Source organism: Diadema antillarum, unplaced genomic scaffold, assembly GCF_040938485.1.
Source record: "Diadema antillarum isolate AM-2024a unplaced genomic scaffold, OU_Dant_1.0 scf00000063, whole genome shotgun sequence".
NCBI lineage: Eukaryota > Metazoa > Echinodermata > Echinoidea > Diadematoida > Diadematidae > Diadema > Diadema antillarum.
In genome coordinates this window covers 4,788,235-4,860,323 of record NW_027270952.1, presented here as the reverse complement: position 1 = coordinate 4,860,323, position 72,089 = coordinate 4,788,235, and the positions used below count along the sequence as shown (strand labels likewise).

Here is a 72,089-nt window from a genome sequence, read left to right as displayed (position 1 = left end):
AGTTACGATGAAGGATAAACCTGAACATTATTAGAAGTACCTTACACTTGGTTTAACTGAAAAACCGTATTATTACAATGTGTTTTTCGTATGCAAATTATAATATTACCCCAAATACAAAAACAAAAAGAAATTGTACAATTTTTTTCAAATTTGTCAATTTTAAAGCAAGCAAAGAAAAAAATAATAATAATAGTCAGAATCACAGTACATAAAAGGTTTGTATACAGTATTATCTGGAAACGTATTCATATCATTTATACTGATTGGAGCTATCTCTCGTGAATAGTGGCATCTATTTTACCTGAATATTTATATGTGAATAGAATGTCTTTAAGAATAACAAAAAATAAGACGAAAGGAAGAGATATGTGAAACCAATTTCCTGTTTCTCCTTTGTACTATCATTAAGGCCTGGTTAGAAAGCGCCTGAAAACTGGAATGTAGTTAGTGCATAAAAAGTGGTGGTCTGTGTGTCCTTTTGGATATTGTTACAATTTATCAGAATTTCAATGTCAACACTATCTTTACAACTATTATGATGGTAATGACGATCTGAATGATAAAGATAATAATAATAATAATAATAATAATAATAATAATATAATAAATGATAATGTTATCAATACTAATAATAATAATATAATAATAATAATAATACTAATAATAATAGTAATGTTATCAATACTAATAATAACAATAATAATAACCATAATTTTATTTACCATTATCATGGTAATTTATATTATTGTAGTTATCATTACCAAGCTCTTTAGTATTACACTTACCGACCACAATTGACCGTCTACTTCCCGAGAAAAGTTCCGCACAGTCGCATCTGAAGGACCAAAGGTGTTCATTGCAGATGCGACTGTCACTTGCCGTGCAGTTGTTAGTGTCACTGTCAGTGCACTCGTCGAAATCTGCGATAAAGAATATCAAAGCTTATCACCTATCTATTTATCTTACACTTAACATACATTAATATTGTTTATATACCCATAACTGCTATACTTAATTGCCTCGTAGGTTTCTCTTCTTTTTGTCTGATAAAACAATTTGTTACATACCTTCACAGATTCGTGATGAATTTTTATTGACATAGCCGTTCATACACGTGCAACCATAGCCACCGGGCGTGTTGGCACAGACGCTGATTTCTTTGTCGCACAAGTCAACTTTGTTGGCACACTCATCGAAATCTGTATTGAGAATACAGGCGAAAAAGGCATAATTATGCGCTCATTGCATTCTGCATTCACACTCTCGATCAATCTCAACGTTCTTTGTCCGCACACACGTGCTAATCTCTGCACAGATAATAGAGATTACTTCACACCAGAACTGCAAGCGGAGACACACAACACATGAGGCATGCATCAGAGTTGTTCTATTTCTCTTACCAGTCCTTATCAAAGTCGCAGTCAGAAACATTAATGAAGATGCCGTAATAATACAAGGTAACATGTGACAACTCATAAATCATCTTTGATCTTTAGAAATGCCTCATAAAGGAACAAACAAATTGGAGATCACTTAATTGTTGCATTTTAAATAAAAAAGAATCATCATATCCTCAGAGAATGGTGCAAACATAGGAGACCTTATTATTTACATTATGTATCTCATTGGTTAACAACATGCATGTACTATGGTGTATCGTAGGGTATGGTATGGTTTAGACAAACATTAATTTTCTCGCACCCAAACGACTAAATTGCAATATTTGTTAAAAAAGAAACACGGACTGATATACACACGTATATATATATATATATATATATATGTATATATATATGTATATATATATGTGTGTGTGCAATAAAAATTAGATTAAAGCAGAGTGTAAACAAATTTCAATTTATTCGTCACTACTAAGAAAATATATCAATCAACGTCATTTATAACATTATCCATCGTTAAGTTTATTACATTCATTTCGTTAAACACACCGTACTGTACGTGACGTATAAACACAAAACTAAACTAGAAATGTTGCTACGGCGACTGGTATGCCTCCGCCATAATGCACGGTTCTCCTAAAAGGTACAATGTCTTCACAATGTGTGATGACAGTTACACGTAATTGGCAAAATATTGAAATGACAGATTTGTCACAAATGTGCTAAAAGTCCACTTTCTGTGCACTAGGTTTAATTGGATGAAGAGCTAACTTGTCTAAGAGTACAGGTATTTGGGAATTTGAGGATTTTTATTTGACTTTTGATCTTTTTATAAGTTTATGCATTGAGCAATTTTCAAGGTATGGAGTAAAAGTGTAATTTCAGTAATAAATGGTAAAATTTTAGCATTTAAACCTGACTTTTGAACCTTGACCTTATGACCCTGTAATTCCAAAGAGAATCACTGTCATGTAGATGTAGAACATGCATTTATATGTCTTAAGTTTCATGAAGATACCTCGAGAGTCACTTGAGATATGGAGGAGAAAGAAATGTAGCATTTTAACTTGACCTTTGACCCCTGGCCTTTGACCCCTGACCCCCAAATTCCATAGATAATCACTGTCAGTCAGGACATGCAGGACATGATTCCTCGAACCATTTGCGAGATATTGAGAAAAATGTGAACTCTCAACATTATGACTGAACTTTTGACCTTTGATCTCATGACCCAAAACCCTCTCTGGAGAACCTTTATTTGGTAGTACAAACGCGTACATAATACACTAAGTTTAAAGAAAATACCTTCAAGCATTGCATGGATTTGGGAGAAATAGTAAAATTTTGAGCATTTGACCTTTAAACTTGAGCGTGTGTACCTAACAGTTGATAGGTTCAACTGTGCCCACTCACATGCGAAGTTTCATTAGGATACCTCAAACCGGGTTTTTAGTTATGCTGTCCACAAAATTGATTACGGACGAACGGGCAACCCGAAAACACAATACCTCCAGTACCACTTCGTGGCGGAGGCATGATAAAAAGAACCAGTTACTTCCTTCCCTGACATTCTATTCACATCCTACGCCTTCATCTCTCTTTCTCACAAACACACACTTACACAAGCGCACAAACATAGGTACACTCACACGCACATACACATATTCTCTCTTCCTTACACCTACTCACACGCACATACACATATGCTCTCTTCCTTACACCTACTCACACACTCATACACTTACAAATTATCACGCGGCATTGCTGATTATAACTGTGAGTTCGTCACGCTTAAACTGCATTTGCTCACATAAAGTTTACACACAGTCAAATGCACAATGTAGTGAATGTTTACAAATTGACGGAAGTAAGACAAGAAACATAAATACCATAAAATAATCTGATGTGGTGGGATACTATGGAATATACCTATAAGATAATATACTCTACCGCAAACTTAAATGTGACAAAGTAAACAAACTTAGATTATCAACAGTTACCATGACAAAGGAAAACACTAGATGTGCAAACCTGTTTAAAGGTTGTGTTTGCCAAATAAAGTAATATAACTAAGATATTGACTATAATCACACACACCCTGCATCGCAAAACCAACAAAAAGTCGCCAGACATGGATTTTTTTTTCTAATAGTTTAGAGCAGATTCTAAAAGAGCAGACTCTAAGTTTTAAAACGATGCATTACTTAATTCAATCTTAAACTATCTAATATTGGAAAGAAAGCACACACTCTGGGAAAGTGTAAATTGAAAAAAAAAAGAGAAGAGGCTTTAAAGTAAAGGGTCTAAAGCGCTTAATTTTCACCAAGCGGTGCTAGCTGTGCGATGAGTGGGACAAAAAAAAAAACCCTGGGTGTTAACTGGCGCAATAACAATGAAGGGATTATCAAATCAGCTGAAATGGAGCACATTCTGTTCATGATAAATGCCAACTTTCAATGCAGTAGCATCATCTCTTCAAAAGTTACTAGAGTTGAAAGAAAGAATGCCTTTATGTTTTTTAAGAAACGAAAAGGGGACTCTATAAGACACATCTAATTATACTATTCTAACAAGTGTCCCAGAAAAACTGCTAAAAACACAGTTTCCTGTTTGTTTTATGAACCCAAACTTTAACATAATGTAGAAGAGGACTTGCTCTTTCAGAAAATATGAAAACTCAAGATTGGCTAGGTTGACCCTTTTCACCTATTTTCAGTCCTCACACAGAATCACTGCGTGCGACTTTTTGTTTGTTTTGTGATGCACGGTCACATATATTGTTGGGTTTGTGTGTGTGTGTGTGTGTGTGTGTGTGTGTGTGTTTTAATCTGTTTTCCATTTAATCTCTCACTACGCCTAAGGCGTCTTTTAGAACTTGTATATCAGGAACACAATCTCTGGAGCGTTTGAAGAGAATAATCCAAACTCACCCAAACACGTGTTGTTCACCATGGTATAACCATCCACGCAAGTACAGAAGGCTGCCCCGACCGTGTTAGTACACTCAGCGTTCGGTCCACAGAAATCCACATCACACTCATTTTTATCTAGATGTAGAGAATTAGAATTGTTTCAATATTTTACCACTACACTGCACGTGTGCAAAGAACGACAGTTTAGTTTCTTACAATGTCTCTATGCCATTTCTTACGTTGATGTTTGGTTCTATAATCAATCATGAATGTGACATATTTCTAAAATCTTCATATCTGATACATCTTAGTGTAGACATGATAAACTTTGAAAAGGATTTTGCAGCTAATGAAGTCGTGTATTCCTACAGAACATTATGATAAAACTTTTCCATGTAAAAAAGACTTGTACAATCGCATTGGAATTTACATCCTACATCTGAAGCCGATCGAGGAAAGCGGAGCTGCATTCAATATACCCTAACGTAACAAGTAGCATATTTGTAGTCAGTGCGATTACCTCTAGGTTTGCTTCTCAAATACGGTATCATTTCTGAATATTCATTTCATTTTTACTGGAGTGGTATGACCACATTAATGTCTCCCCTTTCAATATAACATCGCTATAAGTGATTTCAACACTTTGTATAGGAGAAGGCTATGGAAATAATGAGACTGGTAAGAAGTCTTGGTGGTGTTTGTTACTCTTACCTGAGCATAATGTACCGTTTCCTTCATAACCTTCGCGGCATACGCATGAATAGGAGCCCGGCAAGTCCGTGCAGACGGCCAGCTGATGGCAGGAAGCGGTGCCCTCTGCACACTCATCGATGTTGCTGCAAACCTCGAACGCGTCACCCCGGTAGCCCTGATTGCAGGCGCACCTGTACGATCCGACCAAGTCCGAGCAGGTGGCATTTTGGGCGCATGCTGTCGACGAAGTACACTCGTCAACGTCTGTAAAGATGAATGGTCATACAATTTCTTGCAGGGCGGTTTTACACGTAAATACAGGATCCCGATTCGACATATAAGAATTCAGCAGTTTCGCAGTAATTAAGCAAATCCTTTACAGCTTTTCGAATTTCCTAAAACAGTTTAGGTCTATAAATCATCTAAAATCAAATGAAGCTGGACAATGTTTCATAGAATGTGCCAACTTGAAAAAAGTAAATGTACCCCCATCTCAGGATATTTGCCATACGACAGACTGTTTTGTGCACCTATTTTGCATTCACACTATTTGAATAAATATCTATGTTTAGGTAATGTTATTCAAGTTTTGTATTGTATATCTTATGGTGAATAATTTCCAAAGTGCATTCTGAATCGCCGAGAAGGAAGGACTTCTCTTTCCCAAGAGGGCCGTTGTTTTGTTGTTTTAACCATTAATATGTTCTTACACATTTTTGCATCCCTTATTGTATTCTGAGGTGTCTTTTTTCAACGTTTAAAAAAAAAGAGCTTACATAAATATTGCTTTACAATCTATCCCCACAGGATTATCTTCTTAACACATTCCCATATAAAGTGTAGCCCTTGTCTTGAAATAACATTTTGGACTTTATATCAATTCATCTTTTCTTAAAAACATACAAAAAAGCCCGGAAAGTAAATCTCCCCCACTCTGTCTCTATTCCTTTCATCCTCAAATATCAACACAAGGACAAACTCACACATTCATAACTCATTTATACTATAACACTCTCATTCTCTACCTGTCTGCCTATCTATCTCCCTCTCTATCTATCTATCTCTCTCTATCCTTTTCTCTCACGAAAAAAAAAAAAACCCAAAGAAAAGGTGTACTGGTACTTCGTCATGACTGGATTATGCTGAAGGAATGTAACAGTGTTTCTGTGGCTCCAGTAAACTGGCATGCCGTGACGTACTTTCACAGTATGTCCCGTTTCCACTGTAACCACTTCGGCAGGTGCAGTTGTAGTACCCAGGCGTGTTGGCGCAATCCGCATCGGCATGACATGGGTTTTCGATCGCACACTCGTCTACATCTGCGTGTACCAAGTAAGATTGGAAAACAGGGGATGTGTTAATAATATTAGCCAAATTACGAAAATCATAAATTCTCTGTTCAACATATTGCTCCAAATTTTTCAATGACATTGTAAACAATGTGATATAACAGACATAAAGCTTATGATTATTCGATTACCTGTTTTGTCTCTCTAGAGTTTATTCTTTAAGTGAAAATGAATTTCACAGCCTATTATTGAGAAAGTTCCATGCCTTATGGGACACTTGTGTTTTTGTTGTTGTATCTATTTGTACTACATTGAATTTGTTGTAAACATTTGACAATAGTGACGCAATTTGCTTAAATAATTAAATGAATGTAGGTTAAATCATATGATATATATATATATATGAAAAAAATAAATACATAATTATATATATATATATATATATATATATATATATATATTTAGGGTATCTCCTAATAAGTCAATTAGAGAGGAAAAATTGTCCTTTGCCAGTTCCTCGCTGCGTGTTCAATCACATTGTTTTTTTTAATAAGTATAAGACTGTAATAGGAATATAATTAACTTGATTTAGACTTTCTTGGGTTTGCTCTGTTAGAGTCACATTATTAACACTTATATGTTGGAGATCATGATAACGATTAGAAAAGGGCAGATACCTGTAGTTCCTAGAGTTGCAAAGAAATGCTTAAATGGAGATCGGTTCCAGTTGTGAAGCTTACTTACCCAGACAGCTCAATCCATCGCCAATGAATCCGATGTCACAGGAGCAGCGGTAGGATCCCACCGTGTCCTCACAGAGGGCATTCTCTCCGCAAGGCGTGTCCTCACACTCGTTGATATCTACCAAGAAATTAGTGTGGACATTTAAGTAATGATATAGTATTAGTGAGGTGAGGATTCAGCTTTTACATTTTTTGCGAAACACTAAAAAAACGACTCCACGAAAATGTTAAAGAGCATACAATTCAGAGTTTGATGAAAATCGTTTTTGAAATGGTTAAGATATCCACAAACCAAGGAAAACAGAACGATCCTAATAAAAGATGGGTGCCTCCTGTTATTAGGATTGCTTTATTCTTGATTTTAGAGTCATTTCATCAACAATATCTATCAAGTTAACTTCTAATTCCTTTTTAGAATTATATGTTCTTTCATATGACATAAGAAGTGTCTAATTATCTCAAAAATTATTACTGAAAACGTTGGAACCAGAGGCCCCACCTCGGCCAAAACTGTACCAGTGCTTTAAATTTCCCAAATAAGACTTCAAACGGGGGATTTTTTGCAAGGTAAAAATGGGCAATGAATACTCTGGAATAAGATTCTGAGCAATATATGACTGATGAATATGATAACTTCTCAATTTCAAACCTTCAGAATTTTGATTTAATATGTGTTGACAAACTGGGACAATACATGGAAACTTTTTCTGGTCGTGTGCTTCACTCAACCTTCCTTTGTTTCTCCTCGATAGAAAAATGGAAATCAGAATTTACAAAGAGAGAGTTCATAATATCTATAAGTCTAATATTTTGAACTGTTGGTCCATTTCATACTTTGTCTTCCATATGTAATCACCAAATATTAGATATTGAATTCTCTTTATGAAAGGTGATTCCTCATTTGTAAAATAATCTGCCCGGATATAGATATATCTGAAATGGGCTATGCACCGTCGCATATATCAATATCATTGACACTTGCCAATTATGTCTTCATTTTGTTGTGATACTTCACCTTTGATTTATGTTACAATTTTGTTGTTTGAAATTTATTTCGGAAACAAAACATACGAGCACATACTTGAACAAGAGCCATTCCTGTCGGCATTTCCGCTGAAACCAGGCCTGCACTTGCAGGTGAAGTTTCCTTCCATGTTGGTACAGTCGGCGTTTTCAGCACACGTGTCAGGATCCAAACATTCATCAACATCTGATAAAGAATGTTTAAAAATATAAAGTTTCCATGGAAGAGAGAAAAGTAGAACGCAGTAAAGTAGATTAAAGTTATTGCTACTGCAGTTACATTTGCAGTTATTAGCTAGAGATTTTTCTTTTCTTTTTTTAATGATTCGTTGTTGGTTTCATCCCAAATTTTCCAGTGATTTCCTTAAGATATAACTGTATAACAGAGGGAGAATTGTGATACAATGGACTATGCCCTAAAATTGTGAACATGGGATACTTATTTATAATCCTACTAGGTATGGAAATTTTGATATTTCAAGCACATTCTCCCCTTTGCCCACGTGCAGAATGGATGCATGGCAACGCTAATGAAGACAGAGCCAAATGGAGAACAATGTTTGTACGTTTGCTGGAGAGGCTGTACTGTACAGAGGGAACAGTTTTAGTTTTTCCTTATCATCACTACACAGTGAACGTTCACAGTACACAAGGGAAAGTGCTGCAAATACGCCTCATCCCGTATAGGAATCAGAAAACACCAGTACCTATACAGTTTCTTCCGTTTGGATGCAGCTTGTAGCCATCGACACACGAACACATGAATGAGCCCTCAGTATTATGACAGAAGGTTTCGCACAATGCCGGTAATTCTGTGCATTCGTCAATATCTGATTGAGTAAAAGAATATAGTAAAAAAAAAAATGAAACAATGAACAATATCGACGAAGCATGAAATTATTTTTTACCGTATAATTCTTTTCCGTATAACATCTCTTGAGTTTTGAAATGTTATGATGAAAATTAATAAACTTTGGGGCAGTTTGGATGTGTTTTGTTTCTTACAGTGGCACTTTGTACTTTGTGTGTTAATATTGAGTCTTGCTTACATGTAGATATAAGTAATCTGAATTTTGCATTTGAGATATTGTAGATGATCATGCGGGTACTGAAATAGATTAGGGAAACAAAGTGCATTGTACTGGTAAAACAACCTTTACGATGACCTCAGTTACGAAAATAATCTAAATACACAAATGAATGAGTTGATTACGGGCAAGATTGAAATCAATCCAATGATATAAAGACTGCTGTCAATCTAATGCTAAAGCAGGCTGTTGCTCATTGACCCAGCTAAAATAGACGTATGATAAAGATTCTGACAGAAAAATGTCAAAGATAGCCACTGCTAGTAGCACTGTCTTGAAAACATTAGAAAATTAGTCAGTGCTTACCTTGGCAAAATGTATCATTGATCAGCTCAAATCCAGTTTTATCGCAGGAACACGTTGCAGTACCATTCAAGTACGTGCAAACTGTGTTGTTGCCACAAGTCTCTGAGGCAGTATCGTTGCTGCATTCTGCACCCTGCAGCACTGTGAAATAAGAAAAGATACTCACAATGGTGCAGAGTTATCTGTTTTGCAATATTCCAATTTTCCACTACGCAGTTGTCCGTGTAATAAAACGATATAATAATAAAATTCTAATCATATTCGTATAACGTAAAACGTAAAACGTATATTCGTAAAACGATATAATAATAAAATTCTAATCATATTCGTATATGAGTCATGTGACTAATGTTTTGTGAACTATAGAAAAAAACCCTAATCATTTAACACCAACGATTGTATTAAAGAAAACCCAACCAGGCAGAAAGTCCCCCACGGTGTAACGAAAAATTTTCCCTACTGTTGACACACACCATAAGACGTTTTACGAGCCATTGTAAAAGAACATTTGGAATATATCAATCACAACATTAACACGTTGATATCATTAAACACTGCAATTCATTACTGCTAATTTCAAGCTATTGGCTGAAGAAATATAATGATAATTTTTTGTCTGAGTTTCTAATATGTTATTTCAAAACTTGTTTGTTTTAAGTACGGGACGGTTCTGATTCTTCTTGTAGATATATTTCTGGCAAGTCTATGAAATGACAGGAACTTGTGTTACAGAATGAAATTCAAATCATTAAAATCATTTGACTTTTTCCAATTTGGTCATTTTTTTTTTTGAAAAATCGAGGAAAATATGTGAATGAAAATCAGGAAAAAATGCAGGTTTTGCATCCCATTGTACTCATATTACACCATGTATTTACATTGTTTGTGTCTGCCTGTCAAATCGTAGCATTTAATACCAGGTATCATGTAACGTGACGGGTATTTGCACCTGAATGATTTTATGTGAATAAGATTTCTTTGAGAAAAAAAAGTCTACGAAGCGAAATATATGTTACTATTAAGTTGTAAACAAATTTTCTCTTGTACTTATACCATTTTTGTTTGCTTTATGTTTACTTTGTTCGACAATCAAGTGATAATTCAGTTTCGAAGGATTCAACCATACGTTGCCGTTTTGTCGTTCATATTTATTTTCGATCAGACGAGTTTGTGCTGATGGCAATTATATCTGAAAAGTAATCATTCAAATGCTCACAAACTACTCCCAATAGGCGAAGAGGTCATTCAAACTAGTTTTTAGCTGTATAGAATAATGAAAACGGAAATTAATGAGAAAATATACACAATATAACAGACAGGAAAATAAACCCGGGTTCGAATCCCGCCCAGTAATTACGTCCTTGGACAAAATGTTTTTGCCTATTAGGCTATGTCCCTCTCTACCTTGGTGTATAAATAGGTACCTAGCAACGCTAGGGTAATGATAATAGCAAGGCCCTCTGGTAGAGCAGTGGCAATACTGAAGAGGCTACCCTTGGTATATAAGACCATACAAATTTGTATTCTTCTCCTTCTTCTTGGTATTATTATCATTATTATTATTATTATTATTATTATTATTATTATTATTATTCCTATACATCGAACATTATGTTGTCGTGTGTGTGTGTGTGTGTGTGTGTTCATGAGTTGGAGAAAGAGAATGAGAGAGAGAGAGAGAAAGCAGTAGATGACAGGTTCGAGTCCAGTGTTTCCTTTCTTCTGCAAGTTTGTTAAATCATAGATCAGCAGTTGCGATGTTACAAATTTAATTTGTAGACCAAACCTCTCTTCTCATACTTCTGTATTATTTCGAACCTTACCTCGGCACGATCTGGTGTCATTCTGCAGCTCAAAACCATCCTGGCACTCACAAGTAAAGCCTGGCTCAGTATTTTGACAAACTTGGTCACAATCATGCGTCTGCAGAGCACACTCATCAACATCTGAAATTTAGTATCAACGAAATTATTGTCGTAATAAACATACTTGTTCATAATCTATTCCACGTTAATGACTTCACAAAGTGTACAACAAAATTCAAGCACCCACCCAAGTGCATTCCTGCGTGTATAGAACGCCTACGTGTTAAGTACAATCAGCATAACTAGTGCTTGGAAGCAGAAAGTAGCTGCCCATTTATATAGTATACATATTTTGGGTAAAGGTGAATAAAGTCACAACGTATTACTATATACAAGTAGTTTTCTGTAGCTCTATTGTTCGATTGCGAAGACAAATTATAAAGGAAACAAATGAGCTTAAGAAAACAAAAAACACGAATAGAATTTACGCTGTTTTAGTATTCTGGTATTACCGATACATTCCACGTTCCCATCGCCTTGATAGAACTTATCGCACTGACAGGTGTATGACCCATTCGTGTTGGTGCAGGACGCGTTGGCTGCGCATGGCGACGACTCGCACTCATTGATATCTTTGACACAAATGAAAAACAAACATAAACAGAAATGAAACGAACCATACGATGATGTCTATCACCTGTATCAAATGGAAATGTGGGTACGCAGATTTAAAAAGCAACCGGAATGGTTATGAACTGTATTATAAGTATATACCTACTTTGTTCATACCTTTTTTGGAGGGACATTTATAACCATGTGGTTTCTTTTCACTTTTAGATAACAGCGGCTTTACAAGTTTATAGCGCAAATGCTATAATTATACACCTGTATAATACCAAGGTGTAAAACTTGTGTATCAAGCAATGCTATTTCACCTGCGCACAGTCCATCCGTCGTATTTCGGTAGCCAACCACGCATGGACACGAGAAGGATCCTTCCGTGTTGACGCACTTGGAACCGAATGGACAGCCGTGGTTTCCGTCGCATTCATTCACATCTGCATTCATCACGCCATTCATCAAGTCGTGCGAAGGAGTCCGACAGAAAATGGGAAACAAAGGCAGGTGTTAAGTTCCACCTTATAATTTCCACATGTAAGATGCGTACGGGATTGTAATTTTGATTTCATATTATCAGTAACGATCAGGGGCGGATCCAGGAATTCTGTAAAGGGGGGGGGGGGGGGCGTGACTAATATTTCTAGTGCCACTTCCGGGTTTCATTTAATTGTTTTTCTTTTTATTTCTTTTGTTTTTAAGAAAATTAAAGGGGGGCGTGCGCCGGTTGCGCCCCCCTCTGGATCCGCCACTGACGATAACTAAGTGTTTTTCCTCTGAAGCTCTAGAGGAGGATTTCCTGTCTGAACACAAAACAAAAAAGTAAGATATTTTTTTCCTCAAGTATATAGAGTAACCTTATGATAATAATCACGTTGTCATGGTATTTACATGAGTATATCATGTTCAAAGGCATATTCTTTCGTCTCATCATATTGATAATTGGTCAGTGCTATAGTTCACTGTTGGTCAGAGCAAAGTATCCATATGAGGGTCCTTGCTGCTGAGTTTGTTTTGGTTGAATCCAAATGACATGTAAGTGACATTAGCGCTCAATAGTTTGCTTTGTGAAATTCCGTGTAAATCTCTGTCAAACTGACAGCGTTACAACTTGCGCATTGCTTTGTTCATTATACTCTTGTCAGATCCTAACAGGCGGTATACAAACTTGACTAATTTCTTGCCATAGCATAAGCACAATGAAAACATGTTTAGGATAAACAAAAAGTAGAAAATAAAAGAAAATCGTTCAACAACATGGTTAAGAAGATACGCAAGAATTTAAGTCGGCAGCATATTTGAAACACAAACAAAATAAAGACAAAAACATACCCAGGCAAGTTCGCCCGTTACCCATGTAGCCAACGGGGCACATGCAGCTGTAGCTTCCCAAAGTGTTAGTGCACGTGGCCAAATCGGCGCACTCGTCAGTATCTTCTTCACACTCGTTGACATCCGTACAGTTAAAGCCATCCCCACTCCAGCCAGTATTACATCTACAGGAGTAAAAGCCTTCCTCATTCTGGCATGTCGCCTGTGCGTGACATTCGTTCAAATCTGGATCCCGACACTCGTTTTCGTCTGTTGGCATGACAACGGACTAAACATTAGTGACGTTAAGCAGGAGAGTACTGTGAGTTCCACACTTTTTGTTTACCTATTCCTTGTCCATTCTCAAAGCACTACGCTCCATGAGAGGAGACTAACTTTTCATCGTCACAAGATCAACGACAGTAATGATTGTGATCTGAGAAAGAACCTAATCAATCATGTGAAGATACCAGAACAGACGTACGAACTTGACATTAAATGCCATAAATTTCATGAAACACACTTAAAAGTCAAGTTTACCAAAAAAGATAAACAGATAAAACCAACATAAGTAAAGGTTTTGAGAGAATGGAAGAAAGCCATTACTGGCAAGAGTGTTTATGTGAAGAAATAGAAAAATTACAGGTAGATTTGGAAAGAGGTAATCATTTCTTCGAAAGCACGGCAAATTAAGACTTAACGTTAATCGCTGAGTTGTGCATGTTACTGGGGAAGTCAAATATATATCGAAAGACTGACGTCTTCAGCATCACATTTAAATGTTCGGAGTGTTTAAGATCCGACGCACTTCCTGGACTATATTTGTGTTTGACCTACTCACCATCGCAGGTTCTACCGTCTCCAACGAAACCTTCAACACAGGTGCAAATGTACGACCCTGGCGTATTGTCACAGACTGCATCGACATCGCAGGGATCACTATTCGCACACTCGTCGATATCTGTACCCAGATAGTATAAAGCATGAGACTTTGGTGTTAAGGCGATATCAAAATTTAGGACACTCATGTCTACTTTGTATGTATTGCCTTTGCTCGTTTCTAAAGGAAACCAAATAAAAATGCAATCTTACTGATATTGAAGTTGGAAGCACTTGTGTGCATATATTTCCCTGTATAAAACTGAGGTGCTGAATTTCTATAACTTTACTAACAAATTGTGTCACTTGTTATTAAAAAAAACCCCAAATAATACATTAGATGAAATCACTAATCGAGTTCCGAATTTTGGTAGCTATTAAAACAAAACGAGCAGTTTGATTTCTGCGAATTGGACTGGAATGCCTACGCTTCCTAAGAAATACTTAATGCGCCGTAGGTTAGGCCCCTTCATTCAGATTTTGATAAGGCTCAATGATCTTGACCACATAGCAAGGACTTAAACATATTCCTCACAAGAGATGTGTTTTCCAATTCGAATTTTTCTCATTCACGAAATAAGATTATTCTTGCACTTAAACACTTGCCCTTTGACATATTTATACTGTCCCTGTCTTGGTGATTCAAAATGACAGTTACTATCGATGCACGTCTATCCTTTGCACCAACTTATGAGATTCTTAAAGTATGGTGAACGAGAAAAAAAAAGGACGATATTCATAAACATGGTGATTCATACATTTCTGGAAAGTTTAAGTCTACATGAATATGAATAATTAACTTCCAGAAGGTAAGAACGTCTCCAGAACGATGGAGAGATGGTGTTTTGAGACCCTTTTTGGACCACCAGAACCCGATCTGACGGCGAAATTTTGGTGACCAATATCATGACGTAACGATGTGTGCTGTGCTACCACTCCATCTCCACACAGTGGGCTCCGTCTATGGAGGGCCGTTGCGGACGTGGTTCCTTTGGGGCATACAGTACGTATGGAGAGGCAGTGTGCCCGTATCCATGTATGCCCAAACGAGTTGTGTCCGCGGCGGCCTTCCATACCCGTCGCCTCTCCCTCGCTTCTTCTACCACTCCGACTTTGTTACTGTCACTACCAGTGTCATTGTCACTGTCATCACTCAAAGTCAAACTCAAAGTCTTTCCGTACAATATAAGGTAAAAATTGGACGTTTTAATGTCTCAGCCGAGGAAGCAGAGGCGACTAAAGACAGGCCAGATATTGCATCCGGTCACCAAGAAATACGTGCTTTATGAATGGCGGCCTCACACACTTAGAAATCAGGGTTCATTTTAGGGTTCAGTTTGTGCCATTGAACCCTTAAGTGGACTCGGGTTGAATATTGAACCTCTGCGAGTTATTTTTACTGCAAATGAGGTTCAGCTTGAGGAAAGGTTCAATTTTTGAACCCCCAAACAGAATTGTTAGTCTGCTACGAATGCCAATAGTATTGATGTGTGGACATGTTTGTTATAATATTCCATGAATTATTACTAATAATTTGAATTATGAGCATAGAGCCCGAAGTTGGACTGTTAAATAAACAATGAATCAACATACAAATCTTTTCTTTCTTCTTATTAATAAGATAAAATAGCACTTTTTGTTGTGCCAGCTTCATTAAGTATTTGCAGCAAAGACTAACATGAAAACCTGCAAACTGACCAATAACATCACAGAAGACAAAGTCTGATATCCCCAAATCAGCTTTTATCAGTTAAAGTTTTGTACCTTTCATTAATATTTTATGAATCTGCAGGGTCTGCATTATTATTAGATGTCATTAAGATTGAAAATATGGATTTTTAGTCACAAGGAAATTATAACATTTCAGAAGTGAAGGTTTTATCGAGAACAACAAATCGCATCCGCTGTAATACGCTTTATGTGATTGGCTGGGACCACCCCGACCAAAAACCGCCCTTTGGAATTCGCACCGCACCACCACCGACGTCGTACCAACGTATACTGTACGTGTGCGGTGCAGATAAAGCTTTGCGACACGACGTAAACTTGTGAAACTTGTTCTGATCCAATTCGCTTTTTGACACAAGCATCGGTTTCCGGTTTATACAAGTTTAAAGTGAGTAAATGTTCACAAACAGCGACTTTATTAGGATTGTTTCTGTACGAGTAATTATTCCTTTATTTCAACTCAGTCGTATAAGTTATCGTGCTTGCAACTTGTCTTTGCAGTCGCCACGTTCACGAGTGTAAGTTTGCACGCGTGGCATGGTGGTGCATGGCAAGGCATTTAGCCATAGCATGCATGATGTACTTTGGTTTGCAAACGAACTGTGTTGGAAACATCCAGTAAATTTACGGGCCTTTTTCACGGTTTAATACAACGCAATGTAGGTCTAGTACTTTATAGTAGAAGCAGAGAAGTGACTTCTATTAAGTTCTAAAACTAGTCTAACGTTAGCTACAAAGTGTACAAGTAGCAAGGGCAAGAAGGGTGTACGTGTGGAGCTTATGTGATACTGTGATTAGTGTGAATGTGATGATAGCGATCAGATAGAACCTAAGTAAACTTTACATGTACACCTGTACTGATATCGATATGTGTACATGTAGATCTGACGTAACACTTTACCTGGTAATCTTACTAGATTCTAGACTACAGGACAGGATCGGGAAGGGATCTAGTGCTCTTTTTATTTTTTTGTTAAATACTAGCACAAGCAAGTAAATTTAGACTAGGCATGTACAATGTAAATGTACTATACTATTATATACTACTACATGTTCTATACATCCGTACGTGACTATATGACATGTTAAAGTTGTCCTACTCCTAGATCTACACGTAGCGAGCCGTTTCTGTTTTCCATTGAGTTGTTACAAGTCAAGCTTAATAATAATATCATTCCCCCCTAATTTGGGTATACAACTGTACACATATGTGCATGTACAATGTGCATTGGCATTACTTTGTAGGTCTGGGGTTTACAAATTTTGTTTTCCGCACATTGCATCGTTGGTAAATGGGTAACAATGTTTCGTGGTGGAGGAAGAGAGTATGCATTTCGTTGTCCAATCTGTGGATATGGAGCAGAGTATACCTCAAGAGAGTGCTTAGTCATGTTGGACTGGTTCATCAGCATGAGTCAAATTTTTGTATTACTTGTAATATTGATGGATGTACATGTCGCTTTTCAAAGTTCAATGCTTATCGCATTCATTTGTATCGTAAGCATCATCCTCTTCTAAATCCCATTCAGATGCAGGAAGCAAGGCACGGAGATAAACAAGAGGAGATTGGAATTGATAGTGATGAAGAGGTGGAAGGAGAGAGGCAGTTTCAAGCTCTAATGAATGAAAACCCTCCTCTAGGAGAAGAATTCAAAAGGCACCTTGCCATGTTTCTCCTTAAAACAAGGGAGCAACACATTTTGCCACGGGCTGTTGTCAAAGACATTTTTGATAGCGTGCGTTTCCTGGTATCACATGTCAATGAAGCACACTCACAAAATCATGTCACTCTTGGTGATCAGCTTGAAAATGATGTTCCTAACAACATGGCTGACAGTGCTCAAATTGAACAGGCATGCAATGAAGCATTTGATTCTGTAGGTTCAGATTTTTTACTTGAAAAGTATTGCAAGTCAGACTTAGGTCTCATAGAACGACAGGAGTTAATTCTAGGGGAGGAGGTTGTGAATGGTCAAAACACAAGGCATTCTATGCAATATGTACCGATTTTAGATGTTTTGCAACAGTATCTGGGTCACACAGATGTGTGGACATATCTGAATCAGTGTGAGAGTGATCCATTGAGTGAAGATGTTCTAGAAGGTTACACATCTGGTCTTCATTTCAAGAACAGCAACTTTTTTCGGAATCATCCAAATGCACTTCGCATTGTCCTCTATACTGATGAGTTTGAGGTGGTCAATCCTCTCGGTGCGAAACGAGGACAACAGAAAATGTTGGCTGTTTATTTCATTGTAGAGAATGTACCAGCACGATGTAGATCAAGACTAAAAAATATTCACCTTGCATTGCTGGTGAAGAACAAGTTGGTGCAGAGATATGGATACGAGGTTGTATTGAGACCACTCAGTGCTGATCTGCAGAAGCTAGAGACAGATGGTTTGAGAGTAACTGTTGATGGCAATGAACATACCAGATTGGGTACTGTTATAGCTGCGTGTGGGGACAATTTATCCAGTCATGCTGTCGGAGGATTTTCGACTTGCTTTTCATCAGGACGCATCTGTCGTGCCTGCATGGCAAGCAAACCAGAGATTTCACAGAAATTCAATGAATCACAATATGCTCTGAGAACACCTGATGTCCACACCTATCATTTAGATGCTGTGCGAGAAAATCAACAAAACTCCTCCATATATGGGGTATTGAGACCATGTCCATTTAGTCAGCTGCAGCACTTTGAGGTTACGAAGTGTCTGCCTCCTGACCCTATGCACGACCTTCTTGAAGGAGTCATTCCCATTGTCATAAGGGTTGTATTGAAAGAGGTTGTTAGGCAAGGCTTGCTTACATATGAAGGTGTCGGAAGAAAGATGAATAGCTTCAGGTATGGCAAAAATGATGCAAGTTGCAAGCCTGTTGCTATTTCACCGAGAGTTTTGAGACAGAACGACAATGTTGCTGGGTCAGCTTCACAAAAGCTGTGGTTTTTTTTTCGATTGATGGCCTTAATGTTCGGAGAATTTGTACCTGAAGATTCTGAGATATGGGAGTTGTATCTCTCATGCAGGGAAATTGTTGACATATGTTTGGCACCAGTGATCAAGAAGTCCTGGTTGCCTTTTCTGCAACAGCAAGTGATCGATCTCAATACAATGTTCTCGCAAGTTTCCCCTGACAGCTTTCCATGCAAGTTTCATTATTTGATTCATTACCATCGCCTTATTTCAGAAATGGGACCTCTGAGGAACTTTTGGTGCATGCGATTTCAGGCAAAACACCAGTACTTCAAACGCATAGCTGCCACCATTAGGAATTTCCGCAATGTGTCACTTTCCCTTGCTTCCCGACACCAGTTTCTTCAGTGCTGGCAAATGAATGGAGGATCCTTTTATGAGGAAGGTTCACTTCATGAATGTGTTAAGGATCAGATCTCTTTCCACAGTCTTCCTCATCTTCTGCAAAGGAGATTGAGTGACATTTTCAATTTGGCAGATGACAACGTACAACATGTACACTTGTGGAAGGCTACATCTGTGACAGTAGATTTCATGAGCTTCAAAGAGAATGATGTCATTTTGACTGATGTTGTTCATGGAGAAGATATCCCTGTGTTTGGGAAGGTGAAGTTCCTTCTTTGTCATGACACCATTTGGTACGTTTGTACTAAACTGTACAAGACTGTTAGCTTCAGTAGACACTTGCATGCTTTTGAGGTCATTGGCCTCCAGTAGTGGCATGTGTTCATAGCATCTAAGATGCCTAATTTTCAGACTTTAGATGTCTATGAGGTAGATGGCAGATGTATGGTGTCCTTGAAATACAAAGTGTGCCAAGTAGAGAATAGCATCTAGATGAAAGACTCTGATGGTAATTCTAGGTAATTACTGATCTCCAGAGTTTGCAGACATGCCCTTCATTGCATTGTATTTACATTGTATCCTTAGAGCATACAAATGTAGTACAAACACATGTACAATTGTAAGTGATGCTTTCTTCAGGTTTAAATTCAACTGCAGGAGAGGTGCAACTGGGATTGATTGCTTTTAGATCTTGCATTTAATATTTTCTGCATTAAGCAATATTCCATTACAAGTCATATCATACAGTATGTCATATCTTTATATCTAGCATGCAGGTAATATTTTTAGAATTTATATTTGCTACATGTAATGTACATGTTTGTGTTAGAGAAGCAGAAGCCTTGTACTTTTGCTCTTCCATGTACAAGGTGTACATGTACGTCTGACAGATTTTCCCGCAATACAAATATAAGAGGAAAATATTTATTCCGTTTATGTCCTGAGTCGTAATTTGTAGGTCTAATCAATACCATACTGTGTAGAAACATTGAAAACAATGTTGGATCAGTTATACAGAGAGGTTTGAATAACAACTTTTCCGTCATGAAGCGCGATGTCTTAAACCGTGGAATGGCCCATTCAGTCAATACTGTCCATTCACTAAATACATGTATTAGCCTTGTTCAAATTCAGTACATTTACACATACATACCTTGTATGGACCATTAATCAGCTTGTGAGTACTGCACACATACTGTACCTGTACTTAAAGTAAACGTGTACAGCCAGTGTAGAACCATTATCTTTTACCCTCCTGGACACATTTGTAGCTGTATAATCTACAATTTCTCCACTATTTAATTGTGTTTTCAGAATGTTGCGTTACCTTGTATCATGCTGCCAATCAAAAAAGATAGCAGCAGTGGAGGATGACTGCAACAAGGAGAGTTTCATAGAGGAAATGAAGAGGACACTTCAGCTTCCAGAAACGACTGTTGTGATTATCCAGGTCTACAATGAGGACTGGGATGATTGGATTGACCTTGATGAGGATTTGCCACCCAACAAATCCAAGATACAAGTTCTTGTACAGGAAAACAATAGTGTGGAACGCCAACAAGATGAAGACATTTCCAAAGAACCAACATCTCAGTAAGTTTATAGCCCATTTGCATTCATATTGAGTACATTTTTTTGCGAGTTGCAATTGCATGTGGAGGACCTACAAGTGTACAGTCAAACAAATTTACTAAAATTATGCCAAAGGTTTTTGCTCTCATGTGATCCTAAAGGAAGATATACTGTACATAAAGGTGTAGCGTTCAAAATTTGGAATTGATACAGTATGTTGTAAAATTTTCAAAATTTAACATTGTAAGATCTTTTGAATTTTCCATCACTGAAGTGTATTTCATATCAAACAGTAATCTAGGTTTTATCTCTGGTTTCATATACTGGATGTGGCTTTCACCTACAGTGTACTAATAAATTTTGAATTCGATACAGTCCAATTACATGTACAGTGTACTGTACAGTGAACTTCTGTTGTACAGGTAATAACAAAGTCCCCTGAACCAGCATTTTTCTTTCGTTATATCAAAATTTCTTTATATCCGAACAAATAAATAATAAAAACAAAGAGCCAATAATTTGCGGCCGGGATTCTTATTTTGTTTTACTCGCGTAACCAGAATTTTGTTGTAACTATGTTCAGTTTAACAGGAGTCAACCCACGATAACAATTTAACAATGGTCCAACTGCACTAGTGTGAGTTTTTGATCTTAAAACATTGATCAGCAGGTATTTAGTACCGGTAGATGTCACAGTTTGTTTAATGTTCTAGCAAAAACTGTACAAGCATAGAAAAATTATCAGATGAATAAGATACACACAGACACAAATGCTTAGTGCCAGTAGGCTGCAGCCAGTTTAAAAATGAATATATTGAACACACACATTTGTATAAATTTCTCTTCTTCCAGAAATCCTGTGACCAGTTGTGCATCTGACTCTGACTGGCATTTGAACTACACTCTACCAACAATGCTGGGGCCTTTGTTATTTCTTATATACATCAATGATATCTGTAATTCATCCTCTTTACTTCATTTCATTTTATTTGCAGATGATACCAATGTATTTCTTTCTGATCATAATCTTGAGCGTCTTATTGACACTATGAATACAGAATTACCCAAAGTCTCCGAATGGTTCAGAAGCAATAAGTTATCATTAAATGTAGAAAAGACAAATTATATAAAGTTCAAAAGTCAACGATCACTAAACTGTGGCATTCATTTTGATATTATTATAGATGACATGAAAATTGAACAGAAAGAAAGTACGAAGTTTTTAGGCGTTACTATAGATGACAAGTTGAACTGGAATCTGCATATTGCCAATGTTGTGACTTTTGTAGCACGCGGAGTTGGAATATTGTACAAACTCAGACCATACATATCAAGCTCTACGTTGTTCACCATTTATAATTCAATTATCCTGCCTTATATTTCTTACTGCAATATCGTTTGGGCTTGTCAGAAGACTAAACTCAACTCACTGTTTCTCCTTCAGAAAAAAAGCTGTTCGTATTTGCACGAACTCGGATTACAGGTCTCATGCAAACCCATTGTTTTTTCAATTGCGTACACTCTCCATTTACGACATTCATTACCTCCACAGTGCTGTCTTTATGTATAGATTCCATTCGCAAGATCTTCCCACCAACCTGTTAAACATGTTTCGTTTTAATTCGGCTATTCATAGTTATTCAACCAGAACCTCGACAAACGTGCACCTAGAAAATCCAAAACCTGCCCTTGCCCATCGATCCATACGACATGCCGGTCCTGACATCTGGAATTCTCTTTCTCATGAAGTGCGACGGTGCCAATCAAAGCATACTTTTAGAAGACTAGTAAAGAATACCCTTCTTTGCAAATATGTCTAAACAATACTATTTGCATGGTTCTTGCCTGCTGTCTTACCCCAGGTTCACAGGTTTATTTTGTCATACGTATACACTACGTACATAATAGCAGCGAGTCTTTCTATGTTAGTTGTTACTAGAATTGTCAATCTTGTATACCTTTAACTACCATGATGTAGAGTATCCCTCTCCTTATCTCTTCCTCTCACTTTTCTTTCTTTTTCTCTCCTTCTCTCATCTTCCTATCTATGAACAAATTGAACGCGCATAATACATTTTTTATTGATGTTTATGTACATAATATTATGTGTACGTTATCCATACTGGACGTCCCAGTCAAGCTTTTCATAGCTTATGACGATCCAGACAAAATGTGTAATATGTTTCATGTACAAACTATGTGCATATTTTGTGAATAATGTATGTATATGCATTTTGTGAATAAATCAAATCAAATCAAATCAAATCAATGCCTGCAGATGTGAGGAATCTGTTGAAGGAGAACAGTCCAACTGTACTGGAGAGAAAGTGGCGCTCCAAGATAGTTAAAAAGTTATACAAAGACGTTTCGCAACGTACCATGTGAGTACGGTACCTTATCCCAGTTTTTCTGATCCAAGGTACAAAAGTGTACATGTATCTGCTAATGGCACTGTACCTCAAAAGTGGACTATTTTTATGATGTGGAAATTTCTCTTATGTTGTGTAGCTTGTTCTCATGTTAATATTTGTTAATTAATTTCATTATCTGTGTTTGTGTGTGACAAGTAAACAAATATGCACACATCCTGTATAAACATACAATGTTTACAGTGATAATTATTGTACCAGGACAAGTTCACTTTCATATGCATTTGAGTTGAGAGAATGCAGCAACATTAGTAGAACACATCAATGAAAGTTTGAGAAAAATCAGACCATCTGTTCTAAAGTTCAGAATTTTTGATGTTCCAGTGCCGCCATCCCTGGGTGAGGAGACAACTAGAGCTTGTGATGTGTAGAATGATAAAAGAATTATAAAGAAAATTCAACATACATGTATTTTCACTTTTCTAGCACAGTGAAAGAGCACTTTACTTGCCTCTTTCAGATGGCAGGGGGAATGATATTACCCTTAACATACTAGTACACTAATGGTCAAGTCAAGGGAATTTTATCCTTTTTGCAAAAGAAGACATACAAGTATTTCGAAATTCTCTTTTATATTTCCTGATGTTATTCTATACATGGGACATCATGAACTGCACTTTTTTTTGTCTTGTCATCCAACAGTGACTGTGCAGAAACTTTAAAGATTCATAACTTATGAATGAATTGTCTAATTTACCTCAAACTTTCACTAATATGTTCTATAATTTACTTGCTGCATTCACTCAGTCGACATGTTTGCGAAAGTGAACTTGTCTTTAAGGTAAGCAAAACTTTAATCTGTGTCATGGTACGTTTAGATATTTTTTGTTAGAAGAAAATGCAAATTTGTGGTTACTTTACTTACCAAATGTGAACATAATAATTGCACAAAATTAAGCTTTACCATATGGTTGTAATATTCTGGCAATGATCTCAGAAAATTCTGGCAATGATCTCAGAAAGAGTTCTCAATGCATGAACATTAACCATTTGAACTATGCTATATTTGGTAATACTGTACTCAAACGTCTGGATATAAAAAAAAGTCATTTTGTTGTTACTTTTGCATCTCCAGGAATTGGAAGGCTGCCACTTTAAGCAGAAGAATGCTGTACGCAACTGTATCTGTTTGCAGTACCAACCTAACATTTCACATACTGGGCAGTACCTATGTAGTGTGAAAAAAAAAAATCAGGTGGAATCAGTAAACTTTCTGTTTGTTGAAATTCAGTGACCATAAATTTGTACTCTGTAGTTTAAATACATTGTATCAAACTGTGCTTACATTGTACGTCTGTGTACATATTGTATTTACACTGTATGCACTTGCAGGTATCCTACACCATCACAATACAAACTTGTGTGTCGTACCTTGGTAGCCAGATTTCCTGCACTGAAGTACAGAGCTCAGAATTCGTCAGGATATGTAAGTGCAGTGTATTTATTTCCCATGAATAGACTGTCATGTGCTAGCTAGACCTGATTGTACAGTCTGTACATGTACAGTAGTTTTAGTACATGTGTACAATACATGTGTGTTTATCCTGATCCAGTTGTTGTTGTTTTTTTTTAGGTGTATGAAATGTCTGGGGAAAGGGTGGAGATGGGTTAAAACTGATCCCCCCCCCCCCCATTGCACACAAATATCTAGAGTTGTGTGTGGGCTACATACAACGTATATTTTACAGCATTCTCTATAATCATTAGTCATGTTCCCCCACCCTCCCCCCTCCAAAAAAAAACAAAAACAAAAACAAAACCAAAAAGAAAACAAAAAACAAAACAAAACAAACAAACAACAAAACAAAACTTGATTCAGTTGATAGTAATAAGTGAATAGAACTAGAACTGTCAGCCCATAAAGTCTGTTTTGAAATACATTATGCAAGCTACAATGTACTTTGTATTATAAAAAGGGAAGAACTCGGCTGTAATGCCATATTGTACATCGCAGCTCTTTTTCGCACAAAATGTCAAGCCTATTAATTGTATTGGGTATAATATGTGAAATCAGGCTAAAAGTACAAACCATGGAACTTTATTTGTATATGTTGTGTCATTGATAATTATGTGATATGACCCCAACTGAAGCAAAGAGGGGGTGAGGGCTTGTGCAATTTGAATGTGAAAATGAATGTGGTGGATATAATTTGTAGGTTTGCTTCTTTTTTTTTTACATCCTACACATGTCTCCACATGAATGTATGATAAGATAAATTTCTGTAGTTTCTTATTGAATGCAAGCATGCTTTTGCTGTTTATATTAAGGAATGATATCTGTATTTTATTGCAGGATACTTGGAAGGAGTCGTTTATAAACAAATTCAAACATGAGCGGTCTCCTCTGCAGAGTAACGATGTACTGAAGAAGAAGGAGGTATACGGCCACAAGAAGGCTGCAGTGGACTGGAATCAGCCACCTTCCCCTGTGAAGCGTGTCAAACGAGATTCGGTAGAGGTATGTATCATATCCTTCATACTTGTGATACTTACTTAATGTACCAGAAATACTGACCATGTACAATGTAACTGCCTCATGAGGATCCAAATCAAATAATTTAATTTCTTGACATGTGTCTTGACTGTAATCTGAGTCTGTGGTATTTAGACAGTCAAATATCATTTTGAAATTACGTCTATAATCAAGTTAGAAGATGGATTTTACAAAGTTATGGATAACAAAACTCCAATTGGTCGGGGGAAAAAATGGCAAGAAAATGTCTGTACACACATGCACATGTTGTATGCAGGTGTAAAGAAACATATTAAGATCACTGGACAAGTGCCTACTTCTATAGTAATGTTACGATCCAGGCTCGCATACGTTAATGTCAAGACAAAACTTGCATGCAGAGGTCATTAAATGATGTAGGATATATACTTGTAACTGGATAAGATTTACAGCCAAATTAGTCAAAATGTCTTGGTGCCTTGACTTTCATTTCTTATTATAAACTCATGCAATGCCTACCAAGGGAATGTATGTTGAATGTAGAATAATATTCAAATATATTCATAACCTCAGTTGTTATTGTTATATATTTCTACAATAGACAGATCAACCTGGTGAAGATGCCGTCAGCTTGAGTCAACACACACTGGTGTTAAAACAGTTGGCAGCCCGAAGAAACCCAGATATGGCACTTGTGAAGGACAAGATGGAGAGAACGAGGACATACAGAATGGATTTTATTGCCCAGCATTCTGTCAAAGAAATTCTTGAGGAATTTCCTATTTTGAAGAATGAAACACAGGTAGGACATACATAATGTACCACCATTGTACTTTTCTTCAGATAAGTGATAGTGTATGGTAGGAAATCAAATTATATGCGAATGTTTTTTAGATTGACCTTTATGATCTATCAATTACACAAAATGTAAAATGTCTGGTGTTGAGAGCGTGGCCCTCTGGCATTACATACAGCAATGTTTCCTGATAATCGAAACATACATTGTAATTTGTCACCATAAGCAGTTTTCAGTATTTTTTGGTGATTTCTGTTGGCTGGGGTGACAACAGAATACTTTACAAATGATTGATGAAATTTTTGTGTGATCTACCAAAAGTATACTTTGGCTTTAATATTTACATAGTTTATGTAAATGCTTCCAAACTGGATGATGATAAGACCTGAAGATGATACTACCCAACTGACCGGATACTACTTTTTTTTTTTCATTGTGAGTGTCTGGACACACTATGTGAAAATGTAGCTACAAACTTGAGGGAAAATGGATTGTAAGCCAATGTCTTTTCATTTGTGTCTTTCCAGCTCGTAGGAGAACTCCAGGCTGCATATGGGGGGAAAGATGTCCACTCTTCCCTATGCAAGTTCTTCCTTGATGTAGCAGATGGGATCATGGCTCTGGCTCGAAAGAACAACTTATGCTCAGATATACTTGAATCCTATACAGTATTACATGAAGAATACACCTTGGAGAAACAAAAACAAGGTATGTATAACTGAATAATACATGTAGCTTTCTTTTAACCTTTGGAGTTATAGTAGGATAACAATATTGTTTAATTTAGCACCAAATTTTAATTAGAATATATACTGTGTAAGCTGAAATTTTCGCGATGGTTTTATTTTTGCTAATTTCGCGAATCGCCTTTGAACCGCAAAGATAACAACACGCGAAAATAACGCGCAAATAACTAAGTTCAGTTAGACCCTCACAACCGCGAACTTAACAACACACGAAAATATCCTCCAAGTAGCAATTCGCGAAAATATTTGTATGCGAAAATTTCAGCTCATACAATAGTACGTGGGTCCCTCCATGATAAACCTTGTATGCAATCATCCAAACCTGAAAGGTACCAGAGATATGTTTCCAGCTTGAAATAAAAAAATCCCATGTGTTCATTTGAACAGTAGACTTTCATATATTAAAATCTTGTCATAACTAGTGGATTCTCAATACAAAGAAAATGAGTGTTTTGTTTTGTTTTTTGTTGTTCAATCCCTTTAAATTGAAAGGTAGCTATACTTTGTCAAAGGGCAAAGACTTGTTTTTGTTGTCAGGGAAAAGAAATTGAATGAATGGCTTGTAAATTTCGATAGTTTTCATTTAGACTGTTTGTAATGAATTTCATCATTAATTAGTTTATTGCACTATTGTGTATATTGCGTAGTCTGGTAATATTTTGAGATATTGTGCTAACTATAGTTATGACAGAATAAGCAATATAATTGTGTTGAAATATAACATCTGCAGTACATGTCATTTTGAAATATGCATGTAGCTCAGATATCAAAGTTTGACAATTTTTAGAATTAAAGCCCCACAATGTCACCCTTTGTCTTTAATGTTTGACCAAAAACCAGTGCATTGCCCAATTTCTTATGCATGTATTCTATGCATTTTTCAAATATTAATGTAAAAATCCTCAACTTTTCAATTTTTTGTAGATCTGACTGTGAATGCATGTTCTCTTCTCCTTCCAATCTTGCTGGTAGAAAAGGAACAGATGTATGTTATCAACAAGGTATGTAGATTGCCAAAATGGGACAGGTACATTACATTCATATCATTTTCATTTTTTGTGACGTGTACAGTACAGTGTATCCTTTGTAATGTTCATTCTGGTTTTTGTTTCATTTTTGTAATGTTTGTGATATGTATCCTATATTCTTTACCTGGTCGAATGAATAATAATAATAATGATAATAAGAATAGTAATAATAATAATTCAAGTGCAAATACAGTTGTGTGGTTAGAAAACAGTGAAGTCTTGTGGTACCTATGCTGGACACTGAAGACATTGATACAAGTTGAAATAGGCAAATGCCAATCCAGTATTCCAATGTCTTCACAATTTTGTTTGAATATAATGGTAAATTAAGTTATGCAATTTGTGGCAAACTGTTGCAAAAATGATAAATCTATGTTTCATATTTGGCAAGATACTGTAAAAGTGGAAATTTTCGCAGTGTTGAAATTTTGACGTATTTCACGCAACCCGAAACTAGCGCGAAAATAAAAGCACGCAAATCTTTTTGCTTGCCATTTGTTTCTGTGTGTGATGTCTTGATTCCGAGGAATTAAAAACGTCTGAGACTCTTCTAACCCGGCCAAGCGCAAAAAATTAATTGAGCGAAAATATCCACTTCTACAGTAGTTTGAATTCTTTGTTCTCTCCTAAACATTTAGTTTATCCTAACACTCATCTCTTTGGTACATTGCTGGTCACAACAGACTGCAAAATGTGTAGGCTCATACACATAATCAAGAAGTTGTAATATATTCTATTATATGTTAAATAATACTAATGTTTCCTTCCCATAATACATGGTGAAATATTAAGGAAATTGAAGGAAACTGTTTACGAGTTAAAACTTCTTTTGTGGTTTTGTGTAAATCTAAATCAGACACTGTTAACAATAAGGACAATATTCTTCGGATAGCGTTGTCTGTTTCCTGCTTATGTTTGTAGGAGCCTGTAGTGCCAACTCCGTGTTTGATCATACAAGGCAACAACCCTTTGGATACCAACGACCTGCATATCTCAATGGATGGTGAAGTGCTTGCGAGCTGTTCAAGTATTTCCATGGGGTTTGCAGCTACTTTTGCCTCCTTTTACATCTATGCCGCACAATACCCGCGCAGTGGTAAAAATACCCCCTTACTTTACCAACACCAGTTCGCCGGTCTTGGTAACAACAAGGCACTACCACCAAAGGTCTTGAGGCTGTTGAACAACCTACATCAATAGACATGTGAAAATACCAGGCTGTCTAAGTCAGACATTGTTTTCAAAGTTTGACAATAAGGACAATATTCTTCTGATAGCGTTGTCTGTTTCCTGCTTACATGTATGTTTCTAGGAGCCTGTAGTGCCAACTCCGTGTTTGATCATACAAGACAACAACCCTTTGGATACCAACGACCTGCATATATCTCAATGGATGGTGAAGTGCTTGCGAGCTGTTCGAGTATTTCCATGGGGTTTCCAGCTACTTTCGCCTCCTTTTACTTACGTCTATGCCACACAATACCCGTGCAGTGGTAAAAATACCCCCTTACTTTACCAACCAAGAGTTTTCGGGTCGTGATAACAACAAGGAACTTCCACCAAACGTCTTGAGGCTGTTAAACAACCTACACAAGTAGACATGTGAAAATACAAGACTGCATGTATTTACAATGATAGAGTAGTAAGAAGTGAATTTACCCTTTAGAAACAGTTTGCCGCCAACCATTCTCACCAGTGAAGAAAATTAGCAAACAAGCATTTCAACATCTCTGAGTCTGCATTGTAACATGTCACTTGCAAGTAATGCATACGTAGTAAATGTATTTTAGGCAGTATTATGTGTGCTACATATGTGTGCTGTTAAGAGTATTTGAGCCACGAGCACTTTCCATGAAAACCCAACGAAGTGATGCTGCTTGTCTTTGTATGTATGTGTCTTTTTTTTTCAATCAAGCAGGAAATTTTCAATATGATATGTAAGGAATGAGTGTACATGAGGATTGTATCAACGGTACAGTAATACCACATTTTTCCATGTGTCTCGTTAAGTTTGATGCGGTTTAGCTACACGAACATTGTATACAGAACATTTTTTTTTTTGCACACACAGTGTACATGTAATTTACATCTTTGCAGCTACTTGTCTGCTATGTTTAATGGCTGATATCCATTTTAATCTTGCCAAGATCTTCCATTTAACTCACTTCCACTTCTCTTTTGTACTTGCATGTAAGAGTAAATACTCAAGTACCGGCATATCTTAAGACTATATAATGTATGCTGCATGTGTGTGCTTCAAAGAGTGTGTGAACCACAAGTACTTTCCTGTTTGGAAAACTCCACCGAAGCATGCTGCTTGTTTTGTTTTGTTTTTGTTTTTCAATCAAGTGCTGAATTTTCAGTTGAATATGTCAGTAATGTGTGAACAGAATGACATTAATAGTACTACCACATTTTCGTTGTCACTTATAAGTTTGATGTAGTTTAGATTGAAGTACATTGTATTTTTTTGGCACATATTATATCTCTACAGCTACATCATTGGTATTTATGGGTAATGGCTGAAATCCATTTCAGTCTTGCCAAAATATTCCATTCAACTCATATATGTAATGGTACAGTGTGTGATTCAAAAAGTGTGTGAACCGCAAGACCTTTCCATGTTTGGAAAACCTGTACAAAGGATGCTGTTTCAATGTTGTTGTTTTTTTTCTCTCTCTTGGTTTTGTTTTTGTTTTTGTTTGTTTTTTCAAAGCAAGTGATGGATTTGCAATGTAATGTGTTAGGAATGTGTGTACAGGAGGAGAAACAAGTGCACCATTGAAAAAAAAAATATGATTACATTAGTAATTATACCATATTTCTGTCTTTTTAAGTTTGATATAGTTTAGAGACATGTAGAGTGTATACAAAATATATAGATATTTTTTTTTTTGTGGATGGTTTAAATCTTTACAGACACTTCTCAGCCATGTTTAATGGATGCAATCTCTTTCAGTCTTGACAAGTTTTTGCATTAAACTCATTTAAGCTTTTGATCTTATATGTAATACTTGTAGTAAATGCATGTTCTTTGTGTCTTTTTATGTTTGATGTAGTAAAGAGACATAAACATTTTTATACAAAATATATATAGATTATATAGATATATATTTTTATGCATAGTTTAAATATTTACAGACACCTCTTAGCCATGTTTAATGGCTGCAGTCTCTTTCAGTCTTGACAAGATCTTGCATTCAACTCATTTGAACTTTTGTTCTTGCAAGTAATACTTGGATGTAGTAAATGCAAGTTCTTTGTGTCTTTTTAAGTTTGATGTAGTTTTCATATGTATGATATTATGTATATTTGTATAGTTTAAATCTTTACAGACACCTCTTTGCTATGTTTAATGCCTGCAATCTCTTTCAGTCTTGACAAGATCTTCCATTCAACTCACCCCCTATCTCTTTGCTATGTTTAATGGTTGCACTCTCTTTCAATCTTGACAAGTTCTTGCATACAACTCTTCAACTTTTGTTCTTGTATGTATTATGTATGCTACATGAGTGTGCTATCGAGTACTTGGGCCACAATCACTTTCCATGTTATGAAGGGATGCTGCTTTCTATGCTCTTTTCTTTTTTTTTAAATTTCCAGCGAAATATGCAAGGAATATCTCTACAGGGTACTACATTTATAGTAATACCACATTTTTCATGTTTCTTGTTAAGTTTTATGTTTTTAGCTACATGAGCATTGTATACAGGATGTATTTTTTTTCACGTATTTTACATCTTTGCAGCTACCTGTTTGCCCTGTTAAATTGCTGAAATCCATTTCCGTCTTGCCAAGATCTTCCATTCAATTCATTTCAAGTTTTGTACTTGCACGTAATTAATGTCGTGAATGTATGCCATATATGTGTGCTTTTATGAGTGTGAACCACAAGCACTTTCACTGTTTGGAAATACCAACCAAAGGATGCTGCCTGGTTTTTTTTTTCTTTCTTTTTAATCAAATGGTAAATTTTTTTGGGAATATGTACTGAATTTTTTTAAAGGAAGATGAACAAGTTACAACACACACGAAGTGAATTCATCAATATTCGTCTACCTTGTTGCCACTGCCTTCAATGTATTCATTTGATTTATTGAAAAATGAAGTAATTTTTATGTATGCTTGATGCTACTATATTTTATACGAGAATACACCACTACCTTGAAGAAATGATGGTTTCGTTCAGTTTTGACAGCAGATGCGGTACACATGGATCCATTAAACGAAATGTGTTTGTGTAAAACATAAGCTCTTGGTGCTGTATCAATTCATATATTTGTTGTATATTGTCACAAACATGCATTTATAATCATGTAGTGTGAATAAATGTGTCTGTGTGAATGTGTGTTACATTAGGGAAGAGGGTCAAAGTTGAAAGAAGGTAAAATCTGTGCCCAGTTACTTAACAATGCAAAGAAATGTATTTATCTTAAAATTGTGCCCAATTTGTTTGAAATACAGACCATCAAGGTGCATAAATGTAACCACAAAAGGTTCAATTTTTAATTTGCAAGGTGAAAAATTCAACCGCCATAGATTCATTCTTTTAACCTGAAAGGTGTAGATATTAACCCGTTCGGGTGGATGAATTAAACCAAGGTTTAACAATCAACCCTTCTGGGTGGAGAAATAAACCTTTAAGGGGCATAAATGAACCTTGTTTCAACGTTGGAGTTCAAAAATGTAAACTCCAGGGGTTCATTTTTTAACCTAAAAGGTGTAGATATTAACCCGTTCGGGTGGATAAATAAAACGAAGGTTTAACAATCAACCCTTCTGGGTGGAAAAATAAACCCATTTTTCAAAGTTGGGGTTAAACAATGCACCCTTCGGGGATTATATCATAACTGGCAGAGTGCAAAATTGAACCTTTGAAATTTTACACCTTACTGTAGGGTGCAAAAAATAAACCCCTTAGAATAGCTTAGGGTTCACTTTTGAACGTAGAAGGTGCATTAATGCACCCCCTTGTGAGGTTCAAAATTGAACCCTGGACAGGGGTTCAAATTTTGAAGAAAAAGGGGTGCTGCTATTGTATCACGCCTGGAGGTTCAATTTTGAACCCTGATTTCTTAGTGTGCAATGTCCCGCTGCACTCGTAAAGGGTTTTGTTCATTTCGTGACGTTATACTTTAGGGCTCGAAAAAGACGGCTGCTCCGGAGCGAATATCGGTGAAACAAATCAGTCAGTTTTAACTCGCAATTTCTCAGTGGCGGAAATATCTTTTAATAAGTCACATTAAAAATCTGTTTTAGGAGACATTTTCTTCTCCTTTGGCACCTTCTTTTATATGATTTTCTTGATTTCAATGTCTCGTTCACCATACTTTAAACATCCTTCTCAAATGTTCAATGATTTTACCCTTTCCCGCGGACATTTTACGACGACATGTATCATATGTGACCGTGCACCTCAAAACGAACATAAAGTCGCACACACTGATTTTGCGTGAGGACTGAAAATAAGTGAAATGGGTCAACCTAGCCGAACTTGACTTTTTCATATTTTCTGAAAGAGCGGGTCTTCTTTTACATTATGCTAAAATTTGGTATCATAAAACGGGCAGGAAAGTGTGTTTTTTTTTCACAGTTTATCTCGAACATTTTTGGTAGAATAGTGTGATTAGGTGTGTCTTTAGAATCCCTTTTTCATTTCTGAAAAACCTTGTCCACACTCTTCACTTTCAACTCTAATAACTTTTGAAAGGTTAGTACTACTGCTTTGAAAGTTGGCATTAATCATGGACAGAATGTGTTAATGAGGCCTGTTTAATTTCAGTTTAATCTAATAATCCCTTCATTGTTGTTACTCTGGTGGTTTACTTCCTGTTTTTTGTCCCATTCATCGCACAGCCAGCACGGTTTGGTAAAGATTAAGCGCTTGAATAGACACTGTACTTCAGAGCCTCTTTTCTCAGTTCAAACTTTTCCTGAGTTTGTGCTTTCTTTCCAATATTTAGATAGGTTAGGAGAGTCCATTTAATTTGAGTTATACATCATTTTAAAGCTTAAAGTCTGCTCTTTCAGAATATGGTCTTAACTAAAAATTCATGTCTGGCGACTTTTTGTTTGTTTTGAGGTGCAGGGTCACATATAATAGAGATAGAAGCAAATTCATTTCTCATCCCCTTCAAAATCACATCATCACTAGACATGTATTCAGCTGTTTGACAGAACAATCTGACCAAAGATCGGTGAGATTTGATCAATGACCTTTGACCCCGAGAAAATTGCAGAGAATCTAATCAGCTATACGAATGTACATGTTTGAACAATAGTCATGATTCTATTAATACCATGATGAGGTTTACTAAAATGTGATTGAATATGTTTGTTTGTTTGTTTGTTTGTTTTGTTTTATGAGATGACAGTGACTTTTAGAGTTTTTCCTAAATCTTGAAGTTATTTGAGCATCCATGCATTAATCTATCAGCTGTACAGCAGAATTCCACTACAACAATGAACTGCATTTCTTTTACCTTCACACGTGCTTCCATCGGTCGTTGTATTCACAAACCCATCGTCACAAGAGCAAGAATAACCGCCATCAGTGTTGGAGCAAACGCTGTTCTCTCCACATTCATGTGTGTCACGCACGCATTCGTTTATATCTACATGTGAAGAAAAACATCATCAATAATTATGCTAATTACATGAATTGGCATCACTATATTATTGTTATAAGGTCTTTTAAGAAATTAGCATGATATGTTAGTACACCAAATCGTCGACGTAATCATTGTGATATTGTTTGCCAACCTGACAGAATACATTGTATCAACAAATTACCAAAGCTTCCCCATATACCTTTATTCATCCTTCCAGCAACATGTTTGGAAATGACATTTACAGTTACAGAGAGCACAAGATTCCACTGAAAATATTTAGACGAGAGTGTGAAATTTAATGATGATTGTCATTACGACGAGTTCATAAAATTCGAAATGTGGAAGACATATATAACTTTCTTAACATTACCAGGGTTTATTTTTCCTCGTCACATTAGCAGTAGTGACATGGTTTGAGAGGGCCCTGCTGAAGTGGCAGCAGGGTCAGTGCATCCCCGCTTAAACTCTCGGCAGCCATAATGATTGAATGCGTTTAACAATAAACACGTTCTACGTTCAAGTGACATATTGCCCTTTTACATGTGCACATGTTTTCTGTATACCACCAGTGCACATTAGAAAAGCTGACAGCGACTTCACACAAAACATGTTTGTTGTATTTTGGATGATTGTAAACCTTACGATCTCCAAACATTTAGATAATACCAGGGAAAAAACTGAAATACATAAAAAGCATACCATCGCAGCTTCGTTCATCCAGGGCCAGTGTGTAACCACTGTCGCAGGAGCAAAGATACGAGCCTTGAATGTTATCACATCTCTGATCGCAGTCATTGAAGGTCTCATTTCTACATTCGTCAACATCTGGAACAGAAGAGAACCAAAACAATAAAACATTTATAATTTCTTTCCTTTTGGAATGTCATATTATGAAGAATTCATTCACTGCTATATAGAGAGCTATCATTTTCATCCAACTAAAAATATGCAGGCGAAGTTGATGCAGATTACACTTGAAAGTCACCCCTCTATTGAAACCTAGCATGCTTGTTCAAATATCAAATCTTGGCGGGTCTGTAAGAATAGAATTCAACGCATCAATTCAATAGAACTCAATGCTACTTTCATCAAATACTCGTGAGTTAATTTCGTTTCTAATGATTACCATGCTAATGGTATGCGTTCCTATGTTTATTGATACCATTTATTAATTAAGACAAATGTTCTTTGTTTATGATGTAAAACTTGATCTATCTTGTGTTATGTTTTTGTTGAAAAAGAAAAAAAAGAAGAATGAAAATAAATGAACTGAATTGAAAAAAAATATATATCATCGTAGAATTCCTCGAATCTACATGCTGAAATCTGTATAATATTATATTAAGTTAATTCAAAATAAGTTTAACCATAATCGATATGACGTTGATTAGATATTTCGAAATTTAGGCAGGTAAAAGAATTGATCATGATATTACGTTAGCAAAAATACGAATATGAGTCATGACACGAGAACCTGTTCTCCGGTTTGTATCAAAACCAATTAAGATGAGTAATTGAGGGGGGAAAACACGTTACCGAAACAGGTCAGTCCGTTTCCTGTTAGGCTGGGAGGACAAGGACCGCATCGTGGCTCTGTGCTGGGAGGAGGGTCGTCATAGCAGATTACACCAGTATAACATGGATCCCCTTCGCACGCGTCTTCATCGAGTTCGCAGTGGTCCCCAGCCCTCCCCGATGTGCAATTACAGATCACGACCTGTGTAACGATAAGGTTTCAGTTGGTCAGTGACTGCTCTGATATCTCCCCTTTAACATAAGGGGATGCCCCATTTCAAAAGAGAGAGTGGTAATCTTTCAATTTAGATCCGACCAATAAACAAAACAAAACGCACAATCATGGAATTCAACGAATATCTTTGTTTTACTCAGCGTCTTCCTTTGGTTTCGTCCAAAGCGTGTAGACACTTGCTTTGTTGGATGTTGATGACATTTATTTTCTGTGGTGTCGTCGTTTGGTTATCGTAGTTCTCGAACTGCAATAAAAAGTCGATTCTCACTTTGTAGGACGCTCCTACATTGACGATGTCTAGAACATTGTTGTCCCGTGAAAGCACTCTGTAATTTTGATTACGTTTCAGTCAGGATCTGAAGTTTCACCAATCTCGATTTAATTCAAACATTTGTTTGTCTGTACATTGACACTGACGCCGACTCTCTCAATGACCTGGCGTCAAAGTCGTCGACCGGCATTGTTTTGTTTTTGTTTTGTTTTTGTCTATTTTTCGAGGAATGAAATGGTACGTAACAGCACCTTAGTAGATACAATAATTCTCTTCTGTTCACTTTATCTCGTTTCGTTTGAACGAGAGATGCAACCTCCAATTAATGGCTTTCATCCGTTTCCCCTTCTTCTCTCCTTCAAAAGTCGCTACTATCGAATAAAATCTATATTTTTGTCATAAGGGTTGCAAACAAACCGAATCTTCCCTGAGTTACAGCCTTCTGTTTATTTGCTGTATCACTTCATGGTGTTCAAAGTAATGCTATCGGACATGAAAGAATACTCCTTGCATGAGATCGTATTTACGTCTTCGGATAGACGTGATAGACATGGGAACAATCAATCAAATGGTACTTAATCAATTCCAATCAGTACACAATAAAATGCTGCACACGACATATGTAGATGACGTCGTCACATTCTATGTTCAAAAAGTGAACAAGGCAAGAGTGACTTGGGAAGTGCATGTAGTTCCGTACCGTGAAACTATTTTCCACCAGGTCCTGCCCTTCTGCCTCCGTCTCAAAATCGCAAACTCCATCGAATTCGCAGTGGCAAACCTTAACCGCAAATAACAATGAATCTTGCACCGTGCCGTCACTGACAACAATTTGGACGGTCACAAAAGAGGTGTTCTGTGGTGTCCACGTGAACTGGCCCTCGGAATCTGTTGAAAACGTTGTATGGAAAGAAGGTACAGTCCATCTTATCGTCAACATATTACCACGTTTGTACAGGGAGCTGGGGGATTGTTATGAAGACACTTATTTCCGAGGTATGGAGAAAAAAAAAAGTGAAATATCAGCATTTTCATCGACCTTTCAACCAGTGGTCCAAAACTTTCCCTAGAGAATCATTTCTTGATAATGCATTACTAAATTTCAAGAAAATTCCTTTGAGCAATGCATATATATATATATATATATATGTATATATATATATAACATGTAATTTTCAATTCAATTCTATTTCATACTTCTCGTATATATCAATATTACATCAAAAGTAATAGCACAAGTTCTTGTACCTTGTCAACAATGTACAAAACGAACAAAAACAATCTACAATTAACATACGTGGTTTATTAAGTAGTTATAATGAAAATTTGTCGAAATCTCAGTTTGGATTGTACGAGGAAAAATATGACGGGGCCTACATGAAAGCGAGCTTGTTTGGCTGTAAGCCCCGAGTAATCAGTGCTTGTGAAAGAGAAACGGAGAACGGATAAAAGTCGAGACCAGTTGACTTATCATACCAAACAAAAGGGAAACGGAAAATACTTTTATGATTCAAAACAAATAGAAAAAAAAAACTTACACGAAAATTTGAACCGTGATTGTGACCGAACAACGTTTGTTTTCAGAGTAAAACGTGATTATAAAGAGCCGACTCTGGTGTACTCTAAACTGTATATATATATATATATATATATATATATACACATATATATATAAGCATTATATACATTCAAATTCAAGTTCAAATGAGATTTTATTTCTAATAACACGTTTTGGTTGATACAAGTTCAAGGGAAAAAATACAATGTGTGCAGTGATATTACATAATATGCGTGTGAAACTAATGTTCAAAATAATTCTATTATTGGAAATGTAGGGTTTGATAGAGATTGATTCAAAGGGTTTGGCCCTGATCTTTGACCTTCAGCAGGTTAACCCAAAATTTCATAATTTTTTCCACTCGTACGTAGGCTTAAAAATATGCAAAGTTTTATTAGGATACATAATGGATTTCTTTTTTTTTAAGTTACGTTCTCCACAAAATTAATTACGAAAAAAAAAGAAGAATGCCGAACTTCGTGATAGAGGCAAAAAAAAAAAAGAAATCGCGGAGGAATGTTATAAAAGATCTAGATGGACTTTTATTAAACTGAGAAAGACGCATAACCGTGCCATGCTGCATTGCACAACAGGTACACCTAAATATACCAGGTATTGTAATTACCTGGGAGTTTTCATAGGTGAATATCTAGGCTAGGATAAACATATTAAATATTTGGCGAAACAGATAGCCAAAGACACTTATTTGTTGAAGAGAATAAAACATTTGTTACATTTTACAAATCTATCAAACAGAGTAGACTTGATTATTGGAGATTTATTTGGGGAAATGCAGATAAAGGAGGACTGTGTAAATTACAGAAATTGCAAGATAGAGCTCTCAGGATTATTTTGAAGAAGGAATGGAGTTTTCACAGTCAGGATTTGTTTGATATTGTGAAAATTAATAATCTTTCTGATAGAAGAAATAAGCAAATTTTGTATATGATGTAAAAGACTGCTTGGCTTTTTAGCAGTCCCCTCCATTTCCGACCTTTTCTTTCTTATGATTCAGTCACAGTTTGCCCATGTATTTTTTCAACTAGTATATTTATTGATTCATGTAAACAAATGACGTGTATCTAAATTTCATTTGGAAATGTAATAGTTACATTGTACTTAATTTGTTTATATGAAATTGTCATATTATATGCTTTGGCCGGAAATGAAATAAAAATGAAATGAAATGAAAAATGATATGATACTGAGAGAATTTTTTCAACATTTTATATTTAAAGAATATTATTATAGTTTAAGAAATGTGTATAAATGCCTTCAGTTATTTAAACCACGAACTAATGTTAAGAAACGGAGTTTTCCACTTCAAGGAATTAAAGAATGGAATCGATTGCCTAGGAATCTCAAAGAGGTGTCGTTCACTAGATTTAAATTGAATATATTGTTTTTGTTTAACGAGACTGTTCCAGTGATGGAGTCAAGTGTTTTATGTATATTTGTTTGTTTATAGTTATGTTAAAATCTAAACATGTATAGATTTTGCGTAGAGTAATTTATGTCTGCGAGGCTGAATAGGGAATGTGATTTGTAGCCAATATCAAGCTCAAGTGTTGTTGGTTGTTTTTTTTTTCTTCTTCTTCTTCCTCTTCTTCTTCTTTTTCAGTGTAATTTTGTGTATTATAATGTTTTTGTATTACGTGATGTAACTGTTCTTTAAGATGCGTGGACTTGTTGAAGAACAGCCTGAGGATGAAACAAGTGCCCGTGTGGAAATATGATAAATGGATGATTGAAGGAAGGAATATTACCCTATTTTTTCCTGTTTTGGGGGATGTGTGTGTGCGTGCATGCGTGTGTTTGTGTATGAAATGGATGTGGGATTGCTTATTGCAGCAGTTTGTACGAGTAAGCCGTCTTACCGATCGATGCTCCCGCGGGAGGTGCAGCCCCACCCAGTGAATACGTGATGTTGTCTCCATTCGGATCATCCGCCATAACCTGCAGTACATAGGTCTCGCCAACTATAACACATAGCGTGCTGCTCCCATCAAAACTTGCGGTATCGCTTATCTCAAGTACTCCAGTGATGTTTGGAGGGAAGTTCTCTAACAACAATAAGGAAAAAACAATGATAATGACAATAAGGGAAAAAGCTCATGCAACTGTACACACACACACACACATATATATATATATATATATATATATATATATATATATATATCAACATGTAAGTGTGGTGTGCAGCAGAGAATAATCAGCAACAATGACACCGTGCATACACATTGTAACATTTTCATTTGAAACTCTAATTAACTAACACTTGATTAAAATGCATTTCAGTTTGAATGCACAATACAGTAATGACAAATTTTAGGTCAGTCATAGAAAAAAAAAGTATGACGATTACCCTATTCTGCTACACTGACTTTTTTACTCATGTATATAATCATGTCATATCTGTCTATCTCGCCTATCTATCTGTCTATCTCTCCATCCCTATTTATCTGTCTGTCTCTATTCGTTTATCAAAAGTGTTCAATACCGACGTCTTGTCCGATATTTTCTACTTTGTCAGTACCGTTTGACCAAATTATAATCAATCTTACCGAGCGTTTGTGCATCCTCGGCTCTGGAGGCCCCTGTTGCCATGGAATCTGCCCCTAGCGATGGTCCCACCACTAGGTAGTCGAACAAGCACGCCCGATCTTCCCCGCAGGTTTCCTTCGCTGCTTTTCTGTCTTCGTCGGTAGCATTACGTAAGATTTCATCCAGGAAAGGTGGGACGAAAGTGTGGTTGTTGTAATCGTCCCAGGAAAGATCTCCGTACTCAAAGAGAGATTCGTCGACAGTAATTCTCCCTTGAATAAGACGAAACGGAAAACATATCAATTATTCTTTTTAATTCCGAAAATTATCACAGGATTCGTGCATCAACTCTTGCCCAGAAAAAAGATTGTGACAATATGATCGTAACCACCCTCTTGTTTCGTTAGGCTCGGTTTCCAACAATTGCTGTCTTAGTTTTAATCATGCTGTCTTTCCATTTCTTCTGGAATCATCCGTGTGGAACCTACACCTAGTCTAGTCCCCAACATTTCTCAACAATAAACTAGCTGTTGTGCAATATTATGCACGAAATAAACAAATGTCGTACTATGCTGTAAATTTACATGAATATAATAACTCATTTCACATTCTTATCAATGATCCTAGTGAGCTGCACCCTAATTTACACATTAAATTTGTTAGCTAGTACAATTTCACATGTTGTCTTCCGGTGCTGTAGCTTGGTCATTTGAACGAAATGATTCCTCTTGTTATGAGAAGAAGTGGAATTATGTATGCGTTCGTATACTTGATTAACGTGTTTTTCTGTTGGCATCCGTCAGGTCTTGTACACCATTCAACATGAGAATCAGTGCTTTATTCATTATTTACACAAGAGACTCAGACACAAACACACACACACACACACACAAAGAACAGTTCGTGTTAACATCTGTAGTAACTGGCTACTTACTGGAAAAAATACACACTCACATGATTGGCCAAACTCGAAAATCTGCGCTTCTGTGAGGTTTTGCCCCTCTTCGGGTTGCAGGATTACACCGTTTCTGAACATGAAGTCATCAGAAGGGTCGTCGTTCCACAATCCTTTCATGAGGAAGGGTACAAAGTATCCGTGAAAACCACCTTGAAATATTCATACATATACGAACACGCACATACACACACACACACACACACACACACACACACACACATACACATACACACTCACTCACACACATAAAACCATTCAAAATGTGTTAACAAGACACTGAAAACAGAGTACGCAATAAGTATTCTTGGTACATGTAATTTGTCTTTGCGAAGGCCTTCTTAATGCTTCTCCTTCTGGCATTCTATTTCAAAAGCACTTTCCTCCGAACCTACCAGTAGGACTACCAAATCAGAGATATAATTATTAAGTAAATGTACAGAGGAAATCAACGGTTTTTAGCGTTAGCTTATACATTGGAATTGGATGTAGATTTGAGTGCATGCATGATTTTTAGACAAAAAAAGGTAAGTAATGTAGAACATGCAAATATTGCCAATGTTGACACATACATTCTCATTGTAAGCTCAACGAGATTCTTAGGAGTATTACTGCATGACCATTTTGACTTGGAAGAACCACGTAGACAAAATCTGTTGTAAAACAGCTAGAGCTGTTGGTCCAATCAACAGAATAGTTACAAATTTTGCATGGCGTTACCTCATATGTTGTATCATAGCAATGTTTAGGAAAATTAGTGCAGGGAAATTTACTTCAACGTATTCATGTCTTTCAAAAACGTTAAAGCAGAATTGTCACAAAATTTCAACTCTTAACTCGTGCACACACTATTATTTTTTTCTTAAGTTTAGATTACTCACAGATATAAACAAACTCGCTGCCTGCATGTATTTGTACTTGCATCTCAGTTATATCTTGCCCAAATTTTCTGGCAACTGTTTCGTTTATTACTGCTATAATACGCAAAATAGTAGACAATAGCACAACTTGTATATTCCTAATATTATCATTCGACAGCTGCGAGACGAACTTTACGTTATGCTGTTCCATTTTTATGGAATGCTTTACCAAGAGTCTGAAATTATTCAGGAAAGAAAATACCAAAACATCTCTAAAGTCAATAATCTCTTTGCTCCATATGATTTTTTTTAAACTATAATTATGCATTATGATCATCACATAATCCTAAACTGCTTTGTTTTTGTGTTTTTTGCACTTTCTGTGCCTTGAGCAGTGTTCTGTTCAAGTCTTTCTTTGTAATGTGTATTTTATCGTGTCTATGATTACCTGCTGAATATACTTCTAGGGGATTGACATTGAAAGTCTGGTCTAGCCAATGTAAATTCCTTCACTTTCTGAACATCGATTTACCTATAGCCTCTGTGTTGTATATTTTCATTTGCCTTTATGCCTTTATGTATGTAATTCTGTTTCATCAGATTAATGAATGCAAAGTCTGAATTGAATTGAAAAAAGTCAGAAAAAAAGTCCATATCGGTAGTTTATCGGGAGAAAATCAAATTGCATCAATAGCAAAGAAAAAATATATTTCAGTATTTCCATCAGTAAAGTTATTGCTGAAATGGAATACAGTCATATTAGATTTATCTTGGGGGGGGGGGGGGGACGGGATGGTAAGTAGCTGTACCTAGCAATCCTCTGCCACTTGCATTATTAGCGTATTCCCTCGGTCCATACATTGTTAAGTCGAGTATTCCAAGCTTGAAGGTCACTTCAAATGATGAATCCTCGAGAAGTGGGTTAGCGTACAGGACGGACACGACTGTCTGGTTACTGCTGCTTTCGTTGACAGAATACGACAGAGAAAATAACGGATCCGTCGAGTTGTAACCATCTGCAGTAAATGAAACGCAAACAAGCGCAAAGTAGGGCCTATGAGGGATATCTAATCTAGAAAACAAGGTAGAGTAGACTTCAGATTAGGTCTTGATAATTGATAATGGCGTTCATGTCACACAACATTTGTTGCAACAGAACACCTTAAACTCAACGTCGTTCAAAACTTAATGTTTTCTCGGAGACCAAGCATACAACAATCCCACGCCACGCAATTTTCATACGCATCATGCTTTCTACATACAACTCTTGGCTAGAGCGCAGCTATTAGTAAAGTGAGAACAGATTGGGATGACAGTTTTGGCTTAGATGGGGTTTCAGGTTTTCAACTTTTTGTGAAATAATGAGTAGCCTCTTTTGAAATATTGGTTTGTTTTTGGTTGGTATTATTTCTGCATTGTCTTTTCCATGTACCATGACAGATCAATAAAAGTTGATACAGGGTATAGAAAATAATATAACAGAGGTATGACAGAAGTACGATATGACAGAGTATATAAAATGCCAAGAGTAATTCAAAGATCATGTGATTAAAATGTTTTTAAAATGGCTGAGAAAATCAAAAAAAAAAAGAAAGAAATTCTAATAAAATGTGGGAGCCGCTTTTTTCTTCGGACCACTTCTTTTTACTCTATTATCGGATATCTCAGTAATGTCAAACCGATTTTCATCGAATATATTTTGAATTCCTCTTAGAACTATAGTTCTTCAATAGTTTATCGTAGTTTCTAACTATCTTGCAGAAGGTAAAAATCTAAATCCCTATCTCAACCGAACCTCATCATTCCTTAAACCATGGCTCGACACTAACTTTTTTGTTTGGTGGCCCGATGGGGCCACCAAAATCCTAAATTTCACATTTTTGGTGGCCCGAGAGAAAAATTTGGTGCCCCCCCCCCCCAAAAAAAAAAAACCAATAAAAAACATTAAAAGTCCTTTTTTTATGAGTCAAATATTCAAGTTTATGATAGTAAGAATTAGAAGTTGGACATATCTACTCATAAATAAACTTCAACAAACTTGCAACACTCACTCTCAGGCACTCATTCAGTCCTTTTCATCCATCCTTTAAACAAATTTAACTGCTAATTTCCGGCGCAAAAAGTTACGAATTTATTGACATACTTTTCAAAAGAATTTTGTGGCCCGAGGCGGGCCACCAAATTTGCCCTTTTTTGAAATTTGGTGGCCCGACTTTCATTTTTGGTGGCCCCGGGCCACCGGGCCACCGTTAGTGTCGAGCCCTGCTTAAACCCTGTCATTAGCATCGGTAACTTGATTTTACACGATGTAAACAGCGATTCGAGGTGGGGACCAGGATTGGGTAAAAAGAGATTTGTAAAGGAAAGTCTCAATTCAAACAACGTATTTCAGATGAATCCAATCGCTGTCAATTACTGGTTTTGACACGGAAGTTGTTGTTGTTGTTGTTGTTGTTGTTTTTTAATGGATGTAAATCGTACCTGACTGGAGAGTGTCCAAGTCCACCATCGTACCATTGACAAGAATTCCCATTTCAGTTCTATTCTCGTTTAACGTGAACTCCACCTGTTGAGAGTAGACATAAAGTATATACATTTATAAAGTTGATACGAAACAATGCATTATTGTTAGAGGAGTGATGCCCAAATCTAAGTGTAGATTAAGAATCTGTATTAACAGTAGCTGAACACGTACATCAGTATTGAGGAAAATCGAACAATCCGTTCAAGCTATGTTTTTTTTTTAAATAAAGTTTCGTACCAATCATCGCTTGATAAGAAGACTACAACAGTTTGTCACGTCACTGCAGAAGGATTTAAAGAAAATTGAAATTGAAATGTAATTCAACATGTTTTTCTGGCATAATGAAAGAACACTTGACCCAACTCTTCCAGTCTTCCATAAAACAGGGGAATATCATCCTCAACTTAAGTCAGTAGCAAGCGCGCACATGTAGTATCGCAAGTTTACTTCAATGCATTCTTACAGTCATGCAGTCTGGGGTGTTCATTTGCACAGTCTGTGTTAATGACAAAAATACCTGTAAAGTATTAATGATATTTAACCACTTTTAGTCAAAGTACTCCTATGACCCTTCACTTTCGACATATCCTCTGTACTGCCAAGCATGTATTTGAATGTGATGGAGATCTGATTCTTATTGAGTCCCATACTGGATCTCGCAGAGAGACTTTTACTGACCGTTGTAATGCCCTGCGACGCAGCAAATCCAGTAAAGACTGTGCCGGAGTCCACAACATTCCCGTCTTCGTCAAATGCCTTACCAGTCCTTGATTGCAACCTGAATTCGTCGCCATTTGTGTACTCCAGCATGATGTATTCACCGAGCCCATTAAAGGTGTATCCTGTCCCGTCCAGCGTACTTATGTGGGGATCACCAAAGAACCACGCTGTGAGAAGAAACAAAGAAATATTTTGTTGCCTATTACAAATTATCGCAACATAGGACAGGATTTTTAATCAATAGTCCTGAAGAAAATTTTCAGACTTGGAAAAGTTGTTATGTTTTTTTTTTCTCTTGTTATTGTTGTTGCTCCTGCTGTTGAATCGTGTTCTAGAGGGGCTTTGAAGTAAGTTTAGCTTGTTTGCTGCCTTGGCAACATTGAGCAACTTTTTAATCAGGCAAATTAGCATAATCACTTAACATATATTTTGAATTTTTTTTAAAGGAACCCCCCACCCCCCCCCCCCCCCCAAAAAAAAACACTGAAAATACAACTTGTTAAGGGTTTTCTAAAATAAATTATGCACTTATAACACAAATTTCTAATTTCAAAAGGGGCAAGTGTGTAAAATAGCTTAATTAGTATAATAAGCTAATAGATACAAACCATGTACTGTGTATATGACGTGAAAAAGAAAAAAAAAAACGTTGAGTACAAAATTTTTGTTGTTGTTGTTGTTGTAGTTGATTCTTTTAAGATGGGTATTAAAGTAAGCTCAGTTCTTTTTCAAATTATATAATTTATTGAAGATTTCTCGAAGCAACATAATTATACAAATAGTGGATGAAATACATAATTGTTATTTCAACACAATATCAAGCCATTTCTTTGGTACAGAAAATTTAAACAAATATCTGTGTGTGTGTTTTTTTTTCATTTTTTTTTCAAATATTCAAGTAACTCCTTACTAGCAAAAATACAATAAAGGGATATACTATAATTATAATGTTTTCTACCATCAATGCACAATACATCAACTCATTATAAATGTTGTATTACTATCCGATGGATATCATGCCGATAACTATTTACATTATCTTTATTACTATCATGCTTGCAAGGGTACACAATAATGCAGACAAATGGCTGCACCCAACCAAAAGTGGTTTGCCAGGGACCTACGAAAGCACTGACCAGACCGACTCTACGGAGCCCGCTAGGTGAAATGAGGGAAAAAAATCAATGGATTATTGCGTTCCCTCGCAATAATTATTGCGTTCCCTCGCAATATTATTGCGTTCCCTTGCAATAATATTGCGTTCCCTCGCAATATTATATCATTGCGTTCCCTCGCAATAATATTGCGAGGGAACGCAATATTATTGCAAGGGAACGCAATAATATTGCGAGGGAACGCAATAATTATTGTGAGGGAACGCAATGATTATTGCGAGGGAACGCAATAATCCATTGAGGGTTTTTTTTTTCCTCATGTCACCTCGCGGGCGCCGTGATACATGAGGAAAAAGAAACTCAATGGGTTATGATTATTGCGAGGGAACGCAATAATTATTGCGAGGGAACGCAATAATCCATTGAGGTTTTTTTTTTCCTCATGTCACCTGGCGGGCTACGTACGACTCCGTAGTGCACACAAAAATATGTTTTCATTAACATAATTATTCATAATCATTCAATAAGTGAATTTTGCTTTAGTGTAAGACTGAATGACAAAAGTATTAAGTTTTGTCCATTTTACTCGAAATGACCAACCCTGGACCCGGGTCGCCTTCACATTCATACACTTAATTCCATTTCGAAAATGAGACAACACAGCTCTTGACAGTCTGAAAGCCCGCCCAGGCCCACTCTACATAGCAACGACGAGTGCAAACACGCCGAATAAGTACAGCATGACTATTGCAATGTACAGGCTGATAAAAGGAAATTCGTCAATAGGCCCTATGGGAAGAAACATCCATAAATTAGCTTAAGACATGCACCCGCCGTCTCCACGCCCAGGCAGGCCTTCAGCAAGCCATCGGGTCGCCAAGGATATACCCTGCCCGAAAAACATGCATAAATTTACTCACACCATAAAAGAAAAATTACAGTTGCATAGACCCGTTAAATAACTTAATGCATACCATTCCAACAAAGGTTGCCCGCGGTAACCAAAAAAACCCCTCCTATGTCCGCCCGATGCAGTAATCACTAATAAATGCAAGGCGGAATCCAAAGTTTTTTGCCACCATGGCAACCTTAGACAATCAATTAATTCCAACATTTGTAGCTATAGTTTACAAGAACACTCCGAGGGAGCAGATCTTCGCAAAGCAGTGCTGTAATGTGATTTAGAATATCGACATTTTTTAGGCAGCGTATCTTCAACAAAAACATACAAGATAGAGGTATAGGGACATCTACACAATACATTTGGTTAAAATCTGATCATCCATCGTTGATGTATTGGGATAGCTTCTTTTATGTCCTTTATGATACCAAGACCTGAGACTTTTAACCTCATGTCCACAAATTGCATTTTTTTCTGACTGCATTAAAAACAAACAAACCCTATAAGTTTGGTAAAAATCTGATCACCCATACTTGAGTTAATGGAAGATTAAGCTTATCTTATAACTTTTTTTTTCCTCCTTTGACATTTCACCATTGACCTCAAAACCCCTCGTTAAATATTTTCTTTCTTACTTCTTCATAAACACACCCTCCGTACTTGGTAAAAATCAATCCATCAATTCTTAAATATTGTGGGTTCAAGTTATCCTATGTCCTTTTTGTCCCCTATGGACATTTGCCATTTGACCACAACCCCAAATTTAACCTTTTCTTTCTTACTTCATTATTATCACCCCCAATATGCTTGCTTGAAAATCCGATCCTCCATTCTCGGGGGATTGGTGTATCTAACGACCCATATGACCTCTAAGAAAGAACATCTTTTCTTTCTTATCTCATTATAAGGACATCCTAAAATTTTTCTGAAAATTCGTCCATCCGGTTATCTTATACAGAAACAAACAGTCAGATCAATAAATCATCAGACGGAACCGGAAACATAACCTCCGCCAAGCGCAGGTATCACTAATGTGAGGAGGTGATAAGGCGATGGTGAGGCGACATATAATTTTTTTTTTTATTTCACCATAGGAACGGGAGAAAAAAAAAGGAAAAAAACACATATTCAGGAATCATTGTCTAACACCAGCTTGTACTTTGAAATGATTTAAATTTCTGAAATATTGTTATTGGCAATATGAGTTAATTTGCATATACATATTTACCATGATTATTCCATGAATATGATCTGGAAAAGTACAATGTTTGTTGTTGTTGTTGTTGATTCGTGTTTTAGTCGGGTACTGCCAAAGGCTACAATCCTAAGCTTGGATGTTACCTGTTCAACGTTTGGCAATTATTGTCAGGAGTCTAATTAGTATATTTAGCTAATTGGTGTCAAATTTAATATACATGTTGTTAAACTTAATTCAAGAAGCACGATAACTCTGATAACATTACTTTTTAAAGTTTTTTTAAGAGAGAGAGACAGAGAGAGTATATGGTATTTTTCCCGAATTATGTAAACATGATACACATGCAATTAAATCATCAGAAAAAAAAAATATAATAAGCATAGTGGGCTGATATGTATATGCACAAAAGAAAAGCTGATGACACCGTATATCACGTATAAATATGACCTGGAAAAAAAAAATGAAGTTCGAAGAAGAAGAAGGAAATCTTAAGCGCATCCCTTAAGAGAGTTTTCTCTTCTTTTTTTTTCTTTCCTTCCTTTTTAGTAAGTACTCAAGCCAGAAGAACCGACTTACCAGACCTGGGAGGTCTGTAACCAAAGCAATTAGCAGTCGGTCGCCTGGACTCGTAGTAACTGCAAAAAGAGGCGCTTTTTGACCGACTGCAGCAGAAGTATTTTGGGAAGACATCATTATCTGCAGAGGGCAAGAGTGGAAGTACAAGAAATGTTTCTAATTTCAAACAACGCAAAGGGTCACACACAGATAGGACACACAAACAGTCTCAAATGTGTTAAATCATGTCACACATGTAAACATCATTACAAACAATATCTACATGTCAATTCTTTAAGAGTCGCCGGCATTTCAATGACTGTTGATTTCTACGCACATTCATACTGAACTCAGCTTTGCATTATCTTGCATTGCCGTATTCATGGGCTTTTCTATTAATTCGAGCCTTTAGGATCTGACGTTATTCGTTGTTTCTGTGTGTGTTTGTTAGTTGTCGTTTTGTTGACTATGGATTTGTTTTAAATCACACCTTTCATTGGGATAAGAGTATTATCTCTATTAATTGTCAGTTTGTCATAAATTAACACAATTTTCATTCCTATTTGCATGATTTTATTTCTACCTTTGATGAGTTCTTCAGAAAGAAAAATCATGGCCAAAAAAATCTTTGCAACTCTCTTCCATATGTGACAGTGCACCTCAAAACAAACAAAAAGTCGCCAGACATGAATTTTTAGTTAAGACCATATTCTGAAAGAGTAGACTTTAAGCTTTAAAATGATGTATAACTCAAATCAAATGGACTCTCCTAACCTATCTAAATATTGGAAAGAAAGCACAACCTCAGGAAAAGTGTGAACTGAGAAAAGAGACTCTGAAGTACAGTGTCTATTCAAGCGCTTAATCTTTACCGAACGGTGCTGGCTGTGCGATGAATGGGACAAAAAACAGGAAGTAAACCACTGGAGTAACAACAATGAAGGGATTATCAGATTAAACTGAAATTAAGCATGCCTCATTAACACATTCTGTCCATAATTAATGCCAACTTTCAAAGCAGTAGCACTATCCTTTCAAAAGTTATTAGAGTTGAAAGTGAAGAGTGTGGACAAGGTTTTTCAGAAATGAAAAAGGGATTCTGAAGACACACCTAATCACACTATTCTATCAAAAATGTTCGAGATAAACTGCTAAAAAACACACTTTCCTGCCCGTTTTATGATACCAAATTTTAGCATAATGTAAAAGAAGACCTGCTCTTTCAGAAAATATGAAAAAGTCAAGTTCGGCTAGGTTGACCCATTTCGCTTATTTTCAGTCCTCACGCAAAATCAGTGTGTGCGACTTTATGTTCGTTTTGAGGTGCACAGTCACATATTCTACTGTAGTCTTTAAGACGTACTGAGATACTCAACAAGTGTGAAACGCGCTATATAAAAAGTAGGTATTGTTATTATTATTATTAAGTGGGTACAAAATGAGTAAACGTATAGAACCTTTCATCTGCTTCCGATCTCATAATTCAATGATTCAAAATTTCAGGTGTATATAACTTATATATATATATATATATATATATATATATATATAGAGAGAGAGAGAGAGAGAGAGAGAGAGATACATTTGTACAAAGACGAGGAGACTTTTTTTTTTTTGGAAGACATTATGCATATCGTAAACAAGGCATGATAAACAGAAGCGACTTCAATTCGACAGCATTGCAAAATAATACATATCCAAATCTGCTTTTCACTTTCATTTCAGCGTCCTTATATAACCCAACGACTGGGTAACAATGATAGGAAGTTGTTGTTGAAGATAAAGAAATAGATTGCCCCCCAAAAAATACACACACAAAATTTCACACCCCAAAAATAGTAATAAACTAGATATATCGCTACGGCGACTGATATGCCTCCGCCATAATGCATGGTTCTCCTATTAAATAGGTCTATAGTACAATGTCTTGACAATGTGTGATGACAGTTTCACACAATTGGCAAAATATTAAAATGACAGGTTTGCCACAAATGTGCTGAATGTTCACTTTCCTAGAACTAGGTTCAATTGGATGAATGATTAAAATGTAAGAGTGTAGGTATTTGGGGAACTGATGATTTTTATTTGACTTTTGACCCTTTTATAAGTTTATGCATTGAGTAATTTTCAAGGTATTGAGAAAAAGTATGATTTCAGTATCAAATGGGAAAATAGCATTATCTAAACCTGACCTTTGACCTTTGACCACACAGTTCCAAAGAGAATCACTGTTACGTTGAACATGCATAAATATGTAAGTTTCATGATACCTTGAGTTACTTTTGAGATATGGAGGAAAAAGTGCAATTCAGCACTTTCACTTGACCTTTGACCTCTTGGCAAGAAACTTCCCACAAAATATATATTGGGTAATACATGCATACATCAAGTTTAAAAAAAAAAACCTTCAGGCATTGCATAAATATAAGGAAAGTAGTGATATTTTGAGGAGTTGACCTTGACGTTTGACCTCCTGACCTTTGAACCATGACCCCCAACTTCCCTAGATAATCACTGCCCATTGGAACAAGCATATATGTGACCGTGCACCTCAAAACGAACATAAAGTCGCAACAATGATTTTGCGTGAGGACTGAAAATAAGTGAAATGGGTCAACCTAGCCGAACTTGACTTTTTCATAATTATTTACTGAGACGAAATCAATCAAATCATTACTCACTGATCCACTGGAGGAAATGAGAGAAACTCCACCACCTGCCATTGAAAGGCAACACGGACTGGTAGTGACTTGACAGCCAGAAGCCGTGGTATCCACGAACCAAGCCTTGCTGTGTGTATGTACATCGAGGTCCTCCGCCGTTGAAGAAGTTAGGTGAACGTGATTGGTAACAACCGTAGGCCCACGGATGTCGTCGCCATAAATAAAAGTTAACTAGAAGTACACAGAAATATTCCGTTACGTGTGGTGAAGTTTTAAATGTCTTCTTCCTCTTATCTTTTCTTAATCGGAATGCCCATTTATGCCAGTTTATTTGGATATACACTGTATACGCACATATGCATAGATTTTTTTTTTTTTTTTTTTTACTTAGGGAACTTGCTAACTGTACAAGCTTTGCTTCTTATGCAAGTCCCCCCCCCCATATTCTTTACTAAACTAGTGCTATCTCATCTCAAAGTGATTTCATGAAGATCAAATTATTTGTCACGTGGTTCATATTATGTGCTTCAAGTTGCAGTTGGGAATATGTATTATACATTTGTTATACTATTGTTTGTACATTGCATTTACTTTATGACAATCCAACCTCCTTGTACAAAATGTTAATACTAAGTAGAAATGATTTTGTATTATTTGGATCTGGAAATAAATAAACGAAAAATGAAGATGAAAATGTCGATTACAATAATAAGTCATATTCTGAAATTGAAAAGTACGATTAAAACCATAAAACCATGATATATCTATTACGTCATTATACATACAATGTATATTTACGCACGATATTCTGGAAAACCAGTAAAAATAATGCCAAAGATGAAACAACCCGCATCTTATTCATTTGGCCTCTTGGGAGTCTCAAAAACTCATTCCTAGTCAACTGCATGCGACGACAAGGTCACAATGGGAGTAGCACATATGGGGATATAGACAATGATGTCCGGTCCGAAAAGGGTGGTTTCAGTCCTATTATTGATACGGGGTCGTGGTTCCCACGCGGTCAAGATGAAGTCAAGGTTGAACACTGGTTCCGGTCAAAGACCCTGTAGCGGTTCGTGGTGCAGAAAGGCTGGTCGGCGATTAGGACAATGCTTTCTTCAGAAATATCTGCATGTCATATCACACCAGATTCAGTAATTCTTTTTCCATCCCCTTCCCCCTCCGTTCTTCATCCTTCGCCCAATCAAACCAAAGAAGAAGAAGAAGAAGAAGAGGAAGAAGAGGAAGAAGAAGAAGAAAAAGAAGAACCTACATCTACCGATTCAAATACAACCCCTGCATTTCACAGAAACTGACCTCCGGAAATACCCGCATCTCATAGCAGACCAAAACCAGTGCAAAACATCTCTTATCAAACCGAATCCAACGCCCTAACTTTGACATCAGTACCCAACTTCGTCCTTTGACCGGAACCTGTGTTGAGCCTTGCCTTCATCTTGATCAGAACCAGGACCTTCGTATCACTTGTCGGACCCAAACTACCCTTTCCGGACCGGACATTATTTAGATATACAAATACATGCTGCTTATGTGTCACTTCGTTTGACCTCATATGCCGTCAAATAGACAATTCTTCGTACCTCCTGTGTAATGTGGAATGTGCGCTAATTCCCTTCTAAAACTTCCAAACCAATGCCATATTCACCTGCCCCTTGAGAACAGACAGGGTAGAGCCCTTCCACACCACGCAGATTGACTTCTTTTTTTTCAAAAAGCGGATGTATTTTGGGCAAAAGGGCAAAGACACTACAAGTAAAATACTGATCGAAAGTCTAAACATCATTTCTCATTACAGTACTTCATTTACCCAAATACTCTAGGTTTTGGTTTTTTTTTTCACATGCAGGTGCTGTGCAAAGTTAAACTGTTATTTCCAAACCGGGCTTACCATGATAGTAATTCCTCTAAAATATCATCTGAACTTACATGGAGGATCGAAGTTTGGGAGGATATCATGCGGTTGCCCTGCTGCCACAAAGGCAAAGTTGCATCGGGTATATCTCCTATCTCTCTCTGCCTGTTCCCACGAACAAGGACACGGTCGACGCCTCCAGAAAAAGTAGAAAGAGTAGTACAAGGAAATCCCACTGTACCGGAACCAGTTGTAACAATATTGCTTGGGGTTGATGAAGTATGATGGATTTCTGTCCAGCCGATAAAAGTACCGACCCATTTGACCGCTTGTTCCTACTTGCTGATTAGGACGGTAGCTGCTCCGTACATCTTCTATTGAGTCGTCACTGAACTCGTTGCGCCTGTCTTGGAAGTTGTTGTATCCGATACGAGCAGCCGTGTTTTTCGACATAGAATTCCAGGTTATACTATCCTCCTGGAAATTGATGATAACCCCGCTTCGTACGCCATCGGTGAAGAGAATCGCTTGGTAGGTTGACAACTGAAACATGCAGTATGTTAAAATATCATGAAAACACCGAGGCTGCAGTGTCATTGTATAATGTATACATGAATAAATAAAGTGGAAAAAAAACTTTGACACCATATTTGATACCAGTTAAAACCACGTCGAGAGACAATGTAGTCTCCAAAGTAACAGAACATCATTGACCTCCAGCTTATTTGTTTCTTTTAAATATCCTAATTCAAATGTTAGATTAAGAATGTTAAAAAACAATCCACATTCTGATGTAGAGATTAGTCATTACGGAAATGTGAATTCGTCCGCGATCAATGTGTGCCATGTGAATCACATATCACAATTTAATGTCTTCCTATTTCTCGACGGACAGACCTACACAAAGATTCTACTGAAAATACAGCAGAAACATGCATTAATTTGGAAAAAATAGGAAATTGCGCATTTTAATTGTCGCGCTAGCAGTATCTTTAAATAGAATTATTTCAGAAGAGCTTTCAAACGTCAATGTATATCTCGCAATCCTATCTCGACGGGCTTTATATTTTCCTTTTTCACTCGTTAAAAAAACACTAGACACATTCAAACTGCGTTGTGCGAATATGACAGACTTGCTGACTTGTGCTAATCGATTTCATTGCACTTAGACGTGTAAAGACATGTTAAGGTCAGAGAAAGGGGGGAGGGACACATACCTCATCTCCAGATACGGAGCCAATGGGTTGAACATCCACCCACGTAATCGTTAACATGAAGATCATGTCATTGAAGAAGCTATCGGAGCGCATATCGCTAGGTAGTCCTGCAGGTGCCGCAAGAATTCTCCTTCGTATGTCAGCAACGGAATCGTAAAAACTGCTTGTTCTGCCATTTCTCCAGTTGTGAACCTGGCGATGTATTCACATAAAGAGATGAATTGACAAGGCCTAGTCCCTTGCTCATGAGACAGTTTGCTTAGAAATAACCGACCAAGCAAATAGGTGTATACAAACAAATATGGCCTACAAGTTAAAGCTACACTATCAGCCTGTTATAATTTTTTTTCTTTGCTTGAACATATTTTTGAGAAAGAAATAAGAAGTATTTAAATACCACTTTCCTAAAATGCGCGACAGTAAGGATAAAAAGACAATACTTCCTGACTCTCGTCCCACCAGTATATACAGAGTTGTATTGATGGAAGGGTGTAAATACGGTAGAAGAACATTTCGTGAATCTGTGGGTGGCAGGTGTTACGTTTGGAAATATACGATTTTATCAGCATTAAAGGACAAGTTCACCTTCATAAACATAAGGATTGAGAGAATGTAGCAATATTAGTAGAACTCATCATTGAAAGTTTGAGGAAAATTGGACAATCCGTTCAAAAGTTACGAATTTTTGAAGTTTTTGTGCAGTAACCGCTGGATGAGAAGACTACTGCAGTGTGTGAATAACTTAGATGTCACATGCGTACCACAATATAAGGAAAATATAAAGAGAATTTCACAAAATTTCATCTTTTGAAAAAAGTACACATTCCCCCGACTCGTTACCGACAAATGTTATGGGTAATATTATTCCCCCTGCCTTTAGAAAGAGTCAAGTCAAGTGCTCTTTTATTATGCGAAAAAAGTGAAAATATGTTGAATTTTCTTTACATTTTCTTTAAACTGTTGTACGCATATGACTCACAAGCTGTAGTAGTCTCCTCATCCAGCGGTTCCAACACAAAAATTTTAAAAATTCATAACTTTTGCATCGATTGTCCAATTTTCCTCAAACTTTCACTGATGTGTTCTACTAATATTGTTGCATTCTCTCAATCCTTATGTTTATGAAGGTGAACTTGTCCTTTAACAGTGGATTCTAATAGCGAAGAGAACATTACAATGTTTGTTTTTGAAGACTAATTAAGGCTAGGGTTGAAGATTTAAATTTCAAGTCGGAGGAGACCAGCTGCAGCAACAACACTTGGTCATCATCAATAACAACACTTGGTTATCATCAATATCATGAAACATGGCCTTGGTCGCAAGTCAATAATGTTGCAGGTTTATTTCGTGCTGTCCGAGCATTGATGGAAGGGTGTAAATACGGTAGAAGAACATTTCGAGAATCTGTGGGTGGCAGGTGTTACGTTTGGAAATATACGATTTTATCACCATTAACAGTGGATTCTAATAGCGAAGAGAACATTACAATGTTTGTTTTTGAAGACTAATTACGGCTAGGGTTGAAGATTTAAATTTCAAGTCGGAGGAGACCAGCTGCAGCAACAACACTTGGTCATCATCAATAACAACACTTGGTTATCATCAATATCATGAAACATGGCCTTGGTCACAAGTCAATAATGTTGCAGGTTTATTTCGTGCTGTCCGAGCAAAATACTTAGATTGCTAGAAAACGTCCGAGCAATCATGTTTGCGTGAGGTCATGTGGTTTGGGGGTTTAAAGCCTTAAGCAATCTCTATAATAGCGAAGAGAACTTTATATTTTTTGCTTTTGAATACCAATGAAGGTTAGAGTTGAAGATTTACATTTCAAGAGGGAGGAGACCAGCTGCGGCAACAACACTTGGTCATCATCAATATTTTTATTACTTGTTTCATTTCTTCATCTCTTTATGTGGAGATTGCTTAAGGCTTTACACCCCAAGCCTCATGACCTCACGCGAACATATTGCTCACATGTTTTCTAGCAATCTAAGTATTTTTGCTCGGAGAACACAAAATAAACCTGCAGCATGACTTGTGACCAGAGCCCTGTTTCATAAAGCTGTTCGTAAAGTTGCGAACAACTCATGAGCGACTGGTGATCAGTTCTGATGTGCTGTACTAATCAGAATTTCCATAATTCAACACACAACACACACACACACACACATACCTGTAAAGGTAGGTTAAACGGAAAATTCATGTAAATTTCAAGTCATTTCCCTCTCCTGATGTTCGAAAAGATATCAAAATAATATCAGTGTCTATACAATATAGGGCCATGGCAGGAAGTGAAATCCATTTAAAGTATACAATGCACAAGCCACGTGGCTCTCCTACTACCAACTTCCAGAGCAGGGCTGCAGCACCAAACGTATCGCCTGCTACTGTGCCTAAAATTCACATCAAACCTGCTACTGAAGTACTGCCATTAAATTAGTATCAGTGTTTGCATTTTACTTCAAATCATTATTTTTGTTGTTGTAATAAATTTCTCACTTAAAGCTTTGTATCACAGGGGCATACAATACAAATAAATGATAAGATTCAAATTAAGAAACACAGGAGGATAATTATCTTTTTTTAAGAGGATATTCTGGCTCATGTGATGGGGCTGATGCAGTAGAAATAAAAGCCCATGTCCATCAGCCGTCTGTCTTCTATTTTGCTCCCCCATATTAATATGTTATATCCACGATTCGAAAAAGAGAACCCTTACTCATCCAGAAAAAACACACACACACATATATATATATATATATATATATATATATATATATATATATATATATAATCAGGAACCCGTTAACCTCTCTAGTTACACTGTGACATAGGTGGTGAAAGCATGAAATCCAACAAGTACCTGATAGTACATCTTAGGAGAGCCAAGTCGGATATCGGTGGAAGCACCAAATACAGCCACAGCAGGTTGACTAAACCAACTAAATAATGGAGGATTGATGTACTGTAGCGGATATACATATCCGTAGTTGCTGAAGGAGATCATCCCAGTCGACGTGAACTAATTTGAGAAATTTGAGAAATGAGTATTTATACCCATGGAGTGATTGCTGTGTAATGTCTGCGTTACGGTTGGCGTTTGCACTCACCTGGAAAATCATGATGATTGAGAAAAGCACTGAAATACTTGATAATTTTAGTACTGAATTGAATATACACAAGGAGAGTCATCCGGTCAGCATTAAAATGCATATATCATATTGCTGATATTCGTCCTCGTACTGTAAATGTTTACAGCTGCCTGTTTCTTGACAATGTATTTTCGTGTATTTTCTACAAAAAGAAAGAAACGAGAAACAGGTGACAGTCATACAAACATTGATTTACCACGTTTCTGGACTAGGACAGATTATCAATGTCATTAGTACTTTAGGATTTCTGCAGTTCCTTGTGAATTTGTGTATGTGTGCGAGAGGGTTGTTTCTGTGCGTGTGTTGTACATGTGTGTGTGCTTGCGTGTATGTATCAGGTAACTTGTTCACATATGTATATCTGATATATTTCATGAGGGGGTCTCCATGTTTCATATCTTATATTCAAAGTCCCCTTGTTTACGAAGATAGTTATTCGGATTTAAGCGTTTTAATCAAACGTTGAATACAGAACATACGAGGCTTGCCATCAATCTACATAAACAATATCCACAATTTTGGTGTGTCAGATGTGCTGGTTTACTTCCTTATCTCTGTATCACCAAGTGAGATTTGTTCAGTTTACAGTATTGCACATTACGAGCAACACTTTTTTTTTTTGGTAAGTCAATTTAAAGACTTGGAGACACATCTCATTTGCATGCGTGAATTTACATTTTTATAGTTTTGTTCTTTTTATGCCACTAAGCTTCATGTTTCAATTCACATAAATAAAAATTAAATCAAACACAATCGATAGAGACGCTGTCATGACAGATCTCACACTCACAGGGCGACAATTAATACAAAAAGTTACGGGACATCGTCATCCCTCTGTTTTTGTATATTCTCTTTCTTTCATTTTGTAAGCCTCGTCCACCTTGGAATATTTATGGGTGAAAAAAAAAAAGGTTTATAAACTCAAACAAAGATGGAAGTTTGGAGCCTGCCATTGTTATTATTTCAGGGGGCATCACATTTGTATAGGTGACAACTGGTAAAAACCAAACAAAACAAAAAAGTAATATCAAAGCGTATCTTTAGCTCTTAGCATTTTTTAAACTTCTTTGAGTGACACGTCATTCTGCATGACTGAACAATAATAGGTTCACAACTACTAGTAAACTATAAGCAATTTTAAACAAGAGAGAAGGATGCCTTCAGATGAATTCGAGACTTTGTAACCACGTCAACAGGTCAATGTGTTCTGTGCCAATTGACAAGTAGTTTTCATCTATTTCATGTAGGCATAGCTACCCACATTTGTTATTTTAGCACTGTTCACAAAACACGATTCTTTATTCAAAATCGTTGGGTCTCAGAGACCTTTCTTGCCGATCTGTGATACAATATTCGTAACAGAAAGTTATCTCCATCATACTTCAGAGATAGCAAGTATGTGTATTGCTCTCCAAGCATGTAATGTGAGTGTAAAACTCATTTTTGTTTAGGACCTTTGCTTACATGTCTGATAATTTTCCGTAATACTAATACGGAATTGGTCTTTATCATTTGCCAACATTACACATATCACAATTTACAATGTGAACAGAACCTGATAATCCATCGTCAAGGATGACTTATTACTGTCAAAGGAAATGAATATTCATGAAGGAAAAATACATCAGACCGCATATCGTAAGACTATGCTTGAAATGATTGCAGCAATGAAAATGTGGTTTAGGGGAAGAAGGGAAAGGTAAAAAAAAAAAAAAAATAATGTGTTTGGAAGAGCGTAAGGTGTATGATGGTGATAGTACATGTGCAAGGACTTCACAATGACAGTAAGAGAAAGATTGTTTATTATGCTTTTTACCAAATGTGATTTAACAAAAAGAAATGATAATAAATGATAAATATTCATGAAAACAACTCAACCTTGATTGTTCCTCCGTCCGTATATGGACTCCCGATGAATGACTTTGTAATATCGAGGAAAACAAAATATTGTTTAACATATGTCATGGAAGATGCAATTACCGTAATATAGTTGTAAAATGAGTCATAGCCGACTGGAAATCCGTCGATAAGAGAAAGTGTCTGCCACGTATACGAGGGGAAAGGCGAGAAGAAGAAGTAAAAAAACCTGTTTCCTATCGCTTCAGAATCCCCAACTTCAGGACCATGGGAACGAAATATGATTTCTGGAAAAGAGAACAAAATATACGCTATTGTAATCATATCTTTATTGGTAAATCTAACACACAGAGCCATGTTGACATAATGATTATATACCAGGTCCATGGTCCTATTCTGGACAGATGGCAGGTAATGACAAACTTACACATACTACTTACTGGTTACAATATAGCTATGTTTACTACGGTACTACGGATCTGTTTTTACGATTGACAGCGATCACACAAGATCTAATTGATCACATACATTTCCCCACGTAGTGCATTTACATTGTATTACATTTCTGATTCCGGTAGTGTTAATCTAACTGTATACCGATTGTTATATTTTTCCTGTATACGTATTACATAATTTGAAGTGTTAACTGTCAATAACCAACAGATAATTTAATTTGTCCAGGATGCATAACACACTTCCTTAGTGATCAATACCATTGCAATAAATCATTATAATATCATTGTCTATATTTTATATCTCTGAAGAGGATTAAGAAGAGCTTTCTTTTTGTAATTTGGCACTATAATCCTTCCTTCTCATGAAATGTTTACATTACTAAACTGACGCAAACACTTTCTAGGTTGCAATGGTTGCGAGCACCAAAGGAGAGGGAGGGGAGAAAGAGGCACCGGACTGCAATATATAGATGATGACTGGCGGGGGAGGGAACATGCCGAATGTTCCACCCGAAGGGTTTGAAATGCTATTGTGGGAGGTTATAAATCCCGAGACGAGGTGGAGGGAATTATGGACTCCCGAAATAGCATTTCAAACCCTGAGGTTGGAACGTTTGGTACATGTTCCCAACAACAAAAGTAACCACCTGTTATATTATATGGGTTAGTCAAATCTTCACATTGTATGGAATACGCAAATTTACCCCATCGACTGCGTGAAAAATATGATCTTTCAATCGTTTGGTATCGTTTGTCATTTGTTACGTGAAAAAGTTTTCTCATGGGAGAACATTACAAAAATGTTCTGCCCATGGGCGAACATAACCAATGTGGCTCCATCACGTGACTGTGTTTAGCCAATAACTAACCGGTAATTGACTAACCCATTTACTATTACCCAGTGATTAACGTATAAGCATGTTGTCCACTATTGTTAATGTAAGTCTGTTATCACTTGTTTTTATTAATGTGTATACGTACGTAGTTATGGTGGGGGGGACTGCAGGAATGCGTAAAGGGGCAATGTTTCCATTCTTTTCTCTTTTGTTTTTAAAAGATATGTTTAAGGTGGTGCAGGTAGGTACCAAGTAAAGAAGACGATTACAAACTGTTGTTATTACCAGAAATTAATTTCATAATTAGATATTGATTTCAACTTTAGTTTATCATAAATCCATATAGGATTGTTTCAATTAGCGGGATCTCTACATGAAATAAAGTTTGTGATGACACCAATATGTACTTTTTTCGCACGGGTTTTTTCTTTAAGAATCGAACAGAGGTGTTTCCCCTTTGACCCTAATGAAAATTCTGTCCCATTTACAATCGAGGAGCTACATTTACCGTCTTGCTTATCTTAAACTGTGCTACGATCGTAAATCCCAGGAGTGGTTGCGGGAATTGCTATAGCGTCTTAATAGCACGTCCCACAAGCTTCGCTTTTTAGTGGATCGCTATTTTCCATGATTGACGTTATTTTCCGAACCCTCACGAGGTATACACGCATTGTTCCTCGTAATTATTGTACATATGTTGTTATGTATAATTTATTTCATATACTACATGAATCTTTTGTAAACGATTGGACAATATAATTTCATGACATGCATGCGTTGTATTATGTTTTTGATCTTCGTTGATTGGAAATAAACTATGATTGAATTGATTGAATTGATAGCATATACGCTATAAGACGCGTGTAAGTAGCGTATAGTACAATATCGATTTTCACTAAATGTTAATGATTGAAAAAAATATATATTACAGAACAGTCTGAGATCATTATAACGATATTCAGCATGGGGTTACATAATACCTATACAATGTTGTCCGTTGCCGCTGTAGCCAGTCTGACATGTACAAGTATAGAGTCCCGGAAAGTTAGTGCAGTCAGCATGATCATCGCAGTCGTGCAAATTTTCTGAGCACTCGTCGATATCTGAAACAAAATATACAATGAAATTAAAAACAGCTTCAGATTTCCTTGTGATACAAATGGACAATGAGATACTGAGAGCGGTTTACATTACAACAGCAGCAACATCAGATATCGTGAAAAATGGGTAACTGTTTGGGCAAATTTATGCAGGCCTGGCATATTTTCCCTTAAAGTGGAGGTTACTTCTTGAATTTGGCCATTTTCAGTAACGCAGTTATTTGACGTTTATACGTATGACAATAATAATCATGTATGTAGAAGGTCAACGACGTCAGTTGGTTAGAAACGAGGCCGTGTAGAAGATGGCCGAGATGCCATTTTCATTTATTATAGAATTATATGCCCCTAAACACACTCATAAGAATGATTCATGACGTATTGTCTTGTTTGCTTGTTTTCTTGTTTTCTGTGGTTTTCGACGTCCTCCTGAATTTAAGGGGCAAGCATGTTCCCTTTGTTAAAAAAAAACGAAATGGGAAATAAAATAACGGCAATAATTATGAAGTTGTCGGTGGTAACAATAATCAATAAGTGGCAATCACAATTATGAAATTAACATCAATGATAGCAAGAACAACGCTATTATTATATGTGCAGTATCATTTGAAATTATGCTAATGATGTTACTTTGATAATAGTAATCAATATTGTAACAGTATAAGTGACAAATAAAATTGAATTGAATTGATTGTTATGATAGCAAAGATAGCAATAAGAAGAATGATGTTTTGCCTTCGCAAGATGCAGCATCATTTGAGAGGGAAAATCCACTCCGACATCTGCATTCGTAGGACCCTTGGCTGTTGTGGCAGCTTCCGTAATCGTCATCGCATGGGTTCGACCTACATTCATCAATGTCTATTGAAGACATACGCAGGCATAAAAAAGGGGGAGGGGGAATACGTAACAATGGTCGAATTGAGGCTTGTGTACGTACTTGTGAAAAAAAAAGTACACACATCCTTCACACTAATTGCAAAAGAGCAATACCATAAGATAAAAGGAGCTCTACAAGTAAATTGATCGACTTCATTTTGAGTGTGTGTAGAGAAATCTAGAGGTATTAGAGCTGGTTAATAAGGAGAAGGGAAACATGATAATCTTATCACGTTACATGAATAAATTGCATGAAAACCGGAGTTCCAGCATGAGATATCTTTAAGGAAAATGTAGATGCAGTCTTACTTTAAGCCTTTCTAGCATGTCTAGTGAAAAACTTTCAAAGCTGGATACAGTACATGTTGTATTGTTAATAATATTATTGATCATTGTCCCTTTGAAAGATTAAAAAGGTTTTTTAAACTCTCAGTTCGTGAGTTAATTTCAATTTCTTTCTAGGCAGGGATGTACAATGCATTTATGCGAGGAAAAGTAGGGGAAACAAAAAGGATATAAAAAGAATATTGATATACAAATACCTGAGCACTTTGGAGTTGTTTCTTCTTGAGTTCCATTGTAGTCGAATAAATCCGAATTCACCAGATTCGCATCGTTGCATTTCACTCGGTTCATGGAAAATCCAGAGTTACAATAGCAATAATCGCTCAAATAATCACCGCTATGAAACTGGATTGTCTGACAATTCACGCGTTTTACTGATCGGTTCCTTGTAAACCACACACAACCCTCTGCAAATGATAAAGCGTAAAGGGGACAAATGATAGACGTTTAACAATCACCAAAAGACACAAAGATAATACAGCAATACTTGCTTCTCCTCTCCCTCAAAGAACATCACATCTCTTGTAAAGATATATATATATATATACATATATATATATATATATATATATATATATATATATATATACATCAAGGCAGTATAATTCAACCCAACTATAACATAACTACATATAACATTTTGAACTTACGGCCAGACAATCTCATAATCCACAGAGAGGGCTTAGTGATAAAACAGTAACGTTTTACTGCTTTGACACTTATTACAATCTGGAATGTAAGACATCGTTTAATGAGAAAACAACATCATTTGATCATGAAAATTGATGCATTCCATTAGAGGCAGCATAAAGCGGTAAAATCAGTTGATTAATTGGGAATTTAGTCAGTCTAGTATAAAACCGAGTAAAATACTGCTTTACATGTGACTGCCTGACCGCTTTGTTGTCAACAGCCAATCTTGCTCGTATTACTCTAAGCAACAACCGTCCAATAGCCAAGTTGTAAGCCTTCAGACGTGTCCCTCATGATAATTGATGAAGGACATAATTTTACTGTTTTCATGCATTAACATAAAACGATGTTTCTCTTGTAAACATTGAAAACGGTGAATTCAGGTTTATACAAGGTGTTCTATTCATGGCGTGGCAGCAGAATAAAACATCTGCGCAGTTTAACTATCTAACACGCATATGCACACATACAGATTCACAATGTATAAATATGTGTGAATGAATGTGCCTTCGTGTGTAATGATTGTAGGTTAACGCACACACACGTATGTGTATTTAATATATGTATATATGTATACAAATATACATATGTATATATATATATATATATAATATATATATACATATATATAATATATATATATGTATGTATATATATATATATATATATATATATATATATGTATAAGAATATATAATATATATATAAAGAGTTTGTTCGCAAAAACCGATAAGTCCATTTTTTGGATTTTGAAGTACGGTCTCTGTCATAAAGTACAAAATAATACCTTTTAAATGATATATTGGTCACTACATATAAAGGTACATTTTTGAAGTTATGGTCAAAAGAAATAATAATTTTCGTATTATTCTCTTTATTTTTCTTGAATTTTAATCGCAAATATCTCCATTTGGCAAATATGGACTTATCGGTTTTTGCGAACAAACTCTTCATATATATATAGAGGTCCTATATAGTGTATGTGTGTGTTAATGTGTGCGTGCGTGCGTACCTACAGTACAATAACATTACCTTTCCTTTGTTGACATGTTGAGCCTTTAAACTGATCAGTGCAATCGCACCTAAACCCGCCAAGTTCATCGTGGCAAGTGCCTCCATTTAAGCAAGGGTTCCAGGAACATTCGTCAATTTCTGGACAAAGTGAAAGCACAGTGTATTTATCGGGCTTAAAACTTGTGTCATCTCAGCACTCGGGATGGCTACGATGTGGGCACTTTGCTCAAAGCTGATAAAATGCTGAACCCCCACAAACTTCATACAATGAGACAAAACAACACGAAAATACTTCATAAATTCTGCTGCTATATAGAATAATGTATCTAAATAGATACGTATATATATATATATATATATATATATAAAAGCACTCAGCAAAAAAAAGGAAGTAAACACTTCATAGAAGATTTTGATGAATGCGTTTTAGGTGTTATCTATCATATAAGAAGTAAATTAATTTTTGCTCTCAAATTAGTAGGTCACTATAAAGGAAAAATTTACGCATGAGTGCACACATTCATTTTTGTCCTCCAAGGCACAAAAGCAAAAATTGCAAAATTTGAAATTTGGAAATGCCCCCCTTCAAGATAACAGTGATAACTAAAAACAGTGTAATACAATGAGAGACATGAGTGACATAGGAAAAATAAGTTTTCGTTCTCTTTATCTCTTTATAAAATCAAACAAAATCAAAGTTGGAAACCAAAGTGGGAAAATAAGAATTTCTGTAAATTAATATTTGAAATGACATAGCAAGTAAGGGCGCAAAATGATTAAATGAACAGAATATCTTTATTTCTTATTATATTTGATAAGTTAAAGGACAAGTTCACCTACATAGACATGTGGGTTGAGTGAATGCAGCAATATTAGTAGAACACATCAGTGAGAGTTTGAGGAAAATCCGACAATCCATTCAAAAGTTATGAATTTTTAAAGTTTCTGCTCAGTCATGGCTGGATGAGAAGACTACTATAGCTTGTGATGTCACATGAGTACAACGGTATATAGAAAGTATAATTTAATTATAATAATAGAAAGTATATTATTTTAACTTTTCTCGCATAACAAAAGAACACTTGACTTCTCTCTTTCAGAAGGCAAGGGGAATAATATTATCCTTAACATACATCAGTAACTAGTCCAAGAAATGTGCACTTTATTCAAAAAGTAAAATTTTGTGAAATTCTCTCTTTATTTTCATTATATCGTTGTACGCATGTGACATCACACACTGTAGTAGTCTTCTCATCCAGCAGTAATTGCGCAGATACTTAAAAAATTCATAACTTTTGAACGGATTGTCGGATTTTCCTCAAACTTTCACTGATGTGTTCTACTGATATTGTTGCATTCACTCAAACCACATGTACAGGAAGGTGAACTTGTCCTTTAATTTGAGAATTCATGAGACAAATTAAAGAATCAAATATTATTTCTTATTTTCCTAATTTGATAAATCAATATGTATTCAAAAATTCCTACCATTTTTGTTTATATTGCTTCTGCTCTCATTTCATTAGAACTGGGATTTAACAGAAGATTCTTTATTTCCCCCATTATTTTAGCCTTATTGATCTTTTGGGCTTCAAATAATTATATCATAGACGTCATAACTTTATTCCTGCAACTTTTTTTTAATTTGTCTGTTGTTCTTACTGTTACATTGAAGAGCATTTATGAGGAGAACGCATGAATGACAACTTGTTCATTTTTGCAATTTTTACTTCTGTGCCTTTGAAGAGAACCACGAAGGTGTTCACTCATTCGTACCACTTTTTATTGACATACCATGTTTGGAGTCAATTAAATTACCTTCCATCATGGTATATAATAGATTAACTTTCAGCCATATATTCTATGAGAAATATAAACATGAAAAGTGTTTACTTTTTTTGATGGATGCATAAACGTAAAAATAAAGAGTGTTTGTTTATTTGTAGGTGTTGTTTTTTATCTTTTACTTATCTGTACAAAAAAAGAGATACAAATTTATAAGTATTTATTGTGCTCCTGGCCAGGTATAAAACGCGGATCAATTAAACCATGTTTATTCTTTTGTTTAGAAGTACGATTTAGTATCAGGACACGGTACACTATCTACAGGTACAGTATTATGTTTCACCCTTTTCGCTTGATGATAATCGATTATCATATTGTAACTTTTTTTTTTACGAGGTAGTATCACAGAAACATTTTTAAAAGCCCATTAACATTACCAGTACTTCTTCAATGATAGATTTTTATTGAACTGCAAATAATGACAAAAACTTACTTGTTTGCATAATGACAAACATATTCTACAGATTCTGTGGTTCAGAGATGCAGAGCTGTAATAGAGTAATGGTTCAGCATTTAAAATGATGAAAGTGACTGCAGATATGCTGCAAACACGTAGTTTATGTATACAGAGTGCAACATATTCAGATTCAGATTCATTTATTGTCCATTTAGGAAATTGCTCTTTACTACCCTTGGACGGATTATTCTTACCTTCACATGTTATACCATCGGCGGAAATCTGATACCCTGCATCACAGGTGCACTCGTAGGACCCCGGATTGTTGTTGCAACTTCCATGCGTTTTGTCGCAAGGGTTTCTGTCAGGGCTACATTCATCAATATCTAATCGAGACAATGCCACAGTGATAGTGACAGAAAGAACAATATAGTCCATGGGCCAGTGTGGGACCCCCATCCCCCCCATTAGGGACAATTTGAAATGATGTTTTCTGAATAGGCCCGACGACCAGTGATCAGAATCCACTTGTTGTTTTTTTTCTTAGTGGTGGGTGTGGCCTCCAGAGCCGTTTCCATGGTAACGCTCAATGAAAATAATGGATTCTCATATAAATGCTTATAACTCTTCATGGAAACACCCAAATCTCATGTAAATGATATCATATTAAAGTGCATAAAATTTCCTACACAATGATATATCACTCTTTGTGATTCTTGGAAATTAAAGGTCATTTTTGAGGGTCAAAATGTTATTTTTTTCACTTTTTCTTCAGAAATTGAATTAAGCAAAATATATTTTAAAAGCTATGGAATAAACAAAATACAAGAAAATAAATGGAAATTTTCCCAAAATAATCCACAATATATTTTCAACGGTCTCTGAAAAAATAGCTTTGATTGGGACTTAAATCACAGAGATATGGACCTTTAAATATGACAAGAATAATGCAGGCGGATGAGTGATTGCACAACACGAAAAGCGCCCTCCAATGAGAAGTCCCTCACAATACTAGTACCCACTGATTTTCATAGTTACAACACTTTTAGTAGAGCAGTTAAGCCGAATAATTCAATTGTGCAAAATTTGACTGAAGCATGAAACTTTCACCATTGTTAGTACATGCTATAAGATTAATTTTAAGATCGGGAGGTAAGTCTGAATTGACCTCTGATGACCTCCAGAGGTCAATGACCTCAAAATGTAAGAAAATTGACATTTTGCATCATTAATTAATTATAAACACAGTAATGATGTACTGAAACCTAATTTTTGTCACAGTGAAATTGTCTTCATGTTCAGCAGAGCCTTGACAGGTTTCTACCTTTGACCTCTGATGACCTCCAGAGGTCAACGACCTCAAAATGTCATAAAATTGGTATTTTGCATCTTTGGTTAATGATTACCACGGTAATAGTGTATTAAAAGTAATTTTTGTTACAGTGGAATTGTCCTCATGTTCCACAGAGCCCTGACAGGATTCTACTTTTGACCTCTGATGACCTTCAGAGGGCAATGACCTCAAAATGTCAGAAAATTGATATTTTAATGCGTCACTCATTACTGAAACACGGTAATTATGTACTAAAAACTAATTTTTGTAAGTGGAATTGCCTCAATGTCCACAGAGCATTTCAAGTCAGGTTTCTACCTTTGACCTCTGATGACCTCAGATGACCTATGATGAGGTCAATGACCTCAAAATATCAGAACATTGATATTTGGTGCAATTGGTTGATGATAAACATGATTAAGATGTCATATTCATTTGTATTACAATTGAATTGTTTTCCTATTCCACAGAGCAAGAGAAATTACTCACGTGTCTCAACCATTGACCTCTGAGGACTGTGCTTGTGGGTTGTTGTTACAGTATGATTGTGATGAATGACACTGTAACAACCCACAAGCTTGACATTGGCCAATACAGGCCCACTAGCTGGAAACTATGCAAATATTGCCCATGAGCTTGACACTATAAGCAAACCGGTCCCATAATCAGTCTGACGCATGGGGAAAAATGTTTATGAGACCTACAGAGAATAGATTAAACGCTCTAATGTATCCTAGTCTCGTGGGTCTTGTTTTCCACGAGTGCGGAGATAATGGTCATATTTGCTTATATTTGCTAGTCTGCATAACTAACCCTAACATAAAAATTTATATTTGAGGTCACTGCCATCACTCAAGACACTTAAAGCTTTATTTCTGAAGTAATTAACCTCTCACATTGCAGAGACCTGTTACTATACACCAATGCTCTGTGGAATATGCATACATACTTTGATCAAAACGTCAAGGCGGATTTGTACATGAAGCATTTACAATTAAGCCAATGAAGCCAAACATCAATACAGGTAAGCCTTCACAAATTCCGATATTCTGAAAGGTCAGTGACCTCTCAGTGTCCTGAGGTCAAAGTTGGATATAATGCACAGGGTAATGACCAATGTTCCATCGAACGACAAGATTCTTCTATATAGCATAAATGCTAATAGCATACATGCTAATAGCATAATGCATGATTGTACATTGGGTATAAATTGACTATTGACTATACATAACATATTCTGATATTTTGAAGTCATTGTCCTGTCACAGTCCTCAGAGGTCAAAGGTGGAGACACGTGAGTAATTTCTCTTGCTCTGTGGAATAGGAAAACAATTCAATTGTAATACAATTGAATGTGACATCTTCATGTTTTCGTCGGTGCCAGGTAAAAATGGCAGCGGTAAAAATGGCAGATGTAAAAATGGCAAAGGTAAAAACGGCAGGGGTAAAAATGGCAGGGGTAAAAATGGCAGAGGTAAAAATGGCAGAGGTAAAAATGGCAGGGGTAAAAATGGCAGAGGTAAAAATGACAGAGGTAAAAATGGCAGAGGTAAAAATGGCAGAGGTAAAAATGGCAGGGGTAACAATGGCAGGGATAAAAATGGCAGGGGTAAAAATGGCAGCGGTAGAAATGGCAGAGGTAAAAGTGGCAGAGGTAATAATGGCAGAGGTAAAAATGGCAGAAGTAAAATGTCAGAAGTAATGAGAGCGATTTCGTCAGATATAAACGTATGAAGAGGTTTTGAATGATAACCTAGCCAGAGCAAACTTTATTTATTGAATTTTCAAATCCAAATTGCAGATTTGAAGAATGTTGATTGAATTATGTTTTAAAGCGATTAGAGCACTCTCATTATTCTGAGTTTTATTCTTGAAAGTGCAGTGGCGTAATCTGTCTGTGTGCAGAGAAATAATAAACCAGCTAAGAGCCTAGTAGGCCTATGGGAAATTATTTTTATTATTCAGTATTATTATCATTCTTATAATTATCATTATCATTATTATTATTATTGTCTATTATTATAAGGGGGTTCCAATAATGCTGCAAAGCCCTTAAACAGTATAATCCTACGTTGTTTCGCCCAATGAAGTTATCACACGAACACACACACACACACACACACACACACAAACCCACTTTTGGTATAAACATATACGCAGATATACATACTCTCACATACACACTCTTACACAAACGAATTCCGCTCACGTCCAGACTAGTATATTGTCATTATTTTTCATTTTTTAAACTGTTTAGTGTAAAGAAGTGAAGGAGACATAATCGAAGCAAACCGCCAATTTTTCACTTGTTCAATATTATTTTCTCACATTCAGGTTTCGTAGGAGCCTATTTATCTCACAAGGCCTGATCACGACATAATGTAGAAGTAAAAATATAAAACGCAAAAAACAAACTACAGTAGATGTATCGGCAGACATAAGTAAGCTCTTGCAAAATATTTTATTACATTGTTCAAGTATCACATGGCGCAAAAACAAATATCTTGAAGTTTAATGAACACTTTGTGGTCACTTTACAAACTTATGCCTATTAAAACTGGAGACGAACGTTAGCAATAAACTGTTTTAGTGAGAGTAAAAACTGATAATTTGCCGCGGGATTTCTTTCAATCATTGTTGAACAAATCCGCAGGCGAAAAAAATGTAAATGTTTGATGCCTTTCAAACTTAGCTGTTGCTCCAAAGTCAGATTCCATT

General features: G+C 36.3%; 1 protein-coding gene across 1 annotated transcript; it reads right to left on the bottom strand.

Moving 5' to 3' along the window:
• Positions 1-33,102: 33,102 nt before the first annotated feature.
• Positions 33,103-55,555, bottom strand: LOC139716279 (mucin-like protein). Its single transcript, XM_071627845.1, has 12 exons — positions 55,463-55,555; positions 54,320-54,788; positions 49,731-49,850; positions 45,899-46,107; positions 45,178-45,262; positions 41,836-41,949; positions 40,902-41,153; positions 40,212-40,397; positions 37,477-37,664; positions 36,292-36,472; positions 35,455-35,580; positions 33,103-33,137 (listed from the first exon to the last, which is right to left on the bottom strand). The coding sequence occupies exons 1-12, from the start codon at positions 55,553-55,555 to the stop codon at positions 33,103-33,105; spliced, it is 2,058 nt and encodes a 685-aa protein (XP_071483946.1).
• Between the last annotated feature and the right edge of the window lie 16,534 nt (positions 55,556-72,089).

What these genes read in the sequence shown, in the direction of transcription:
- LOC139716279 (XM_071627845.1), bottom strand. Translation starts at nt 55,555, where the DNA reads ATGCGCTCCGATAGCTTCTTCAATGACATGATCTTCATGTTAACGATT. An exon ending in GCTCCGTATCTGGAGATGAG is followed by an intron (nt 54,789 to 55,462) that starts GTATGTGTCCCT and finishes TGCATGTTTCAG; the next exon opens with TTGTCAACCTACCAAGCGAT. An exon ending in TCCCGCGGGAGCATCGATCG is followed by an intron (nt 37,665 to 40,211) that starts GTAAGACGGCTT and finishes CGTTTTCAACAG; the next exon opens with ATTCCGAGGGCCAGTTCACG.